The 72,089-nt window shown below is 33.9% G+C and overlaps 1 protein-coding gene and 1 long non-coding RNA gene across 2 annotated transcripts; both read right to left on the bottom strand.

Annotated features, from left to right (window-relative positions):
• Positions 1 to 12,727: 12,727 nt before the first annotated feature.
• LOC138340865 (uncharacterized) lies at positions 12,728 to 26,771 on the bottom strand. Its single transcript, XM_069293042.1, has 11 exons — positions 26,713 to 26,771; positions 25,643 to 25,729; positions 25,093 to 25,197; positions 16,125 to 16,214; positions 15,901 to 15,978; positions 14,993 to 15,097; positions 14,365 to 14,469; positions 13,562 to 13,675; positions 13,332 to 13,454; positions 13,102 to 13,252; positions 12,728 to 12,984 (listed from the first exon to the last, which is right to left on the bottom strand). The coding sequence occupies exons 1-11, from the start codon at positions 26,731 to 26,733 to the stop codon at positions 12,809 to 12,811; spliced, it is 1,155 nt and encodes a 384-aa protein (XP_069149143.1). The 5' UTR covers positions 26,734 to 26,771; the 3' UTR covers positions 12,728 to 12,808.
• Positions 26,772 to 46,807: 20,036 nt separating this feature from the next.
• LOC138340866 (uncharacterized) lies at positions 46,808 to 48,495 on the bottom strand. The gene is made up of 3 exons (XR_011213711.1): positions 48,431 to 48,495; positions 47,360 to 47,446; positions 46,808 to 46,913 (listed from the first exon to the last, which is right to left on the bottom strand). It is a non-coding gene; the product is annotated as an uncharacterized lncRNA (long non-coding RNA).
• Positions 48,496 to 72,089: the final 23,594 nt, after the last annotated feature.

The raw sequence follows: 72,089 nt of genomic DNA on the forward strand, positions 1-72,089 counted from the left end.
GCTTAGATCCATATAAAAATTCGATATTCGATCTACTGTACTCATGCATCTTTCAAGATTCATTAGATTATTGATCAAAAAAATTATCTTATATTTGAATTTATTTTAAACCAAATAAAGAAATTTGGAAAAAATCAATTTAAAAAACTTCTCAGTCCAAGAAAATTGTTAAAAGTGGCTACTACCTTTAGATCTATAACAAGTAAAATTAATTCCCACCATATCAATACTTATTTCTTTTAAAATTTGGTCAAACTCAAAATGATCAAGCTTCTCTCATTCTCCGTAGATGTAATGGAACATGAATACTTAAAATTATAAGAGAATATTAATAACATCAAAGAAAAAGAAAAAACAAAAAGATCCTAGATAATTTTATAAGAGAAGATATATATATATACACACAGATAGATCAATGAAATTAACAAGGCATAAGTGTAAACCTCAAACTTTTTTGTGGCCGATTAACTGAATTAAGAATCTTGTTATGGTAGAATGAACACAAAAGGCGGAGAAGGCAAAGTTAGGGTAAAAAGAAACTGCCTACATATATACTTAGTGTCTTTGCTTTTTTTTTTCTTTGAACACTTTTTTGGTTGGTAGCATTAAAGGCAAATTCATGTAATCTTCATTTTGAATGTTTTTTTCACTAAAATTATTTTAATTGTTTTTCCTATTAAGTCATCAAACTATAACTTTATTCCCTAGAAACAAATTATTTCTCTTTATAGATTTTTTAGTTGGCATACCATGTCGTATTAACTTATTATCCTCTTATAATATATGATAAAATAAATTTTAGTAGCAAATATTAAATGTAGTTTTTTAATTTTAGATGGATAAATCAATTTGACTTCATAAGTATGTTGAAATGAAATTATATCATCCTAACGAGGATGATATTCTCATGACTCAAACCGCCGTGAGTGGAACCAACACTAATCAACCTTGTGGGAGAATTAAAGACTGACCTGTACTAACCAACACTGTATAAATAAAACCAACTCTTGACAAGAAAATATAGAAAACCATTAAGTTACTAATTAAAACAATAGTGACGCAAAAATTACCTATAACTTAAAATCATCATACCAAAACTCTAAATAGTTGAAGTTGAGACGCAACCTCCAAACTGATCATCAACTAAAACATATAAGCCTATGCCTGAATAAATGGATAAGAACATTTAGAAGGATCCATGGTATCCTGAAAGATGGAGCTCACCCTTGGACTAGAAATTAGATATCTCTTAACAGAGGTCTCGAAATAACCGCCGGAAGAGGTCTTTTACTCAACATGAAAAAGAACATGGATACCACTACAAAAACCATAGAGTACTAGTAGTATCACATGGAGACAGAAATATATGGATGTAGATGGTCAGTACAATATAGCAACATAGAACAATGTATAACATCATAACAATTATCAACCACATAGACTCTGAGTCACGTATCTTGAAACAACAACACTTGGGTCAAATACTGTATAAGTACATATATCACATGATCACAATGAAAATATTGGGTCCTCTCAATGAACTAAAAATCACATACATGAAATTCTCATAGAAACCAAACTTTGGCTATCAGTGTGCCGACATGGTACCCGGGCCCGCATAATTAGTTTACCAATATGGTATCTGATTCATTCATTGTTAGTCTACCAGCGTTGTAACCAAGCCAACAATTAAATACAAACATTCATTAACAACCACATATCATAATGAACAAGGCCAATTAAAAATCACAACTTCATTAAATAAGATAATAACCAATATGATGTAATTTTATATGTCTCCCTACCATGAATTACAAAAATGATAATACGAAATATTCTATATGGATTCCTACATAGTTTGAAACATTTTTGCGAACTGAAAAATGGGATTGATATCATTCTTTTTGTCCTACCAAGACAAGAAAACCTATAACACCTTAGACTGAACAAGAGGAAAACACTGGAACCCATAACAGGGCATATGCCGTGAATAAGACCATTATGCGTCACCCTCATTGTGTCTCACACCCAATAACAAGATGGAGGAAGAGGAACATTACAAGGTCCATGGAACTCAAGACGAGCTGCAATGTTGGCGTTGAAAACAAATAAAACCACCCAATGACTTGTGAGGGACGATAGACCACTAGACTGTTCGTTAAACCTCACACGGTCCGTTAAGTGGCCTTTAAAAAATGACCCTGTACAAACCCAAATTCTATGAGAAACCACGATTTCCCATACGACCCGTGGTGCTTCATAAAGTCCATGAATGGGCCTGTGAAAGAGGACTATAATCTTTTAAGTCACGGTAGTTTTATTCTTTTCCCTTTAAGTTATGCAGTTAAACTATGTTATTTTATGCCTAAATTACATTTGTCTACTCACTCTAAGCGTTATAATCAAGTTAGAAATAACCTAGGACCTTAATTTTCCTAATCTAATCCAAATTAAAAAGCAAAGCTTACAAAGAGGCGATAATTTCTCCCAAGAACAAGTAGAGGTTTTCCTCAAGTTCAGCCCCGAAATCCAAAGAACTTATGTTTAGTTTTCATCAGTATTTATGTTCGATTTACTTTTTTGTTTCTTTGACTTATAAGGTCCCTTAAATTAAGTTAATTCTTTTATATCTCATACACTTTTCATACCTATGGTTTCTAGATTTGTTCGTGTATTTATATCGTCACACGAATCATACATGCAAGGAAAATAATACTAAATCTTTCCTCAAAGTTTGAAATGCAAATCTTCAGTATATATATGTTGCATTCTTAGTTAGCATATTAGTTCTTTGAGATACTCATTATTTCACTCCATTTAAGCTTCTTGTATTCATCTGGGAATCAACTTAGAACTAAGTTGGATTAGAGTTGAAGTACCCTATTTGTTCGGCATTCGTTTAAGTGACCACACCATAGTCAACCCTATACCCCTTAAAAGGGATCACATGATTTATATTGGTTAAACGAACCTCCCACAGTCAGAATGTTATTGCATTTACATATTTTTAGCATTTACATCACTATACAATTTAGCCTGTTAGCTTTAATGATTAGTACTTGTTCGTTCCATTCAGTTTATTTTAATTTTGCTTCAAAACAATTCATAACTTTGTTTAGCTTATATAAATACACATCCTACATACTCTGTTCATTCAAAGTACTAACACATACTTTTGTACTGCATTGTTTTATGATATAGGTTTAGAAATTAATTATCCAGATCACTCTTAGTCCAACTGCCAGTTTGACGTCATCAAATTCAGTGGTGATTTCTCATTCTTCAAGGACAATATACATATTTTACTTTTAAGTCTTTACTTCAATTTTCAGTCTTGATAGAGTTAGCTAGGGGCATGTCCCTAAAACTCAATTCTTTTAGACGCTTTCTAGAGAATATATTAGTTTCAACTCAAGTTGTTAAGTGTTGTTTGGTCATAACAAATACCTTATGATATATCAAATAGTTAGACGAATTGGGTTTTCCACATTCAAAATATCCACTTATTTTAGCTTTCGCATAGTACATGATTTACTTAGTTATTTTTTTAGTATGCCTTTTATCTGCCAGATTCAAGGTTAGCTTGGGGTCACTCATAATCATAGGTATCGTGATACGTTTATGGGGTAGCCGTGGGATGTGAAAAACTTCATATGAGAGAATCAGTTGAACAGTCTTAGGCTGTCTGAGATACGCACTAGGAACTACTTCTTGCATGGGTGTGTAGCGCACAACACCTATAACGGAGAGGTTACTAGGTGTTCTAAGAACTTTCTCTTATTTTGTTATTTTTATTGTTCACAATGTGAAATTCAACTTCTCCTTTGTAATCCATTGTTAAGCATTTTATATAATGCCTCCTTGTAGAACTAATACATAAAATGCTAACACACTTCCTCCAGTCCAGAAACATGAGGTTACAAATGCAAGATTCTAGAATGAAACCTAGCTTTTGTCTCAAACATATCCAACTAAAACAATCAACATACATTAGTTTAGGCAAACCTTGAAGGTCGAATAGCCATAACCATGGTTCGAGATTTTATGCTTTTAAATCCTCCTAAGTTCTACGGTTGCAGGTAGGTGAGGAACCAGATAACTTCATTAATGAGGTCAAGAAGATTCTTTTTGTAATGTAAGTGATATTACTGATAAGGTGGACTTGGTATTCTACCATTTTAAGGATGTGGTCATATTTTGTTCACATAATGGAAAGACAACTGGGGTGCGGATGCAGCTCCTGTGACATAAAACTACTTTTCTTGAGTTTTTTTGGATAGGTTCTTTTCGAGAGTGTTTAGGGAGGCTAAGTACTAATTAGTCATAATCATGAAGTAGGGTTCTATTGTAGTCCAGCAATACAAGCTGAAGTTCACGCAACTCTCCAGGTATGCTCCACATATGGTTGACGATTTAAAAGCACAAATGAGTAGGTTCTTGTTTGAAGTATTCGATCAGGTGAATAGTGAGTACGGAAAAGCTATGTTATTTACAGATATGAATATATCCAAACTAATGATTCATTCTCAGGAGGTTGAGGGATATATGCGTAGGTAAATGGACAATGATACCAATAAGATTAGGATGGATAACTATGAGTACTTTTAGAAGATGCCACGTAGTAGAAATCGCTCAATGTTTCAGTAGAGGTCTACAACCCCAACTCATTTAATAAGCTCGGGCTTCGTCCCCCATGTTTCAACATGATCAGAAAGGGGGAAGGGAGATCATTAGACTCTAAGTCACAAGGGAGTGCTTCACGTAACCAAAATTTTCCAACTTGTCAAAAGTGTTGAAAGAATCATCCAAGAGAGAGTCATGCAGGCATAGAAGGGTTCTTTGGGTGTGGTTAGTCAGGTCATAGGTTGAAGGATTGATCCTCTTCAAGTAAAATACAAGAGGTAACATGTATAGATCTACAACATCAGCAGCTTCAACTGGCCGCCCTAGTCAGATAGGTGGCTTCATCTAGTTGAGATAGTTGTCAGTGTCATATAACATTGTATGCTCTTCAAGCTTGCGCAAAAAAAGAAGATTATCCTAATTTGGTCAATGGTTTGTTGCAAGTCATCCATTTAGAATTTTTATGCAACGTTACATCCATGGGCTACACTTTCCTTTTTTCACTCGTTATATAGAATTAAACATTTTTGTCAGTCCCAAAACTATTTCAGAATCTTTTTGAGTCTCTACTCTAGGTCTTCACCCAGCTATAGGTAGATGGGCATACAGAAATTGCATTATCACTATTTTTGAGAAAGTCACGTCAGCAAACCTTGTAGAGTAATAAATAATAGATTTCAATATCATTTTTGCATGGATCTGTTACATTCTTGTTATGACTCAGTTGATTACAGAACTAGGATATCAATTTTATATTCCAAATAAGACATTCTAACAATGGAAGGATAGTAAATAATTTCATGTTGGTCATGTTATCTATTACCTTAATCTTTTGAAAATGAATTCTAATGGGCATATATATTTTCTTAATCTGTTTAAGGATTAGTACCTTAAAATCCCAACTCTTTAGTCAGCCGTAATCGTAAATGATTTTCTAGAAGTGTTGCCAGAAGTTTTTTCAAAAGATCTTCCCAGAGTCCCGAAAGGGTAATAACATCAGAATAAATCTGCTTCTATATACCAAGCCTATCTTGATTCATCCTTACATAATGTCTCAATCTAAGCTAAAAAAATTGAAAAATAGTATAAACAACTTTTATAAAAGGTCTTCATCTGACCCACTATCTCTATATATGGTGCTCTAATATTGTTAATAAGAAGGAAAGATCATTCTCTCATAATATGCATTGATTATAGTCATATGAACATAGTCAAAATGAAGAATAAGTATCTCATCCAAGGGTAATAGTTTATTTTCTATAATAGACCTCAGATTCAGCTATAATCATAGAGTCAGAGATAATAAATTCCCAAAGATAACCTTCAGTACTCGATATAGACGATATGAATTTTGTATTTATGTCTTTAAGACTAATCAATGATATTGTAGTTTTCATGGGCTTAATGAATAGGGCTTTCAAACACTATTTGGACTTTAAATCACCGTCTTTATCATTTATATCTTCATGTATTCTTGGAGTAAGGAAGGGCATGTTAATCATCTCATAGTTGTTCGATAAATTCTCAAAGATCGCCAAATATTCGCTAAGTTCATCAAATTTGAATTTTGATAACAATTTGTATCTTTCCTTAGTCATGCCATATCATGCAAAGGGATCCGAGTGGGTTCTCACAAAAATGAGGCACTATAACATTATATCAGACCCACCACTCAAACTAATATTAGAAGTTTTTAGTATTTGGCTGGTTAATACCAGAGGTTTTTTGAAGGATTGTTATCCATAGCTACCCCATTAACCAAGTTTACTGATAAGAAGGGGAAGTTTTAGTGGTCTGATGAGCATGAGAAAGTCTTGTCATAACTGAAGACCATGTTGACGAAAACTCTTGTCTTGACTCTATGAAATTGGTTAAATGCTATTGTGGTTTATTGTGATCAATCTAGAGTCAGCAAGGTTATGTGTTGATGCAGTAAGGTAAGGTCATAGTTAATTCTTATAAACATAAGGTCTACGAGAAGAACTACCCGACTCATGACCTTAACATTAAAGTTGTAGTGTTATCCCATATAATGTGGAGGCACTACTTGTTTGGTGTTAATGTTGATCTTTTCACATATCATAAGAGCCTCTAGTATATGTTCAACCAGAAACGTTGTATATTCATCAGAGGAGATGGATTGAATTTCCTAACCACTATGACATGTATAGGTTCTATCATTCGAGTATGTCAAATATATTGGTTGACACCCTTAGCAGAGTATCAATGGGTAGTCTAGCACACATTCCAGAAGAGAAAAAAGAATTAGCCAAGGATGTTCACTCGTGGGATAGTTCAGAATTTGTCAGAGTCTTCCATGGTAGTGGAGGTTAAGTTAAAAATGGATATTGATCATATATTATATAAGTTGAAAGGTTTAGCTAATCACCAAAGAGTTGAGATTTTCTCTGAAAGGGGTAATCTTGTGCTTTGTTACTAAAGTCGCTTATTTGTTCCTAATGTTGATGATTTGAGGGAAAAAATCCTTACAAAAGTACATAATTTCACATATTATAATTATCAAAGTTAAACGAAGATGTATCGTAATCACTGAGAAGTATTTTTATGCAACAACATAAAGAGAAAAATCATAGATTTGGTGGTTAAGTGTCCTAACTGTCAAAAAGTTAAAGTATAACTTTAAAAATGAGTAGGTGTGACTCAAGATATTAACATTCCTACATCAAAGTGAGAAGTGATAAACATGGATTTTGTTATGGGTTCACATCTTACTCGCAAAAATATGACTTTATTTGTGTGATAGTGGACAAAGTCAATAAGTTAACTCACTTCTTGGCAGTTAAGACTATAAATTTAGTTGAGGATTTTTCCAGACATAAAATCAGTGAGATACTAAGGTTGCATGGGGTTCCCTTTTCTTTATCATCACAAATAGGGGGTCCTCCATTTACCTCCATTAATGATGTAAATCTCAGTACAATATTCTAACCGTAGATATACAGACCATAGAGGACATGTCGAGAGTATTCATTTTAGGTTTAAAGAGAATTTGGGATTTTTACCTATCTCTTATAGAATTCACCTTTAATAGTAACTTTTATTCCAGTTTTAGATGAGTAATTATGAGGCATTGTATGGGCGAATATACAAGTCCTTTGTTTGTTCATTCAAAGTGGGATATGCAACTTTTCAGCCAAAGATTTCATCGATCGATTTGCTTGCAACGTGGAAATTGTTCCCAATCGATACTCTTTGGAGAAGATGAAGCAAAATTTAATCGAAATCTATAGGGACTTTGCCTATAGATGGAGGAAATAATTGGCAAGGGTGAGGCCACCCATGACTGAGAAAGAAGTCGTTGAAGTGTTGTGCCCGTGCAAGAGCCAAAATATTTTGATAGAATCATGTATCTCATTAGAGCAAAGTTTGTCGAGATAGTCAAGATTGGTGAGAATATTGAAGACGGTTTAAAATAAGGAAAGATAGTCTATGTAGCCGCATCACTTGGATCTTCAAGTTTGTTAAGAAAGAAAAGAGAACAAGCTACTGTTGTTTCATATGGGGGGAGGAAATTCCTAGAAGCTCATCATATTCCTAAGGTCTTTCCCGGCCTTCCCCAAAGTCCTACCAATCTTGTTATACGCCATCTGTCATCCCAATAATAAGAATACTACCTCTGTTTATCCAAATGTCCAAGCTTCCGTACACAAAAGTCCACCCCCAAATTTCCAAATCTCTCCCCCATTTACCTAAATTACCCTCAACCTTACCAAATTTCATCTCCCTATCAAGATATTGCTCCCAACTGTGCTAACGTACTGCGGAGCTACCGAGCACTCCCTCCTCTTTATCAAGTCCAAGCTTCACTATACAAAAATCCTCCTACGAATTACCAAGCTCCATCGCCAAATTACCAAACAAATCAATATCCAAGAAGCCAAGCTCCCCGTCCAAATACCAAAAATTATCAACAGGTGCCTCCTCCTCAACAAGGCAATTATGACTCTCCCCGACCCAGATTTGAGAAGAGGCCTTCAAGGAACATTACTGCACTCACTGAAAGCTGGACCAAACTATATTAGAGACTGGTTGTGGCTGAATACATCCACCATGTGGTGCCCAAACAAATGGATGTCAATTCAAAGTTCTACAAACCATATCAAAGATGTGCTTATCATTCAAACATCGTTGGGAACGATATTGAAGATTGCATCAATCTCAAGCACAAAATTCAGGATCTGATTGATCAAGAGGTAGTCTCTCTCCAACCGACGGCACCAAATGTCAACACAAATCTACTGCTGAATCATGGAGGCAGCAATGTCAATATGATCAAGATAGATGAAGACTGGTGTGGAACGAATATGACTACTCCCATCATTCACGATGATTTGGAAAGGTTTGTCGCTTCTTTAAGCGTCAAAGAAAAGAGAGAGTTTTCTATTTTGACAACTGCAAAGGTTGTTGCCTTGGTGCCGTCACAACCTCTCGTCAAGCCTAAGTTTATTGTTGAAGCTGCTTCTGCTCAAGGCATGACCAGGTTTGGAAGGTGTTACACTCTTGACGAGCTTGCTCTCAGGCCTAAAGGCTGATAAGCGAAGGGGAAGCGGAGGAATTCTGGAGAAGGATGCAAACAAAAGATTATTCCATCGTCAAACATTTAGAGAAGACTCCATTTCTGATCTTTTTATGGGCCCTGATGATGAGCTCTCAATCCCACAGGTAGGCCTTAATGAAAGCTCTTGATAATACAAACGTGCCCGTAGTGATAACGTGGCCGCCATGATTCATCAGGTTATTCGAGGGCACCGAATCAGCTTTTGTGACGATGAGTTACTTGTTGAAAGGAGATCACATAACCAGGCGTTTCACATCACTCTGATATGTCATGAAAAGGTTGTCAACCGTGTCTTAGTAGATGACGGATCTGGTCTGAATATTGTCGACATTGAGGCATCTAAGGTTTGACCTTGAGAAATTTGAGCAAAACCAGGTCAACGTGAGAGCCTTTGATGGGTTTCAAAGAGAAAGTATGGGAGTAGTGAATTTGACCATTCAAATGGGCCCCGTAGAATACAACGTGCAATGTCAAGTATTGGATATCAATACGAGTTACAACCTTCTTCTGGGAAGGCCTTTCATCCATATGGCTTGAGTCGTTCCCTCTATTCTCCATTAGATGATGAAGCTCGTGTGGAAGAACGAAGAGTTGGTTACTCATGGCGAGGGGAGTCACCTTGGCATACCGGTGTCGATCATTGATGAGATATCGTGAGGTACATACTTTTACACGGTGGAGCTGGTGAATGCCACCGGTGAAGACTTGGGCCCACAGACTCTAATGCCTGCCATGTACAAGATGATAGCCACTGTGATGCTGTAGAATAGTTTTGAGCCAGGGTTCGGATTGGTAAGAGATTCCCAGGGAATTATTGAGCCTGTTTTGGTCCTCATTAAGGGATCAAAATTTGGTTTGGGGTACATCCCCACAGATGATAACATGAAAGTAAAGAAGAAAAATGATCAACCTTTGACTAAGCCGATTCCACATCGGTATCAATCCTTTCCAGTCCGGGAGTATGCCGAGCATGAAACCTTAGGGAAGGAATATGTGAACTCTTCGAGGAGATCGATGTTGTTGTCGAGGAAGATGTCGATCTAGCTGGTATCCGCGATGCTGAGCCAAAGGAGGTGCTGCAAAACTGGACCTCCAGACCGATCCGGATACCTCGAACTCTTCGGTAGAAAGGCATCATTTCATGCACATTAACATCAGTGGTAGTTTGAAAGAGGCCCGAGACCCACAATTTTTGCATTTTCTTAACTGTTCAATTTTTTGAATTTTCATTGTGATGTTTAAAAATGGGCAACATGGCCCCATGCCATGGACAAAGTTTGCATTATTTTTTAATGAAAGCATCTTTGTTTTTCTAACCTTATTTATTCAGTTGTTTGTTATAACCTACTTTCCAAAATTTGTGTGTTTATGATTTAAGTAACATAAGTTACAGACTTGTCAATGTCATGTAATGTCACGACCTAAATGAACAAAATGAGGCAGGTGACGACAAGGTTGACTATTATGAAGAAGAAAGTGGGGAACCAGATTATGTCATCGAGAAATTTTGGCAGTTCGAGAATCAACATAAACCAAATCTAGAGGAAACGGAAACAGTGAATTTGGGAGATCCGGAATGTATTAAAGATGTTAAGATCAGCACCCACCTAAATGAAGCTCAGAAAGAGGCCTAGTTTATTTGCCTTGTGGGCTAATAAGAAATGTCTTTGATCTTTGCTTACCTCTCAAGAATGAAATTTTTTATAAAATAACGATTTTGGGTGTTTCATTGATTAATTCGCGACTAGCCCACCAAAGTGGGCCCTATACCACCACAACGTCCCAACCCTGGTGATATTAATCCCTCCTCAGATTCTTGGAATGAGACAGAACCTCACAATTTAAGTTCCAAGATATCATTTTGCAAAACACCTTCAAACTAATTTCTAAACTTATCCTATCACGCAAAGATAAATTTCGGAAATTTTACTCACCCAAATTTTATTATGTAAAGCCAAAAAGGCTCCTTAACGCCTTAGATATGCACTCATGTGATTAAACTCACAATTAAATCTCTCTTCCATTACCAGATTGCCCTACACCTCACCAGAATCACATTTCGTCAAAGTCTATCCTAGGCTAGAAATTTCTAAGATAATACTCAAAAGTTTTCTAGCACATATTTCTTCCCCCATTGACTTTTCCATAACGACAGGAACGGGTCATGACATATATAAAAAAATGAATGACCTCGAGTCATAGAATACCCCACCCCCTTCCATTCTAGTTATTCATCCAAAATCAACAACATTAACGAAAATGTATCATAACAATATGCCTAAGACACAAGTATTTTAGCATGAAAAATTGTGTGACCCTACATTAAAATGACCAATCTAGTTTTCATAAACAATGTTCTTTATATCAAACATAGATGTTTAATTAATAACTCAAAAAGGCCATTTTATGTAAGTACATGAGCTACAACATATTCAATTTTTATCTATTTAATAGGGAATAATCTTTTAAAACATGGGATGAAAGATTCCAGTGTTATCAAGGCAAAACAAGTATATCTTATTACAAGACTAAACTTATAATCTTCATATTTATCCCAATAATTTTTCAAGAGACGAATTGTGATATGACAATAGCCATAAATGTGACCATCTAGAAGAAGCACCTATTAAGATCATAAAGTGCTGAAACTATCCACCACGTGGATGAATAAGTCCACAAATAACAGAATGTATACATTATAAAAATGTAGGGGGTCTCAATCACAACTTTTATTGGTGAAATTCTCAAATTGACTTGTGTAGATAACAAATAAAAAAATTCAATACTTGAAAGAATCTTTACGTTATGAGTGTCCAATTGATTTTCTTATAATCCATCTCAATATTATAAATTAAGGTTGTCATACACAAAAATTCCAAGCTACAAAAGTATTGGGATTAGTAAATATTTAATTTAATATAAAATGTGCATCAATTGCACCGACATTTGTTCAATACAAGCTAAAGGCTAAAGAAGGGAACTTATATATAACAAATGTTTTCTCATAGACATTCTAGGTAATACGAAAATATCACGATTTATTTCTTCCATTTTCTTGATATGATAATCAATTTTAATAACGTTAAAAATAATAAGTTTCTCCGAAAAATTGGAAAAAAAATATAATATTATCTATGATACCTTTATCTCTCCTAGAAAAAAATAAAATGTTTTTTTTTCTGAAGCCCTCTATTATATTTGTAAAATATCAAAAATTATCGACGCTGATAATTTGTTATTAAAGAATAAGAGGAAAAATAAGAGGAAGAAGAAGGGGGAGAAGAGGAGGAAAAAAAGGGGGAGGAAGAAGTTGAATCAATATTTAAACAAATTTTATTATCTTTTATTGTGCTAATATGAGCAATACTATTAGGACAAAAATAGTATAATAAGCTTTTCGAAATGAAATTCTTAGTCTTAAAATGGTAAATCGAACTTTAAATATAATTTACATTCTAAATGAAATTCTTAGTCTTAAAAATGGTAAAATCAAACTTTAAATATAATTTACCTTACAATGTCTGAATTAAACAGTTTTCTTAAATAACCAAAGAAAAATAACTTTCAAAAATATTTAGTTTAATAACTAATATAATAAGAATTTTTCTAAGAAAGATTTTCATTGTATGCCTCGGTTACGAGCTCAAAATCCCAAAGGTAAAAAAAAGATTGTATTGGAGAACTTAATGTATCATCTCCTGAGTTAACAAGCATTGCATCATCTCCTAACTTCACTTGTTGATGCCCATATAAATCTTCATTTCCTCTTTTTCTCTTTTTTTCTGTCCATAAAAAGATGAAAAATAATAAAAATGAACAAATGCAAAGATAATGAGCGTGAAAACAACAACAATAATACAAATATATATATATATATATATATATAGTAACTAGCTTACCAATGTTTGAAGGGATGTCACGTTGAGATAAGTACTTAGCTTCTCCCCGATTCTTAATGTATACCCCATCATAAGATTTAGTACATGTTCCAACTACATAGTTTTTTATCAATTTTTTACCGCGCACAAGTTGTTTACGCCTTGGTGTCGCCTGCAAATTTAATTATTAATGATAGTGTAGAAAAGAGTCAATCTCATTATGTATTCTAATATAATAATTTTGAGCTAACCTGAAATGTTTCTTCATTTTCTCTCGATTTCTTTGCTATTTCAGGAACTTCCCCATATACAACAAATTTATACACTTCTATCAAAGATCGAAACTTTTTTTTTGTCTCCAAATGAAGGTAGACCTATTTATCAATAATTATTCAATTCTTATCACAAACTCATCAGAGAAAATATACATAATCATTTTTGTTTGTAGGGAAACATGCTGTTTATTCACAAGGAAACTTACATAATCTATTATTAAGCCACTTGGACGAGAAATATTATTGATGATCCAATTTTGCCTTCTTTGTTCAAATGTATGAGTATGCATGTAGTGCATATTTTTTGGTACAATCTCATTCTGCCACCAAAGCAACATGTATAGAATTCAAAATTTTCTAATATCAATTCTCAAAAGGTAATTATCTATACAAAGTGGGGAGTATCAACATTTTGTGATCAAGTGGTACACAAGATATTGGAGCATCAATATTCAATATTCTAAAAGATCAACACAATACGATGAAGTGTGTTTCTTCTACTGCTATCTAAAAGGATAGATCAAGCCAAGTTATAACTATCTCTAACTTGTTTGTACAGTAAATTTTGAATGAAACAGTAGAATTCTCTTACTAGACGACCTTTATAAGTATTTTATATGTATATACACAACACACGCACACTTCTTTAGACCAATTTTTGGTTGTTCTAAGGGTTTATCAGAAACAACAACTCTACCTCAAAGGTAATGATAAGGTTTATGTGCATTTTATTCTTTGCATATCCCATTTTGTCAGATTACACTAGGTTTGTTGTTTATTATTGTTATTATTGTTATTAGTAGTAGTACTATTACTATTCACATGAAGTATTTATATAGTGTTGTGATACACATCACATCTTTAAACTTTTGAAAAGAACATTTTTCTTGTTATATAAACGAAATAACATTGAAATTTTGTGTATGTACTAACAAAAATATTATCATACATGTATTAAAACAAAAAAAAACAAACAACTTATAATTTGAGGAACTTTTGCAAAGCAAACCTGAACAATATCTGTGTTAGCTTTTTGGAGTGCAATAAAAGATATCGGAACGTCAATTAATGTTGCATCCTCATCACCATCAACTTGGTACTTCTTATCCATATTCTATTCAAAAGATGAAAAAAATAATTAGATATTTTTTTAAAATGAATAATTGTGTGGAGTGATTGAGAGGAAGTTAAAAAAAATGATCACTTGCTAGGAATTTAAATACACAAACGCGTGCGCATACACATCCACACGCACACACAAACACAAGCTATATATATATATACACACAAACCCACTTCTTTGGAGAATTTCTTTTTGGAGCTAAGGGTTTGTAAAAAATAGGTACTCTACCTCAAAGGTGCTGATAAGGATTGTGTACACTTTATTCTTCTCATACCTCATTTCATCAAATTACACTAGGTTTCTTGTTGTTTATATTATTATGATAGGCATGACATATTTAAATATTGTTGTCATACAGATGATATGTTTTAACTTTATAGAAGAACATTTTCTTCTTTCAAAAAGAAATTAACATTAAATTTTTGTTTAGGAATTCTTCAAAATATTGTTGTATATGCATTAAAAGAAACAAAAACAAGCAACTTATCATTAGAGAATCTTTTTCAAAGAGAACCTGCAAAAATTCGATGCTTGCTTTTTCCAGTGCAAGAAAAGATATCGAAATGTCCATTAATGTTGTTTCCTCATCAGCATCAACTTTGTTCTGCTTATCCATATTCTAGTTGAAAGAATGAAAAAATAGTTAGATATTTTGGAAAATGATAAATTTTATATATATATATATATATATATATATATATATATACATATATACACACACACACACAAGATCAATGATGGTTGTGCTTATGCATCTATTAAGATTCAATAAATAATTTTATGCGCTATGAAAGTTTCATCCTAAATTAGAATTTTATTCTATATAAATTAATATTTTTGTTGAAAACTAAATTAAAAAGATTCTATTTCTAAGGAAAATGTTAACTCGAGAGATATATAATTATAAACAGGCTTATATTTTAGCATCCAAATCTTATTAGATAATAATAATACAGAGATGTTTATTCAAAGATTCATACACAATTTATCATTGATTTATCCTTTCAAACTTTGATGTCTTAGATATAATCATAAAAATTAAATGAGACGTCAAACATGTTAGAGAACTTCTAATTCTAATACTACTAGTTTTGTTATCTATATGTATTTAAATTACTACTTTACATTTATTATTATTTATGTCACTATAGGCCAATTCGTTTAGTTCAAATACAGAAATGAGGGTTCACATAACCTATTTTATTTTAATTTTGATAGAGATATAGTTAAATGTTGTCGTTGTTGTTATGCGACATAATTTTTTTGCTGGAGGATTTTTTTGTCATTCTTCCATAAGATAACTAATATTTAAAAATTTATTACCAAACAAATCATAGGATTTGTGTACATGTCTTACTAGAAAAAAAATTAAAAACCTTATAATATATATATTAAAGAGTAAAGGATTTTATTAAAGCTTACCAATGAGACACCAGTTTGTGGTGCAATCGAAGATAGAGGAACTGCCATTATTGCATCTATAGGATCAACTTTGTGATGCTTATCCATTTTGTAGAAGAAAATATGAAATAAAAAAGTTATTACCGAATTGATCAAAACATTTAAGTACATCTCTTAATTGAAAAAAAAACTAAACACCTTATAATAAGTATGTTAAACAATTGAGAAAATTTTTCAAAGCTTACCAATGAGACACCACCTTGTGGTGCAATAGAAGATATGGGGATAGCCATTATTGCATTTCTGCGAGCAATTTCATGGTGCCTATCCATTCTCTAGTAGAAAATATGAAATTAATCAAATTTGTAATAGAATATCAAAGGTAAAGAAATAGTTGTTTTTCCATAAGTCTTATGATTTCAAATACAAGTGCTACGATTTTCATGACAAACTCAAACTTCTTAGAAACTTTTCTAGCATCTTCACATTAATTTTGTTTTTATTCTTGTAAAGAAATTATAGATTCAATGGTCACACAAACTAATTTATATTTTAACATATTTATTCATAACATAGTTTTAGGAGAGTAATAATAGTAAGTCAAGTGCTCTATGTTAATTCAAAGTTTGTTCAATTTTCATCAAATTTACCATGTTTAGTTAGTAGGCATTTAGATGAAAATTGGATAAATGATTTCATCTCTTGATTAAAAATTATGTGATGAAATCTCAAATTCTCCAAAAAACTTGATTTGATAATTTCATATTAGGATTTCTGATTTTTCGAATACCAATATTGACCCACAAATTTATATTTCATATATAAAAAAGAATGATACAACTAAGAAAATTTTTTCAAGGATACGGATGGACCAATGAAATGTATACAAATAGTGAACATGATGATATATTTACTAATTTGATTAACCACGGTCAATTTTACTAAAGAGTTAATAAACTAAAGTTAACTACAACTGATTTTTAATATTATGTTTTCATTAAACAAAATAAACTTTGAACAATAAATATTGTATTTTTTTAAAATAACTTTTTTTATATTGTATTGTTCTTTTAAGTTTTGTCCGGAGGTTTATTTTATGTGGTATGATTGTAAAAATAAAAAATTGGGATACATTTGATAGTTTTCATAACTTATGGGAGTATTATATTATATGCCAAAAATACAATTTAAAAAACCAAATTGCAAGTAGAGACAAAGCTTAAACTTGATTTCATATTATCATTTTATCTCAAATGGTTGTCAATTAATCTATTATTTATTGTATGAATATAAAGAGTTCAAAAGACTTCCATGTGTGGTGAGTCTAATTAAAGATATATGTTTTATTTCCTTCATAGCCACACGGGTTTTGTACCGAGGTCATACCATACTAATTTTCTAAGTAATGTATGGTTTGAATTTGAAAAAAAATATTTTTGTATTTTTAATACTTGAAAACAAATTCACTCTAAAAAATAAAAACATTCTTCAGGCATCATAGGCATCAACTCTATAATAACTGCTCATTGTGTTATGAATGTTTTCTTCGTATATTTTAGAATACTCATAATCCCTTTTGGTTTAGAAAACCTTTTGACCAAATAGATTTGGAACTAAATATATTTTCCTTCTTGGATTTGGAGAAGTTTTTCCTTATAGGTCTGGGACAACTAAAATTTATATAGAGAGATATAGTTGGGGATTATAAAAGCATGGTACATGACACAATGTGGTCCTGATGGCACAATTGTAAAATAGAACTTAGGCTTATTAAATAACGTTTAAAAGTATTATTTAAAATATTATTAGTCATATACTTGATGAGTCCTCAAATTAGACTCATCTAGGGTCTTATTTTAATGCAAATAGTATCCTCGATTGTTTATTTTATCTCGATATCTCATACAACACCTAAAAGATGCAAAAATGCGCATCGCCAAGCACACTTCGGGCTTGGCTGATCAGTTCAGCGAAATAGAAGATTATCGCCCACCGATAAAGATCGCAAGGACAAGGAAGGCATCATGCAACCGGTGACGAACTGAATGAAGGGTGATTCCCTGAATCATTCGACGATTCACGACTAACTATGCTGAAAAGATTCGCCAGCAAAATTTTGAAGTCTATAAATATTGAACGCTTTAATTATGATAAAGAAAATTATAGAGAAAAACAATTTTACACTTGATATTTTATTTTAGAAACTTTCTTCTTATATTTTCTCTCATGTTTAAAGAGGGTTTTGTGGAATCTTGAAGAAAGAAGTTCTTCTTCCAATTTTGGAAGTGGGACTTCTTCATTTACCTTTTTTTCTACTTTTAATATTAAATGTATTATACCCACTTGATATCTTTATCATTTTAAGTATATTTCATTATTTCTTGATGTGTGGCTAAAAAAACTCATTTTGGGGGTGTGATTTAGAAATATGGGTTGATTAATTTATTGGCTCCTACTAGTTTGTAGCTTAGATTGTATTTTAACAGTGATTTCACCTAGTGGTTGTGGTTTAACCTAATAGGTTTGTTACTATAAATACAAAACTTCCCATGTATTTTCGGCTTACTCGACAGATAGGTCGTGAAACTAAGACCACTAGACTGATCTCCAAAGTAGTGGGTTGACATGTGGTTAAGTGAGAGATGGTGAGCCCTAGTCCCATATTCAAGCACTCCCATTGAAAGAGTGAGTGCGGATAAGGCGTCGGATGGATAGTTTAGACTAGTGGGTCTCTGAGAAGAACCCATGTGATATGGGGTAAATTTCCTCAGAAGGAACTTCCTTTCATCTAAAGCATAGGCTAATCACCATTGCCTTGCGAAATTAGCTACCTAAAGCATACGCCCACCACTTTTATCTTAACATATAGCAATCACACCCAAGAACTCTCTCTCTCTCTCATATTTTATCTTCCTTTTTATTTTTGGCTATTCTATTACTTGTCACAAAACCCCTTATCAATATTTGACACATTGGTGTCACAAATTAAATTTGTTTGTTTTTGTATTCGAAAATGTCCTAATTTATCACTATTTAGAACGAAACTCTTAGTTACTACCTTCACTACCACTCCATGGGACACGACCCCAACCCTTGGTTGGGTTACTATACTAGCTTCGATTCATAGAAACTGAGACTATACACTAGTGTCATTGATCACGAGCTAAAATTAAAAATAAAAACAAAGCATCAAAGAATAAAAATGGAGTCACTGCCAGGGAGTGTTGTCACATAAAAATGTAGTTACTTATCGTTTTTAGTTCTTCGTAATGTAGCTTTTACTAAAAAAAATTATTTTGTGGTTCGTTGTTTTGTGTTATTGTGTATTTATGCATAGTAACAAGAATGGAAAACAACTGCAGACTTCACACAGACCATCCCCTCATACCTTTAAGCATGTAGAGGATGAGACTCTTAAGGAAATGTGGTTGTAGTTTGAAAAAGTAGTAGAACCATGCCCATTTAAGGGGATGGTCAACATGGTTTTACTATAATACTTATACTGAGGTATTAGGACTGAAACAAGAAGTATCATCGATCAACGTTTACCGGGAGGTAAACTCCTTCACCCCTACAAAGTGGTAGCCCAAACCCTTGATAATATAGTTATAACTTATAAATGAACTGAAGAAAACTACGAGTGGGATTCATTTATAGCTTAAGTAGACAATCTATACAAGCGACTAAAGGAGATAGAAACACAAGATAGAATGGTGAATGAGCTAAAAAATAACATAGAATTGTTGTATGACACAACAACCCAAAAAATATAATCACTCAACATCAAGATGATAAAATTGTTGCGTTGATACTATGTCGTCATCCACCATTTGCAAGAGGCTCGCCTAACTACAACATGGGTGAACTCAAAGAAGAAGAATAAAGGTTGAATGGTGTCTTGCCATAACGTTAACTAAGGCGTTGTTTAGGAGGCAACCCAAAACCCTTTATGTATTTTAAATATCTTATTTAAATTAAGGGTGTTTTGATTTTGTAGATTCATGAATGGAGGGATTCTGAAGGAAACGGTTTGTGGCACATAAATTATGTTGGAAAAGAGACCACTTGATTGTTGATTGAGGTAATGTCCGCTTTTTAACTCTACAAATAAGCTGGAGGTTTTGTACAACTTAGCGAAAAAAGAAAATCGCTTCGCGTATCGCCAATTAGCTGAAAATAGTTTCAACTTACATCACCAACGGAAATCAGATATGAAAATGTTGTATAAAATCACTGCCTTTAATTCTCCACAATTTTTACATTACTACCATTCTTGATTTTAATCTTTACAAAACGGTGGTATCTCATAAGTATTTGAAGTTGAATTATTATTGCTTGAATCTAGATCTATCTGCCGCTTATCCCCTAAATTTTCATCAAATTAGTAGCAAAGATTTGTTCTACATGACCCTCCTTCAATTATGACATTTTCTATCTGGAGATATGTTTTTCCCAAGTAAGGTATGCTAAATTTTCTGATATGGAAATGATAGAAATTTGAATACTCTAGGCGACAGTTATCTGGACACAACTAGCAGTTGAGTAGAGAATTTTGTAAATTCTCCTTGAAGGGTTACAATTGGGAATGAAACATATAGACATAGTTTAGCCAATCAATTCTGTATTAGTACGGGGGACGGCCGTCCTGTATGATCCCGACAGTATTAATGTTATCTCAGGTCGTCCTAAACGCATGGAGGAAGCATGCAAACACCTATCCAAAGCAATATCACTGGATAACATGAAAGATTAGTAAGCTCCCCTAATTTCATATGATACCCTAAATTGATTAACGGCTGGCACAACCATTAAAAAGAAAAGACTAAATGTAGTAGCTCGATATTGGTTTTGGTTTTATCAGTAGCTCAATCATGCCTTCACAAAATGAATCTTTCATACAGCCTACAAGGGCCGCATGCCTAGGATGCTTTATTGACAGAATTCAATTCAATTTTGGGGAGATCATAAATTTTGAGATCGTCATGATCATAAAATGATGAAAACCATCAATTTCTTTCCCATTATTGATCACTAAATTGTGCAAAAAGCTCAAGTACCTAAAGAAGCTCAAAGGAATATGTTAATGACTCCTACATCATTTACCGACATTAGAAGAATCGAAGCAGAATACCTTAAGGATCAGTAGGAGAACAGGTTAAACGGAACGGTTTCAAAAGACCATACAACTAATACATGGAAAGTTCCTACTATGATTAGAAATAAACTTACCGCTATCATCGCACGTCAGGTTTACGTCACACAAGCTATGCTATACTTAATAATAGAACTTGCTCAGACTCCGTATCATCGAATAGTTGCCATAGAAACCTCTATTGTAGGAATGATCGAGATTGCTCTGACAATTGTTTTTATACCACTAAAAACAACTATTGATGAACTTCAAGCAAAAATGGGTGTGTGCAAACGTAACTAAAGAACCATTGATAAGATGCAACATAAAAGGATGTGATCACGATAATGAAAACGTAAATAGAGTAGGTGAAGTCCATCCTTATGTCTCGGCAAGTGACTAAACATGAACATGGACTCTTACAAAAAGCTACATCACTAAGGACACACCTCATACTGCTGACAAGGAACCAATGAGATAGAACAAATCTTGATGAGGGGCAGCAGTACTAGTTTCTATCATGAGTAAACACCCTGCTATCTTCAATAGGGGGAAACACACCAACACACGGAAAAACAACTTGAACTGGATTTCTTTCCTTACTCTCTCTTCCATATAACATTGAATTAACTTCTGTGTATCATATGAACTCCACTTGAGGACAAATGCTTTTTATTATAGTAGGGTGAGGCCCACCTTGTTTTGTTAAGCTGAATTTTTGCATGTTTTGAGATTGGTTGTCTTTTTCAAATTGTGTTTTAAAATATTATTTTTGTGGATTGTTGAGCTTATGTCTTGCTTTTTGGGGTCTTAATTTCAAAATAATTTTGACCCTTCCAAAAAGTTTACTTTCGAAAATTCCTCCCTTTTGTGATGAAAGTGGTTGTTCTTGTACAAATTTAAGTCTTGGTTTAAATCATACCGATAAATTAAAAGGTGCTCTCAATTGAACAAACATGAATGTGCGGGTACCACAAAAATGAATGAAGTTACATAGCCAATAAGTGAACTCTTAGCATCTCGCAGTCATTAACCAATTATTGAATTGATTCTTTTGCAACGACCGTTGCACACCAGCAAAAAATTGTTGTCTTATTTTACCTAAGTGTTAATGTTTTCTGTGATGATCTTACTTTGAACCTTGGATGAATAAACGTAGAATTTTCCCAATTAGGTAGTCTGATTGATTTCGAAAGGTGTCCTCTTGAGATGATCCTAGGCTCTAATCAAAGAGTCTTAAGCCAATTTTAACATTACCTCTTCTGTGGCGTACACCGTGAGCGTGTGAAACTCAGTTGAACACCCTTTGAGCCTTACCTCTTCTTTGGAAAAAAATTATGACACCAAGACCTTATTGGTATCCATCACGTATAATACAATTGATATGTAATATAAGTGAATAACCAACATAGGCCAAAGCCTAAGTTGGGGGTGTGGTAAGAAGGGAAAGGAGAAGTCAAGAAGTGCAAGAAAAGTCTCACAAACCATTGGTATTGCGTAGAAATGGAAACCCTTCATACATGAAAAAAGGAAACAAAAAGAGAAGAATGAATAAGAAGGTTGTGGAATAAAAGCACAAAAAGAAATCAGATTTCCAAGCAATCCATGGGGAAGAATGAAACAATGACTTAAAGACACTTGACTAAGGATTCATCAATAAGCAACGAAGATGTGTTGAGAAATTCACATCTCATTGAAAAAAAATCCACCGAGCCTAAATGACCATATCTTTGAACTCAGCCCCCATTAAATTTCTTAGAAATACATTTTTTATCTTGATTGAACGAAACAAAAGTCAATTGGAAAATAAGGGCAAACCTATAGGTGAAAACATGCATTGTACCCCCTCTTTGTGAGTGTGAGTATTGCGAGATTCATGACCTCAAGTTAATAAATCTACGTGTATGAAAATGGAATCATTGTTTGTGTAAGGTCATGTAGATACTTTTTTTGAGCATGAACTTTTATTAGAAGACAGTATTGTGAGCTCGAGAATCTTTGGTAATGGTGTGTCACAACTTGAATCTTTGAATATACAACTGAGGTATGCATGAGTAAGTTGAGTCTTGTTGTGCGTATTAACAATTGTGTTTTGTGTAGCACTATTTGAGATATCTTACTTAAACGGATGAACTTAATTTTATCTAAGGACAAGCAAAAGATTAAGTTGGGGTGTTCATGAGTCCTCAAATTGGACTTATCTATAGCCTTATTTAATGCATATAAGGTCCTTGATTATTTATTTTATCTCAATTTATGATATAAACTCCTAAGTTTTAGGTATTTGTGGATTTGGTAGGAGCATGGACACTTAGGCGTATAAAGGAAAAAAGCAGACAAAAAGAGCTGAAGATACAAAGGTGTGCATCGCCAAGCACACATGGCGATCTACCAAATAAAAAAGTTTTTTCCTTCTATCATAGCAAGTGAGCCTGAAGGAAGTGGATCAAAAGGTGACAAAAATAATCAGCCGAATCTTCGTCGATCAGTTCCATGAAGCAGAATAATACCGCCGATCGATCCAGAACACATAGATAAGGAAGGAATCGTGCAAATGGCGATAAACTCAAAAAAGGGTGATTCAGCGAATAATGACAAACTGCTCCGAAAAGATTTTCCAGTACAATTCTGAAGTCTATAAATATTGACCTCTTTTATTATTTAAATATAGTAAATTAGAGCATAAAACAATTTTAAACTTGATATTTTATTTTAGAAATTTTTTTTATAAGTTCTCTCTAAATTTTGAGAGGGCTTTGTGGAAGCTTGCCGAAAGAAGTTCATCTTCTAATTTTTGAAGTGGGTCTTCTCCATTTACCTACCTTTGCTACTTTTTAGGTGTAATTTCTAATACACACTTGATTTCATTATCACTTTGAGCATATTTGATTATTACTTGATATGTGGCTAATAACCCCCTTTTCTTGGGGTGTGATTTAGCAATTATGGGTTTATAGTTTCAAAAACAAAACTAACCAATGTCTTTTGGCTTTCTCGAGGAAGATGTCGTGAAACTAAGACAACTAGATTGATCTCCGAAGGAGTGGGTCGATATGCGCAAGAGGGTGAGCCCTAGTTCCATACCCAAGCACCTTTATTGAAAGAGCGAGTTTGGATAAGGCATAGGCTAGATAGTTTAGACGAGTGGGTGTCCGAAAAGAAACCATTTGATATGGGGTAAGTTCTTAAGAAGGAACTTGCATTCACCTAAAGCTTAGCCTAGTCACCATTGCCCTGCCAAATTAGCTACAGAAATCATATATCCACCACTTTTATCTTTACATATAGAGATCACACCCCAAGAACTCTATGCCATACTTGATTTCCTTTATATTTTTTCTATTCTACTACTTGTGACCAAACCCCTTTCAATAATTGACAATTTTGTGTCACAAATTAATAGTGTTAATATTTGAAAATGTCTTAAACTCTCACTATATAGAACGGAATTCTAAGTAGCTACTACCTTCACTACTACTCCCTTGGGACACGACCTTAACCCTTTGTTGGTTTACTATAATAGTTTTGATTTGTAGACACTCAAACTGTAGGCTAGTGTCGTCGGTCATGATCTAAAGCTAAAAACAGAAATTAAGCATCAAAGAATCAATTTTCCATGTGTTGCATTTTTTATGGAACACTTTGTTAAATCAGTTTTAAAATATAACATATGTGTTTAATTTGAAAATGTTTAATTAGACTATTTACCATTTACCATGTTGGTTTTACCTTATTTGGCAAAATATTCATAAAGGTACTATTATGTATAAACCTTCATATTTTTAAGGATGATTTTGGAACCTAAATATTAAAGACTTTCCATAATTGTTTTTAGTCAAACTAAATCATATAAATTTAAACGGAAAGAGTACACATTTAAATTATTATTAGATGTATAACATATTTGAAAAATGTTGTTGGAATACAAGTCATATGTTTTAGATATAGAAAAGAATATTGTTCATTATTTTATCACACAATTCGCATTAAAAGATACTCAAGAATCCATAAAAATATTTTTAAAATGAATTGTAAGAAAATAAACTAAAACTTTATAATTGGAGAAACTCTGAAAATCATACCTCTAAAACATCGGCTATTGATTCATCATGTGTCATAAAATATGTTGGAACTTCCATTAATATTGCATCCTTATCATCACCATCTTTTCGTTGCTTATCCATATTCTAAAATACAATAAGAAAAAATTAGTTAGATATTTGGTAAAACAAAAAGTTGTGTGAAATAATTCATGGTTTTCTAAAAGAGATAAAAATTGCTCACTTGCTACACTTTTGTGTGGATATATCAAGTAACATTTTAGAAGATAATCTAAGAGATAGAATACCTAATATATAAAATAAAAAAATAAATGTTGATCAATCTTATGCACTTTTAAGAAGATACATGATGGTCGTGGTCATGCAAGTCTTAAGATTACTAAATTCGTGATAAATAGTTTCATCCTATTGGAATATGTAGCTCGTCTCCTGCTTTGACTACAATTCCTAATCTACCTAGTAATCCTAAGGAAAAGGGATACCTTATTTAGTGTAGATTCCATCAAAACATTTTGTGCATATCAGAAAAGGATGAAAACTAACACCTTGTAATTGGATTTCTAAAACTTACCTCAACAACATCAGTTTTTGTTTCTTGAGATTCAAGTAAAGGTATGGGAACTTCCATCAATGTAGCATCTTCACCACCAAGTTTGTCCTGCTTCTCCATATCCACGTTGCAAATATAAGAAATTTAGTTAAAACTTTTGTAATTTTAAAACTTTTATGAAGTGATGAAGAAGGTTCTAAAAAAAGATATGAACTAATCGCTATGTTTCAAGTAATATTTTAAGAACGTGATCAAAGTGATGAAAAAAAAAGCTTAAAAAATGTGTATTCATCAATAACATATATTATGTAACTAGATCAATGATGGGTTGTTATCATTTGAGATACTTTGGTTATGTCATAGCTTGAGACTATGAAAAATCATGGCATTACATATATAAGAAAAAGGTTGTATATGAAGACTTATAATTTTTGACATAATACATATTTAACTAATGATATTGCACTATACAGTAAAATATGTACATATGTGTAGCTACTAGCGAGTATTAATTGTTATGTCTCATATGTTTGTATTAATAAAGTTATAACATTAATCATTCATATACAAACTATTAAATCTCTGTGTTTTTAGGTTTGAACCTAAGTCATTAACTAAACTATTTTTATGATGCAACCATTTATTGAGTCTTGATAGTTATAAATGATTAGATAACAAAATCTCATATAATAAACATGTCAATTCAAAGGTTTCTGAAATATTATAGTTCATTAATTCAATTCATTTACTGCATACACTATTTTTATCAATCATCATCATCATTGTTCACCATTCCCAACTATTACAATCAATACCCCACAACTACCATCATCTACTACCATCACTATCAATCACTACAATCTACAACAAAACTTAACATCAAATATTTAACCTCTTTTAATTTGTATGAGTATTTAAATATTGTTGTCATGAAATGATTGAATTATTTTAGCTCTACAGAAGAACATTTTTTTCTTTCATAACACAATTATCATAAAAAAGTTGTTCATTTATCTATCAAAAAATATTGTATATAGCTTATATGGAAAAATGAAGCACCTTATAAGTAGACATGTTTTTCAAAAGCATACCTCTAAATCATCCATTAACATTGCATCTTCGTCCGCACAAATTTGGTGCTGGTTATTCATATCCTGGTAGAAAATAAAAACCAAGTACACAGATCTTTTGTAAGATGGATATAGAAAAGCTTTTTTAAAAAAACATCAACTTGCTAGTAATGATATTTATGTGTCAAGTAATATCATAAGAACTTAATCAAAGTGCTAGAATACATACACATAAAAAGTCAAAATAAAAGATGTTTGTCTATCAATTTATATATTCAAGAACAAGAATAGTTATTGTTGTGGTGATGAAGCTCAAACGATTTACCAAGTACATTGGTCGTATATTTAAAAAACTAGACTTAATCAAACTTTCTTTTAAAAAACAATATACATTTTGAAAAAAAAATCAATTTTTAAAGTTATTGTATTTTTTTAAAAAAAAATTAATGGCGCCCACAACCTCTAGATCTATAACAATTTAAATTAATTTTTACCCATAAAAAGAATTATTTCTCTTTTAATGGCAAAACCGAAGATGATAAAATCACTTTTATTAGAACTTTCATTCTTAAAATAAAATTATATTGTAGGTGTAAAGAGAGAAAAGATATGTAAAGCTTAGATCCATATAAAAAATTGAAATTTGATCTACTGTAATCATGCATCTTTAAAGATTCATTAGATTAGTGATCAAAAAAAATTATCTTATATTTGAATTTATTTTAAACCAAATAAATAAATTTGGAGAAAATCAATTTTAAAAACTTCTTAGTCAAGGAAAATTGTTAAAAGTGGCTACTACCTTTAGATCTATAACAAGTAAAACTAATTTTCACCATATCAATAATTATTTCTTTTAAAATTTTGTCAAACTCAAAATGATCAAGCTTCTCTAATGCTCCCTAGATGTACTAGAACATGAATACGTAAAATTATAAGAGAATATTAATAATATCAAAGAAAACGAAAAAAACAAAAATATCCTAGATAATTTTATAAGAGAAGATATATATATACACACACAGATAGATCAATGAAATTAACAAGGCACAAGTGTAAACCTCAAACTTTTTCGGGGCCGATTAACTGGATTAAGAATCTTGTATGATAGAATGAACACAAAAGGCGGAGAAGGCAAAGTCAGGGTAAAAAGAAACTACCTATATAAATACTTAGTGTCTTTACTTTTTTTTTCTTTGAACACTTTTTTGGTTGGTAGCATTAAAGGCAAATTCATGTAATGTTCATTTTTAATATTTTTTTCACTAAAATTATTTTAATTGTTTTTCCTATTGAGTCATCAAACTACAACTTTATTCCCTAGAAACAAATTATTTCTCTCAATAGATTTTTAGTTGGCATACCAAGTCGTATTAATTTATTATTCTCTTACAATGTATGATTAAATAAATTTTAGTAGCAAATATTAAATGTATTTTTTTATTTTTAGATGGATAAATCAATTTAATTTCGTAACTATGTTGACATGAAATTATATCATCCTAACGAGGATGATATTCTCACGACTCAAACCGCCGTGAGTGGCACCAACACTAATCAACCTTGTGGGAGAATTAAAGACTAACCCAGACTAACCAACACTGTATAAATAAAACCACTCTTGGCAAGAAAATATACGAAACAATTAATTTACTAAAGAATTGAATCCATATAAACTAAATTAGATAATTACAAAAATAGTGACGCAAAAATTACCCCATAACTTAAAATCATCATGCCAAAACACTAAATAGTTGAACTTGAGATGCAACCTCCAAACTGAACAATAACTAAAACATATAAGCCTATGCCTAAATAAATGGATAAGAAGATTTAGAAGGATCCATGGTATCCTGAAAGATGGAGCTCACCCTTGGACTAGAAATTAGACACTCTCAACAGAGGTCTCGAAATAACCGCCGGAAGAGGTCTTTTACTCAACATGAAAAAGAACCTGGATACCACTACACAAACCATAGAGTACTAGTGGGATCACATGGAGACACAAATATATGGATGTAAACGGTCAGTACAATATAGTAACATAGAACAATGTGTAACATAACAACAATTATCAACCACATAGACTCTGAGTCACGTGTCTTGAAACAACAACACTTGGGTCAAATAATGTATAAGTACATATCTCACATGATCACAATGAAAATATTCGGTCCTCTCAACGAACTAAAAATCACATACATTAAACTCGCATAGGAACCAAACTTTGGCTGTTAGTGTGCCGACATGGTACCCGAGCACGCATAATTAGTTTACCAATATGGTATCTGATTCATTCATTGTTAGTCTACCAGCGTTGTACCCAAGACAACAAGTAAATACAAACATTCATTAACAACCACCATAGCATAATGAACAAGGCCAATTGAAAATCACAACTTTATTAAATGAAGTTATAACCTATATGATGTAATTTCATATGTCTCCCTACCATGTATTACAAAAATGATAATACGAAATATTCGATATGCATTCCTGCATAGTTTGAAACAGTGTCGCGAACTGAAAAATGTGTTTGATATCATTCTTTTTTCGCACCGAGACAAGAAAACTTAAAACCCTCAGATAACGATAACAAATAGAATTATAGAAAGAACAAAGTATATCACCCTAATGAAATGTAGAAATCATAATAAATTTCACTAAACTATAACACCTTAGACTTAACAAGACGAAAATGCTGGACCCCATAGCAGGACATATGCCGTGAATAAGACTATTATGCGTGACCCTCATTGTGTCTCACACCCAATAACAACATGGAGGAACAAGAACACTACAAGGTCCATGGAACTCAAGACGAGCTGCCAAATTGGCGTTGAAAACAAATAAAACAACCCAATGACTTGTGAGGGACCACAGACCACTAGATTGTCCGTTAAACCCTACACGGTCCGTTAAGTCGCCTCTAAAATATGACAGTGTAACACCCAAAATTCTATGATAAACCACGATTTCCCATACGACCCGTGATCCTTCATGAAGTCCATGAATGGGCCTGTGAAAGAGGACTATTATCTTTTAAGTCACGGTATTTTTTTTCTTTTCCCCTATAAGTTATGCAGTTAACCAATGTTATTTTATGCCTAAATTACATTTGTTTGCTCACTCTAAGCCTCATAATCTGTTAGAAATAACCTAGGACCTAATTTTCCTAATATCAACCAACTTAAAAAGAAAAGCTTACAAAGAGGCGATAATTTCTCCCAAGAATCGGTAGAGGTTTTCCTCAAGTTCAGCCACGAAATCCAAAGAATTTATGTTTAGTTTTCATCAGCATGTATGTTTGATTTTACATTTTTGTTTCTTTGACTTATAAGGTCCCTTAAGTAAAGTTAGTTCTTTTATATCTCATAAACTTTTCAGATCTATGGTTTCTACATTTTGAAGATTTGTTCGTGAATTAGTATAGTCACATGAATAAAACCAAGAACCCTAGGTTGTGTAAATTTATAAAATATCAAGAATCATACATGCAAGGAAAATAAGACTAAATCTTTCCTCAAAGTTTGGAATGCAAAGCTTCACTATATATATGTTGCATTCTTAGTTAGCATATTAGTTCTTTGAGATACTCATTATTTCACTCAATTTAAGCTTCTCGTATTCATCTGGGAATCGACTTAGAACTAAGTTGGATTAGATTTCAGGTACCCTTAAGTCCCAAAAAAACGTGCCTACATAAGTTCATAAGTCCTATTTGTTCAGCATTCGTTTAAGTGAACAAACCATAGTCAACCCTATACCCCTAAAAAGGGCTCACAAAGTTTATGTTGGTTAACCGAACCTCCCACTGTCAGAATGTTATTGCATTTACATATTTTTAGCATTTACATCACTATACAATTTAGCCTGTTAGCTTCGTGATTATTACTTGTTCGGTCCACCCAATTTAGTTTAATTTTGCTTCAAATAATTTTATTACTTTGTTTAGCGTATATATACACACATCCTACATGCTCTGTTCATTAAAAGTACTGACACATACTTTTGTACTACATTGTTTTATGATATATGTTTAGAAATTAAGAATCCAGATCACTCTTAGTCCAACTCCCAGTTTGAATTCATCAAATTTAGTGGTGATTTCTCATTCTTCAAGGGCAATACACATTTTTTACTTTTAAGTCTTTATTTCAGTTTTCAGTCTTGATAGAGTTAGCTAGAAGAATGTCCCTAAAACTCAATTCTTTTAGACGCTTTTTAGAGAATATATTAGTTTCAACTCAAGTTGTTAAGTGTTGTTTGGTCATAACAAGTATCTTATGATATATCAAATAGTTATATGAATTCGGTTTTCCACATTCAAAATATCCACTTCTTTTAGCTTCCGCATAGTACATGATTTACTTAGTTAGTTGTTTAGTATGCCTTTTGTCTGCCAGATTCAAGGTTAGCTTGGGGTCACTCATAATCATAGTATTGTGATACGTTTATGGGGTAGGCGTGGGATGTGAAAAACTCCATATGACAGAATCAGTTCAACAGTCTTAGGTGTCTGAGATATGCACTAGGCACTACTTCTTGCATAGGTGTGTAGTGTACAGCACCTATAACGGAGAGGGTACTAGGTATTCTAAGAATTTTCTCTTATTTTGTTTTTTCTATTGTTCACAATGTGTAATTCAACCTCCCCTTTGTAATCCATTGTTATGCCTTTTATATCATGCATCCTTGCTAACTAATACATAAAATGCTAACACAGTTCCTCCAGTCCTGAAACATGAGGTTACAAATGCAAAATTCTAGAATGCAACCTAGAATTTGTCTCAAATGTATCCAATTAAAATAATCAACATACATTAGGTTAGGCAAACCTTGAAGGTCGATTATCTATAACCATGGTTCGAGATTTTATGCTTATGAATCCTCCTAAGTTCTAGGGTTGGAGGTAGATGAGGAACCACATAACTTCATTAATGAGGTCAAGAAGATTCTTTTTGTAATGTAAGTGATAGTACCGATAAGGCGGACTTGGCATCCTACCATTTTAAGGATGTGGTCATATTTTGTTCAAATAATAGAAAGACAACTGGGGTGCGGATGCAGCTCCTGTGACATAAAACTACTTTTCTTGAGTTTTTTTTGATAGGTTCTTCTCGAGAGTGTTTAGGGAGGCTAAGTACTAATTAGTCACAAACATGAAGTTGGGTTCTATTGTAGTCTAACAAAACAAGCTGAAGTTCACTCAACTCTCCAGGTATGCTCCACATATGGTTGACGATTTATAAGCACAAATGAGCAGGTTCTTCTTTGAAGTATCCGGTCTGGTGAATAGTGAGTGCGGAAAGGCCATGTTATTTACAGATATGAATTTATCAAAACTAATGATTCATTCTCAAAAGGTTTAGGAATATACACGTATGTAAATATACAAGGATACCAATAAGACTAGGATGGATAACTATGAGTACTCTCAGAAGATGCCACGTAGTAGAAATCGCTCAATGTTTCAGTAAAGGTCTAAAAACCCAACACATTTAATAAGCTAGCGCTTCGTCCCCATGTTTCAACATGATCAGAAAGAGGGAAGGGAGAGCATTAGACTCTAAGTCACAAGGGAGTGCTTCACGTAAAAAAAATTTCCCAAACTTGTCAAAAGTGTTGTAAGAATCATCCAAGAGAGAGTCATGCAGGCATAGAAGGGTTCTTTGGGTGTGGTTAGTCAGGTCATAGGTTGAATGATTGATCCTCTATAAAGTAAAATACAAGAGGTAACATGTACCTATCTACAACTTCAGCAGCTTCAACTGGTCGCCTAAGTCAGCTAGGTGCTTCATCTAGTTGAGATGGTGGTCAGTGTCATATAACATTGTATGCTCTTCAAGCTTGCGAGGAAAAAGAAGATTATCCTAATGTGGTCAGTGGTTTGTTGCAAGTCATCCATTTAGAATTTTTATGCAACGTTTCATCCATGGGCTACATGTTCCTTTTTTCACTCCTTATATAGACTTGCACATTTTTGTCAGTCCCAAAACTATTTCAGAATCCTTGTGAGTCTCTACTCTAGGTTGTGACCCAGTTATTGGTAGATGGGCATACAACAATTGCATTATCACTATTTTTGAGAAAGTCACCTCAGCAAACCTTGTAGAGTAAGAAATAATAGATTTCAATATCATTTTGGCATGGATCTGTTACATTCTTGTTATGACTCAGTTGATTACAGAACTAGGATATCAATTTTAGATTCCGAATGAGACAGTCTAATTGTGGAAGGATAGTAAATAATTTCATGTTGGTCATGTTATCTATTACCTTAATCTTATGAAAATGATTTCTAGAAGTGTTGGCAGATGTTTTTTCAAAAGATCTTCCCAGAGTCCTGAAAGGGTAATAACATCAGAGTAAATCTGCTTCTCTATACCAAGCTTATCTTGATTCCTCCTTACATAATGTCTCAATCTAAGCTAAAGAAATTGAAAAGATAGTATAAAGAACATTTATAGAAGGTCTTCATCTGACCCACTATCTTTATATATGGTGATCTAATATTGTTCATAAGAAGGAAAGACGATTCTCTCATAATATGCATTGATTATAGTCATATGAACATAGTCAAAATGAAGAGAGATAATAAATTCCCAAAGATAACCTTCAGTACTCAATATAGATAATATGAATTTTGTATTTATGTCTTTAAGACTAATCAATGATATTGTATTTTTCATGGAATTAATGAATAGGGTTTTCAAACAGTATTTCAGCTTTAAATCACCGTCTTTATTGATGATATCCTCATGTATTCTTGGGGTAAGGAAGGACATGTGAATCATCTGATAGTTGTTCAATAAATTCTCAAAGATCGCCAAATATTTGCTAAGTTCATCAAATTTGAATTTTGATAACAATTTGTATCTTTCCTTAGTCATGTGGTATCTTGCAAATGGATCCGAGTGGGTTCTCACAAAAATGAGGCAGTACAACATTATATCAGACCCACCACTTAAACTAATATTAGAAGTTTTTAGGATTTGGCTAGTTAATAGCAGAGGTTTGTTGAAGGATTGTTATCCATAGATTCCCCATTAACCAAGTTTACTGATAAGAAGGTAAAGTTTTAGTGGTCCGATGAGCATGAGAAAAATCTTGTCATAACGGAAGACTATGTTGACGAGAACTCTTGTCTTGACTCTATGAAATTGGTTAAACTCTATTGTGGTTTATTGTGATCAATCTAGGGTTAGCCAGGTTATGTGTTGATGCAGTAAGGTAAGGTCATAGCTAATTCTTAGAAACATAAGGTCTACGAGAAGAACTACCCGACTCATGACCTTGATATTGAAGTTGTATTGTTAGCCCTGATAATTTGGAGACACTACTTGTTTGGTGTTAATGTTGATCTGTTCATATATCATAGGAGCCTCTAGTATGTGTTCAACCATAAACGTTGTATACTCATCAGAGGATATGGATTGAATTTCCTAAACACTATGACATGTATAGGTTCTATCATTAGAGTAAGTCAAATATATTGGTTGACACCCTCAGCAGATTATCAATCGGTAGTCTAGCACATATTCTAGAAGAGAAGAAAGAATTAGCCAAGGATGTTCACTCGTGGGATAGTTCAGAATTTGTTAGAATCTTCCTTGGTAGTGGAGGTTAAGTTAAGAATGGATATTGATCCTATATTATATCAGTTGAAAGGTTCAGTTAATCAGCAAAGAGTTGAGGTTTTCTCCGAAAGGGGTGATCTTGTGCTTTGTTACTAAAATCACTTATTTGTTCCTAATATGGATGATTTGATGAAGCAAATCCTTAAAGAAGCACATAATTCCACATATTATATTTATCAAAGTTAAATGAAGATGTATCGTAATCACTGAGAAGTCTTTTTATGCAACAACATAAAGAGAAATATCATAGATTTGGTGGTTAAGTGTCCTAACTGTCAAAAAGTTAAAGTATAACATCAAAAATGAGTAGGTGTGACTTAATATATTAACATTCCTACATCAAAGTGAGAAGTGATAAACATGGATTTTGTTATGGGTTCACATCTTACTCGCAAAAATATGACTATATTTGCGTGATAGTGGACAAAGTCAATAAGTTAACTCACTTCTTGGTTGTCAAGACTATAAATTCAGTTGAGGATTTTACCAGACTTCAAATCAGTGAGATATCAAGGTTGCATGGGGTTCCCTTTTCTTTATCATGACATATAGGGGGTCCTCCATTTACCTCTGATTTCTGGAAATCATTTCGAAAAGGGCTTGTTCATGAAGTAAATCTCGGTAAAATATTTTAGCCGTAGATATACATACCATAGAGGACATGTGGAGAGTATTCGTTTTAGATTTAAAGAGAATTTGGGATAATCACCTACCTCTTATAGAATTCACCTTTAAAAATACTATTTATTCCAGTTTCAGATGGGAAATTTTGAGGAACTGTATGGGCATTGATACAAGTCCTTTGTTTGGTCATTCAAAGTGGGAGATGCAACTTTATTAAGGTGAGATTTCGATTATGAGTTGATCGAAGAAGTTCATTTTAGCAAATATATACTAAAACCAACTCAAAGTCATCAGAATTACTATGCACATATAAAGAGAAGGGACTTAGAGTTTGAAATCACTGAGTGGTTTTCTATATTTGTTACCCATGAAGAGGTGATGATATTTTGTAAGAAAGGGAAGCCCAATCCTAAGTATGTAGGTCCTTACAGAATCATGAAAAGGGTTGGTAATGTTGCTTATGAGTTATAGCTAGCAGCAAGATTAGCAGTTGTTTACCCACTCTTTCACATTCCGTTTTGAAGGACTTTGTGGGTGATCCGGCTTCGATAATACCGTTGGACAGTGTGGATGATATGGATTTGATAATACCTTTAGAGAGTGTTGTTGTGAAGGATAGCCTCACCTATGAAGAGGTTCTAGTTGAAATTATTGGACATCTATTGGTAGGTTTAAAATTAAGCAAGTCGCTTATGTAAAGGTTTTGTGAAAAAGTCACTCCATAGATAGACATACTTGGGAAGAAAAAGATGCCATGACTGGAAGTATCTATAACATCCAGGAAAAACGATAGTTTAAACTAGAGCCTAAGTGTATGACTAAAAATCCTAAAAATGAATCCCCGAATGTTAATAAGTCATTTACGAATGATATGCTGTTAAAGTGAGGCTAATCCAAGTGGAAAGGGCCAAGCGAAGGGGATCAAATCAAGTCCAAAGGCCAAGACTACCACTATCCAAGAGAACAGTTCCTCACCTTGTAACGACCCGAGAGTACCCGCGAGTCGTAACAAGGCGTACTTGACCATAAAAGTATTTCATACAAGCCTCTTAGCATTCATTCATCACAGAGGCAATAAAAATAGTGCGAAATAAAAACATTCCTCAGTAAAGTGAAAAATAGAAAACTCTTTAATAAAACAAAGAAATACTAAGTCTCAACATAGCAATCTTAGACATCAAATCAATTTCATGAGGACACAAACCTTTACAATCGAAATAAACTACTAAGAATCTATTACATAAAAAGCAAACGTAAGAATTTATTTTCCCTCGAATCAATCAGGATTTACCATGTATTGGAGAATGGAGATCCAAGTCTTTAACTAGAGAATACACCTAGCACTTTCAACTTACACATTGTACTAAAAAAATAAAGAATATGGTATTATCACAATTAAGCCCTAAGTATGATGACCATGAAAAAATATGATAACGAGGGAGATTTTGCCTAAAGTCATGCTTTTATGTCATTTTGTAAAAGCTTCATCAACACTTGAACAGTAAAGGCATAGCATAAGTCACAATCAACACGCAACTAACAATATCTCATTCAAGTCATTACTTTTACCATTTTAAACTTAAGAAGTCATACTTCAACTAGTACAAAACTTGAAATACAAGGGCACGTACATTAGTAGATCATTTCATCATATTAGGACTTCTATCTAAAGTTACCCTAAGTCACCCTTACGTAAGTCATAAAGTGGCAGTCCATACTACTTCTTCATTTCACACATAAGTTTTCCTCAAGGCTACATTTAGACAAGAACCTTTATTTTTCAACATAGCATGCTAAGTAACTCATTTCATCAATATATGAGAAACATACATCACATTGTAGAGACAATTAATCGACCATTCATTATTAACTTCATTTAGAGGACCTTCACATTAGTCATGAAGACTAAGAGAACTCACTCTAGAACCTTTAAGGCATACTCGTACCATGTGTAGATAACATCTCATATTACTAACTACACGTTGTAGTACCTATCAAGTAACTAGAGTGCACATCCCAAATGATGGGAATACGAATTAACCGACAGGGTCCATGCACGCTAGACATGGAGTCTGGTGTTCTATCCCCACACACCCTAATGAGTTTTTCTACTTTGAAAGCGTAGCACTAGTACACATCAAATGTTTATTTAGAGGATATCACAAGATGTACATTGTTCTGTAGCCTCTCACTCTGATAGAGACACCATCTTAACCATATCCACTCGGTGCTTACCCTTATTTCCCATAGATTAGTTTCATTCACATTTGTGAAAAAATAAAGCACCAACATTTGGTCTACCAACTCATATTACCTCTACCAAGAAGGGTTACAACTAATAGGTCTACCGATTGAGGTTCATTAAGGATAGCTCATTGACTTTCCAAGAAGGTTGCCTTACATATTGGGCCTACCGATACAAAGTTCATCATTCACATAGGGTTATAGACTCATCATAAAGGGGCACCAAGATTAGGTCTGCCTGTCCAATACATAGTCTAGAAATCATTTATTCATTTACTGAAAGGGAACCATATCTAGATCTATTCTATACTAGAAATTCATTAATTCATACATTTACACATATAAATAAAAATACATACCACTCTAGAAAAGGATGCACTAGCCTTCCAATTCAAGACACATATAACTTTACATTCATTTATACAAGAATAAGATGCATAAGCCTACCAATTCAATAGTATTTAGTAAGAGTATAATCACAATTCCTCTATTCACCAACACTTCACCATGATTAGACATAGATAATGATACAAATCAAAAATCTAAAGTATTCTACACATGAATCTATCATAATTTTTTATATTAAACAAACCCACTTCATAAGGTCAAATTTAGGAATTTAGAGAAATATGGGTTCATAGATTCTTCCATCATAAACCATCAAGTAAACATCAATATCATCATAGTTTATCATTTGAAAATGTTTGATGCAAGAACCAATGAGTTCTCATGAAATCTAAGTTGTTATTTAAAAAAACTAATGCTTGAAAACATCTTTGAAATTGACTATATGGTGAAACTATGTTAGTTGTCTATTATTATTATTGTTATTAGTAGTAGTAATATTATTCACATTAAGTATTTAAATATTGTTGAGATACATATCAAATCTTTAAACATTTGAGAAGAACATTTTTCTTGTTATAAAAAAGAAATAACATTAGAATTTGATTATATATTAGTCAAAATATTTTCATATATGTATTAAAAGGAAAAAAACAAACAACTTATAATTTGAGGAACTTTTGCAAAGCGAACCTGAAAAATATCAGTGTTAGCTTTTTCTAGTGCAATAAAAGATATCGGAACGTCCATTAATAATGTATCCTCATCACCATCAACTTGGTACTGCTTATCCATATTGTATTCAAAAGTATGAAAAAATAATTAGATATATTTAAAAATGAATAAATGTGTGGAGTAATTGAGAGGACGTTCCACAAAAAAAAAATTGATCCTTTGATAGGAATTTACATAGACACACGAGCACGGACGCAAACACAAATTATATATAGATATATACACACAAACACACTTCTTTGGAGTATTTCTTTTTGGAGCTAAGGGTTTATCAAAAATAACTAATTTACCTCAAAGTTGTTGATAACGTTTGTGTACACTTTATTCTTCTCAAACCTCATTTCATCAAATTACAGTAGGTTTCTTGTTGTTTATATTATTATTATAGACATGATGTATATAAATATTGTTGTCATACATATCATATCTTTTCACTTTATAGAAGATCATTTTCTTCTTTCCAAAAAGAAATTAACAATAAATTTTTGTTTAGTTATTCATCAAAAGATTGTTGAATATGTATTAAAAGGAAAAAAAAAACTTATCATTACAGAAAAATTTTCAAAGCGAACCTGCGAAAATTCAATGCTTGCTTTTTTTAGTGCAATAAAAGATATCGAAATGTCCATTAATGTTGCATCTTCATCACTATCAACTAGGTACTTCTTATCGATATTCTAGTTGAAAGTATGAAAAAAATAGTTAGATATTTTATAAAATGGTAAATCTTGTGGAGTAATGGATGAGAAGACTTTAAAAAAAAAGACATCAAAAATTCTTGTTTGCTAGGAATTTACACACACGTAGGCGCGCACACATACACATATTTTATATGACAATATATATATATATATATGATGTGAAACTTTCATCCTAAAAATGAAATGAGACATCAAACATGTTAGAGAACTTCTAATACTACTACTACTAGTACTGTTATCTATATGTATTTAAATTACTATTTTACTTTTATTATTATTTATGTCACTATAGGCCAATTAGTTTAGTTCAAATACATAAATAAGGATTCACATAGCCTATTTTATTTCATTTTTGATTGAGACTATAGTTAAAAGTTGTCCTTGTTGTTGTTATGCGACTTATATTTTTACCTTGAGGATTTATTCATAGTTCTTCCATAAGATAACAAATATTTAAAAATTTATGAACAAACAAATGAAAAGATTTGTGTACATGTCTTACGAGATTATGGGTTGATTAATTTGTTGGGTCCTACTAGATTGAAGCATAGATTGCATTTTAATGGTGATTTCACCTAGTGAATGTGGTTTAACCTAATAAGTTTGTAACTGTAAATACAAAACTTCCCATGTATTTTCGGCTTACTCGACAGATAGGTCGTGAATTTAAGACCACTAGACTAATCTCCAAAGTAGTGGGTTGACATGTGGTTAAGTGAGAGACGGTGAGACCTAGTCCCATATTCAAGCACTCCCATTGAAAGAGTGAGTGCGGATAAGGCGTAGGATGGATAGTTTAGACGAGTGGGTCTCTGAGAAGAACCTATGTCATATGGGGTAAATTTCTTCAGAAGGACCTTCCTTTCACCTAAAGCATAGGCTAATCACCATTGCCTTGCGAAATTAGCTACCTAAAGAATACGCCCACAACTTTTATCTTAACATATAGCAATCACACCCAAGAACTCTCTCTCTCTCTCATATTTTATCTTCCTTTTTATTTTTTGCTATTCTATTACTTGTAACAAAACCCCTTATCAATATTTGACACATTGGTGTCACAAAATAAACTTCTTTGTTTTTGTATTCGAAAGTGTCCTAATTATCACTATTTAGAACGAAACTCTAAGTATTTAATACCTTCACTACCACTCCATGGGACGCGACTCCAACCCTTGATTGGGTTACTATACTAGGTTCGATTCGTAGAAACTAAGACTATACACTAGTGTCATTGATCACGAGCTAAAATTAAAAATAAAAACAAAGAATCAAAGAATAAAAATGGAGCCACTGCTAGGGAGTGTTGTCACGTAAAAATGTAGTTACTTATAGTTTTTAGCTCTTTGTAACATCGCTTTTACAAAAAAAAATTTAATTTTGTGGTTCCTTGTTTAATGTTATTGTGTATTTATTCAGAGTAACAAGAATGGAAAACAACTGCAGACTTCACACAGACCATCCCCTCTTAAATGTGTTAAACCTCGAAGAATACCTCATACCTTTAAGCATGTAGAGGATGAGACTCTTGAGGAAATGTGGTTGTAGTTTGAAAACGTATTAGAACCATGACCATTTCAGGGGATGACCAACAAGGTTTTACTAGAATGCTTATACAGAGGTATTAGGACCGAAACTAGAAGTATCATCGATTAACGCTTACCGGGAGGTATACTCCTTCACCCCTACGAAGTGGTAGCCCAACCCTTGATAATATAGATATAACTTATTAAGGAAATGAAGAAAACTACAAGTGGGATTCAATTATAGTTTATGTAGACAATCTATCCAAGCGACTGAAGGAGATAGAAACACAAGATAAAATGGTGAATGAGCTGAAACAAACATAGAAATGTTGTATGACATAACAACCCAAAAACTATAATCATTCAACATCAAGATGATAAAATTATTGAGTTGATACCATGTCGTCATCGACCATTAGCAAGAGGCTCACCTAACTACAGCATGAGTGAAGTCGAAGAAGAAGAATAACATGCCATAACGTTAACTAAGGCGTTGTTTGGGAGGCAACCCAAAACCCTTTAAGTATTTTAAATATCTTATTTAAATTAAGGGTGTTTTGACTTTGTAGATTCATGAGTGGAGGGCTTCTGAAGGAAAGGGTTTGTGGCACAAAAATTATGATGGCAAAGAGCCAACTTGATTGTTGATTGAGATAATGTCCGCTTTTTAACTCTACAAATAAGGTGGAGGTTCTGTACAACTCAGCGAAAAAAGAAAATCGCTTGGCATATCGCCAATTAGTTGAGCAGAGCTTCAACTTACGTCACCAACGGAATCAGATATGAAAATGTCGTATAAAATCAATGCCTTTAATTTTCCACAATTTTTACATTACTACCATTCTGGATTTTAGTCTTTAAAAAACAGTGGTATCTCATAAGTATTTGAAGTTGAATTATTATTGCCTGAATCTAGATCTATCTTCCACTTATCGCCTATATTTTCATCAGATTAGTAGCAAAGATTTGTTCTACATAACCCTCCTTAAATTATGATATTTTCTATCTGGAGATATGTTATTCCCAAGTAAGGTATGCTAAACTTTCTGATATAGGAATGATACAAATTTGAATGCTCTAGACAACAGTTATGTGGACACAACTAGCAATTGAATAGAGAATTTTGTAAATTCTCCTTGAAGGGTAACAAGGTCGATTTATGGAAACTAGAATTACAAATAGAGCATCAGCTAGTCTCGGGAGCAAGATATGGCCCACCGGGACACTCGGTGGTCATTAAAATGATTGAGTCATAAATGGCCCCAGTCTGCACATAGAATGCGTTTAACAATCAAGATATAGAGTTTGAGTCGTTGAATATTATATATAGTTTCCCAAACAGATTTTGTTTACATATCAACCAAAGCCCAGTTGAATCCTACTAACAACATCTGAATCTTATTATGATTGCAGGCATATCCAGATCTAAAGTTATAGAAAAACTAAAACCTCCTCAACGAAAAGCAACTGGGGGTACATAAAATACACGGATATGCACAGAGAGAGCCAAAAGGAAGATACTTACTTCAAGTAGAAATGGCAAAGATATCCCGATTCCCCAACCAAAATCATTAAATAGGGCAAAGTATGATGGGTTCAGAATTATTCTTGATGAAAAACTCTTATCCATAGATGGGGTGATTGATATATATCCTAAAATTATGAGCACACAGAAGTGTCATCACTTCCAGGTTTTCACTAAGTCGTGTGGCTCCTATATTCCAAGTCAGGTTCGGGAGTGTTACACATCATATAAATCTCTAATGAAATTGGGAATGAAACATGTAGCAATAGTTAAGCCAATCAATTCTGTGTTAGTACGGGGGACGGCTGTCCAGTATGATCCCGACAGTAATAATGTTATCTTAGGTGGTCCTAAACACATGGAGGAAGAATGCAAACACCTATCCAAAGCAATATGAAAGATTGGTAAGCTCCCCTAATTTCAGATGATACCCTAAATTGATTAATGGCTGGCACAACAATTGAAAACAAAAGACTAAATGTAGTAGCTCGATATTGGTTTTGGTTTTATCAGTAGCTCAATCATGCCTTCACAAAATGAATCTATCATACAGCCTGCAAGGGCCGCATGCCTAGGATGCTTTATTGACATAATACAATTCAATTTGGGGGAGATCATAAATTTTGAGATCCTCATGATCTTAAAATGATGCAAAACATCATTTTCTTTCCCAGTATTGATCACTAAATTGTGAAAAAAGCTCAAGTACCTAAGGAAGCTCAAAGGAATATGTTAATCACTCCTACATCATTCACCAACATTAGAAGAATCGAAGCAGAATACCTTAAGGATCAGTAGGAGAACAGGTTAAAGGGACGGTTTCAAAAGACCATACAACTAATACAACATGGAAAGTTCCTACTATGATTAGAAATAAACTTACCGCTATCATCGCATATCAGGTTTATGTCACACAAGCTATGCTTTAAAAAATAATAGAACTTGCTCAGACTCCGTATCATCGAATAGTTGCCAAAAAAACCTCTATTGTAGGAATGATCGAGATTGCTCTGACTATTGTTGTTATACCACTAAAAACTACTATTGATGAACTTCAGGTAAGAATGGAGTGTGCAAACGTAACTAATGAACCATTGATAAGATGCAACATAAAAGGATATGATCACGATAATGAAAATGTAAATAGAGTAGGTAAATTCCATCCTTATGTCTCGGCGAGTGACTAAACATGAACATGGACTCTGAAAAAAAGCTACATCACTGAGGAACCTGATACTGCTGACAAAGAACCAATGAGATAGAACAAATCTTGATGGGGGCAGCAGTACTAGTTTCTATCAGGAGTAAACATCCTGCTATGTTCAATAGGGGGAAACACACCAACACACGGAAAAACAACTTGAACAGGATTTCTTTCCTTACTCTATCTTTCATATAACTTTGAATTAACTTCTGTGTATCATATGACTGCAGTTGAGGACAAATGATTTTTATTGTATTAGGGTAAGGCCCACCTTGTTTTGTTAAGATGAATTTTTGCATGTTTTGAAATGGGTTGTCTGTTTCAAATTGTGTTTTAAAATCTTATATTTGTGGATTGTTGAGCTTATGGCTCGCTTTTTGGGGTCTTAGTTTCAAAATAACTTTGACCCTTCCAAAAAGTTTACTTTTGAAAATTTTCCCCCTCTTGTGATGAAAGTGGTTGTTCTTGTACAAATTGAAGTCTTGGTTTAAATCATACCGATAACTTAAAAGGTGCTCTCAATCAAACAAACATGAATGTGCAGGTACCACAAAAATGAATGAAGTTACATAGCTAATATGTGAACTCTTAGCATCTCGCAGTCATTAACCAATTATTGAATTGATTCTTTTGCAACGACCATTGCACACCAGAAAAAATTGTTGTCTTATTTTACCTTAGTGTCAATGTTTTCTGTGATGATCTTACTTTGAACCTTGGATGAATAAATGTAGAACTTTCCCAATTAGTTAGTCTGATTGATTTAGAGAGGTGTCCTCTTGAGATGATCTTAGGCTCTAATCAAAGATTCTAAACCAATTTTGACATATACCTCTTCTGTGGCGTACACCGTGAGCATGTGAAACTCAGTTGTATGCCCTTTGACCTTACCTCTTCTTTGGAAAAAATGTATGACACCAAGACCTTTTGGTATCCATCACGTATAATCCACTTGATATGTAATATAAGTGAATAACCAACATAGGCCAAAGCCTAAGTTTGGGGTGTGGTAAGAAGGGAAAGGAGAAGTCAAGAAGTGCAGGAAAAGTCTCACAAACCCATGGTATTGCATAGAAATGGAAACCCTTCATATATGAAAAAAGGAAACAAAAATAGAAGAATGAATAAGAAGGTTGTGTAATAAAAGAACAAAAAGAAATCAGATTTCCAAGAAATCCATGGAGAAGAATGAAACAATGACTTAAAATTCACTTGATGAAGGATTTATCAATTAACAAAGAAGATGTGTTGAGAAATTCACATCTCATTGAGAAAAAATCCACTGAGCCTAAATGACCATACCTTTGTACTCTTCCCACATTAAATTTCATAGAAAGACATTTTTTATCTTTATTGAACGAAACGAAAGTCAATTGGAAAATAAGGACAAACCTATGGGTCAAAACATGCATTGTACCCCCTCTTTGTGAGTGTGAGCATTGCATCAGATTCATGACTTTAAGATAATAAATCTACGTGTATGAAAATGGAATCATTGTTTGTGTAAGGTCATGTAGATACTTTTGTTGAGCATGAACTTTTATTAGAAGAAAGTATTGTGAGCTCAAGAATATTTGGTAATGGTGTGTCACAAATTGAATCTGTGAATATACAACTGAGGTATGCATGAGTAATTTAAGTCTTGTTGTAAGTATTAACAATTGCAAAAGATTAAGTTGGGGGTGTTCATGAGTCCTCGAATTGGACTTATCTATGGCCTTATTTAATGCATCTCAGGTCCTTGATTATTTATTTTATCTCAATTTATGATAAAAACTCCTAAGTTTTAGGTATTTGTGGATTTGGTAGGAGCATGGACACTTAGGCGTATAAAGGAAAAAACGGACAAAAAGAGCTAAAGAGGCAAAGGTGTGCATCGCCAAGCACACTTGGCGATCTACCAAATAGAAATGTTTTTTTCCTTCTATCATAGCAAGTGAGCCTGAAGGAAGTGGATCAAAAGGTGACAAAAATAATCATCCGAATCTTAGTCGATCAGTTCCATGAAGCAGAATATTACCGCCGATTCATCCAGAACACATAGATAAGGAAGGCATCGTGCAAATGGCGATAAACTCAAAAAAGGGTGATTCAGCGAATAATGACTAGCTGCTCCGAAAAGATTTTCCAGTACAATTCTGAAGTCTATAAATATTGACCTCTATTGTTATTTAGATATAGTAAATTAGAGCGTAAAACAATTTTACACTTGATATTATATTTTAGAATTTTTTTCATAAGTTCTCTCTAAATTTGTGGAAGCTTGCCGAAAGAAGTTCATCTTCAAATTTTTGAAGTCGGTCTTCTCCGTTTACCTACCTTTGCTACTTTTAAGGTGTAATTTCTAATACCCACTTGATTTCATTATCATTTTGAGCATATTTGATTATTACTTGATATGTGGCTAATAATATCCTTTTCTTGGAGTGTGATTTAGCAATTATGGGTTTATAGTTTAAAAAACAAAACTAACTAATGTCTTTTGGCTTTCTCGAGGAAGAAGTCGTGAAACTAAGACCACTAGATTGATCTCCGATGGGGTGGGTCCATATGCGCGAGAGGGTGAGCCATAGTTCCATACCCAATCACCCTTATTGAAAGAGCGATTTTGGATAAGGCATAGGCTAGATAGTTTAGACGAGTGGGTGTCTGAGAGGAAACCATTTTTTATGGGTTAAGTTTCTCAAGAAGGAACTTGCATTCACCTAAATCTTAGCCTAGTCACCATTGTCCTTCCAAATTATCTACAGAAGTCATATATCCACCACTTTTATCTTCACATATAGAGATCACACCCCAAGAACTCTCTACCATACATGATTTCCTTTATATTTTTTCTATTCTACTACTTGTGCCAAAACCCCTTTCAATAAGTGACAATTTGGTGTCACAAATTAATTGTGTTCATATTTGAAAATGTCTTAAACTATCACTATATTGAACAGAATTCTAAGTAGCTACTACCTTCACTACTACTCCCTTGGGACACGACCCTAACCCTTGGGTGGGTTACTATAATAGTTTCGATTCGTAGACTCTCAAATTGTAGGCTAGTGTCGTCGGTCATGATCTAAAGCTAAAAACAAAAATTAAGCATCAAAGAATCAATTTTCCATGTGTTGTATTTTATATGGAACACTTTGTTAAAAAAGTTTTAAAATATAACATATGTGTTTAATTTAAAAATGTTTAATTTACCATTTACCATGATGGTTTAACCTTATTTGGCAAAATATTCATAAAAGTAGTATAATGTATAAAACTTCATATTTTTAAGGATGATTTTGGAACCTAAATATCAAAGCCTTTCCATAATTTTTTTTAGTTAACCTAAATCATATAAATGTAAACGGAAAGAGTACTTATTTTAATTATTATTAGATGTATGACATATTTGAAAAATGTTGTTGGAATACAAGTCATATGTTTTAGATATAGAGAAGAATATGTTCATTATTTTATCACACAATTCGCATTAAAAGTTACTCAAGCATCCATAAAAAATATTTTTTAAAATGACTTGTAAGAAAATAAACTAAAACTTTATAATTGGAGAAACTCTCAAAATCATACCTCTAAAACATCGGCTATTGATTCATCATGTGTCATTAAATATGTTGGAACTTCCATTAATATTGCATCCTTATCATCACCATCTTTTCGTTGCTTATCCATATTCTAAAAGACAATAAGAAAAAATTAGTTAGATTTTTGGTAAAACAAAAAGTTGTGTGAAATAATGCATGGTTTTCTAAAAGAGATAAAAATTGCTAACTTGCTACACGTTTGTGTGGATATATCAAGTAACATTTTAAGAAGATAATCTAAGAGATAGAATACCTAATATATAAAATAAAAAATAAATGTTAATCAATCTTATGCACTTTTAAGAAGATACATGATGGTCGTGGTCATGCAAGTCTTAAGATTACTAAATTCGTGATAAATAGTTTCATCCTATTGGAATATGTAGCTCGTGTCCTGCTTTGGACTACAATTCCTAATCTACCTAGTAATCCTAAGGAAAAGGGATACCTTATTTAGTGTAGATTCCGATAAATATTTTTGTGCATATCAGAAAAGGATGAAAATTAACACCTTGTAATTGGATTTCTAAAACTTACCTCAACAACATCAGTTTTTGTTTCTTGAGATTCAAGTAAAGGTATGGGAACTTCCATCAATGTTGCTTCTTGAACACCAACTTTGTCCTTCATATTCATATCCACATTGCAAATATAAAAAAGTTAGTTAAAACTTTTGTAATTTTAAAACTTGTATGAAGTGATGAAGAAGGTTCTAAGAAAAGATATGAACTATTCGCTATGTTTCAAGTAATATCTTAAGAATGTGATCAAAGTGATGAAAAAAAAAGCTTTAAAATGTGTATTCATCAATAACATATATTATGTAACTAGATCAATGATGGGTTGTTATCATTTGAGATTGTTTGGTCATGTCATAGCTTGAGACTATGAAAAATCATGGCATTAAATATATAAGAAAAAGGTTGTCTATGAAGACTTATAATTTTTGACATAATGCATATTTAACTAATGATATTGTACTACACAGAAAAATATGTACATGTGTGTAGCTACTAGCAAGTATTAATTTTTATGTCTCATAGGTTTGCATTAATAAAGATATAACATTAATCATTCATATATAAACTATTAAATCTCTATGTTTTTAGGTTTGAACCTAAGTCATTAACTAAATTTTTTTTATGATGCAGCCATCTATTGAGTCTTGATAGTTATTAATGATTAGATAAAAAAATCTCATATAATTAACATGTCATTCAAAGGTTTCTGAAATATTATAGTTCATTAATTCAATTCATTCACTGCGTACTCCATATTTATCAATCATCATCATCATCATTGTTCACCATTCCCAACTATTACAATCAATACCCCCAACTACCATCGTCTATTACCATCACTATCAATCACTCCAATCAACAACAAAAGTTAACATCAAATATTTAACTTCTTTTAATTTGTATGAGTATTTATATATTATTGTCATAAAATGATTAAATTATTTTAGCTCTAGAGAATAACATTATTTTTCTTTCGTAACTCAATTATCATAATAAAGTTGTTCAATTATCTATCAAAAAATATTGTATATTGCTTATAAGGATATATTAAGCACCTTAAAAGTAGAAATGTTTTTCAAAAGCATACCTCTAAATCATCCATTAACATTGCATCTTCGTCCACACAAATTTGGTGTTGGTTATTCATATCCTGGTAGAAAATAAAAACCAAGTAAAAAGATCTTTTGTAAGATGGATATAGAAAAGATTTTTAAAAAAAGAATATATATAAAAACATCAAACTTGCTAGTAATGATATTTATGTGTCAAGTAATATCATAAGAACTCAATTAAAGTGCTACAATACATACACATAAAAAGTCAAAATAAAAGATGTTTTTCCATCAATTTTATAGATTCAAGAACAAGAATAGTTATTGTTGTGGTAATGAAGCTCAAACAATTTTCCAAGTACATTGGTGGTATGATTAAAAAACTAGACTTAATCAAACTTTCGTTTGAAAACGTTATAAATTTTGAAAAAACAAATCAATTTTTAAAGTCATTGTTTTTAAGAAATTTTTTAAAGGAGCCCACAACTTCTAGATCTATAACAATTTAAATCAATTTTTACCCATAAAAAGAATTATTTATCTTTTAATAATAAAACCTAAGATTATAAAATCACTTTTATTAGAACTAAGATTATAAAATCACTTTTATTAGAACTTTCATTTTTTTTAAAAAATATATTGTAGGTATAAAGAGAGAAAAGATATGTAATGCCTAGATCCATATAAAAAATCGAAATTCGATCTACTGTAATCATGCATCTTTCAAGATTCATTAGATTAGTGATCAAAAAAATTATCTTATATTTGAATTTATTTGAAACCAAATTAAGAAATTTGGAGAAAATCAATTTAAAAAACTTCTCAGTCTAAGAAAATTGTTAAAAGTGGCTACTACCTTTAGATCTATAACAAGTAAAATTAATTCCCACCATATCAATAATTATTTCTTTTAAAATTTGGTCAAACTCAAAATGATCAAGCTTTTCTCATTCTCCCTAGATTTTCTAGAACATGAATACGTAAAATTATAAGAGAATATTAATAACATCAAACAAAAAGAAAAAACAAAAAGATCGTAGATTATTTTATAAGAGAAGATATATATATACACAGATAGATCAATGAAATTAACAAGGCATAAGTGTAAACCTCAAACTTTTTTGTGGCCGATTAACTGGATTAAGAATCTTGTTATGATAGAATGAACACAAAAGGCGGAGAAGGCAAAGTTAGGGTAAAAAGAAACTACCTATATATATACTTAGTATCTTTACTTTTTTATTTTTTGAACACTTTTTTGGTTGGTAGCATTAAAGACAAATTCATGTAATCTTCATTTTGAATGTTTTTTTCACTAAAATTATTTTAATTGTTTTTCCTATTAAGTCATCAAACTATAACTTTATTCCCTAGAAACAAAGTATTTCTCTCAATAGATTTTTTATTTGGCATACCATGTCGTATTAATTTATTATCCTCTTATAATGTATGATAGTAGCAAATATTAAATGTAGTTTTTTAATTTTAGATGGATAAATCAATTTAATTTCATAAATATGTTGAAATGAAATTATATCATCCTAACGAGTATGATATTCTCACGACTTAAACCTCTGTGAGTGGCACCAAAACTAATCAACCTTGTGGGAGAATTAAAGACTAACCCGGACTAACCAACACTGTATAAATAAAACCAACTCTTGGCAAGAAAAAATAGAAAATCATTAAGTTACTAAAGAATTGAATCCATATAAACTAAATTACATAATTAAAACAATAGTGACACAAAAATTACCCCATAACTTAAAATTATCATACCAAAACTCTAAATAGTTGAACTTGAGATGCAACCTCCAAACAGGACATCAACTAAAACAAATAAGCCTATGCCTGAATAAATGGATAAGAAGATTTAGAAGGATCCATGGTATCGTGAAAGATGGAGCTCACCCTTGGACTAGAAATTGATATCTCTCAACAGAGGTCTCGAAATAACATCCAGAAGAGGTCTTTTACTCAACATGAAAAAGAACATGGATACCACTACACAAACCATAGAGTACTAGTGGGATCACATGGAGACACAAATATATGGATGTAAACGGTCAGTACAATATAGTAACATAGAACAATGTATAACATCACAACAATTATCAACCACATAGACACTGAGTCACGTGTCTTGAAACAACAACACTTATGTCAAATAATGTAAAAGTACATCTCTCACATGATCAAAATGAAAATATTGGGCCTCTCAACGAACTAAAAATCACATACACAAAAACCAAACTTTGGCTGTTAGTGTGCCGACATGGTACCCGAGCACGCATAATTAGTTTACCAATATGGTATCCGATTCATTCATCGTTAGTCTACCAGCTTTGTACCCAAGCCAAAAAGTAGATACAAACATTCATTAACAAGCACATATCATAATGAACAGGCCAATTGAAAATCACAACTTCATTCAATGAAGTTATAACCTATATGATTTCATTTCATATGTCTCCCTACCATGAATTACAAAAATGATAATACGAAATATTCGATATGTATTCCTACATAGTTTGAAACATTGTCGCGAACTGAAAAATGTGTTTGATATCATTCTTTTTGTCCTACCAAGACAAGAAAACCTAAAACCCACAGATAACGATAACAAATAGAATTATAGAAAGAATAAAGTATATCACCCTAATGAAATGTAGAAATCATAATAAACTTCACTAAACTATAACACCTTAGACTGAACAAGAGGAAAACACTGGACCTCATAGCAGGGAATATGCCGTGAATAAGACCATTATGCGTCACCCTCATTGTGTCTCACGCCCAATAACAAGATAGAGGAACAGGAACATTACAAGGTCCACGGAACTCAAGACGAGCTGCCAAGTTGGCGTTAAAAACAAATAAAACCACCCAATGACTTGTGAGAGACCACAGACCACTAGACTGTCCGTTAAACCTCACACGGTCCATTAAGTGGCCTCTAAAAAATGAAACTGTACTACCCCAAATTCTATGAGAAACCACGGTTTCCCATACGACCCGTGGTGCTTCATAAAGTCCATGAATTGGCCTGTGAAAGAGGACTATAATCTTTTAAGTCACTATAGTTTTTTCTTTTCCCCTATAAGTTATGCAATTAAACTATGTTATTTTATGCCTAAATTACATTTGTTCACTCACTCTAAGCCTTATAATCGAGTTAGAAATAACCTAGGACCCTAATTTTCCTAATATCATTCAACTAAAAAAGAAAAGCTTACAAAGAGGGGATAATTTCTCCAAAGAACAAGTAGAGGTTTTCCTCAAGTTCATCCCCGAAATCCAAAGAATTTGTGTTTGGTTTTCATCAGCATTTATGTTCGATTTTACTTTTTGGTTTCTTTGACTTATAAGGTCCCTAAATTAAGTTAGTTCTTTTATATCTAATACACTTTTCAGACCTATGGTTTCTAGATTTTGAAGATTTGTTCGTGAATTAGTATAGTCACATGAATAGAACAAAGAACCCTAGGTTGTGTAAATTTATAAAATATCACGAATCATACATGCGAGGAAAATAAGACTAAATCTTTCCTCAATGTTTGAAATTGCAAATCTCAGTATATATATGTTGCATTCTTAGTTAGCATATTAGTTCTTTGAGATATTCATTATTTCACTCAATTTAAGCTTCTTGTATTCATCTGGGAATCAACTTAGAACTAAGTTGGATTGAGTTCAAGTACCCTTAAGTCCCAAAACGATGTGCCTACATAGGTTCATAAGTCCTATTTGTTCGGCATTCGTTTAAGTGACCACACCATAGTCAACCCTACACCCCTAAAAAGGGCTCACATGGTTTATATTGGTTAAATGAACCTCCCACAGTCAGAATGTTATTGTGTTTACATATTTTTAGCATTTACATCACAATACAATTTAGCCTATTAGCTTTAATAATTAGTACTTGTTCGTTTCATCCAGTTTAGTTTAATTTTGCTTCAACACAATTTATAACTTTGTTTAGCTTATATATATACACATCCTACATGCTCTGTTCATTCAAAGTACTGACACATACTTTTGTACTACATTGTTTTATGATATAGATTTAGAAATTAAACATCCAGATCACTCTTAGTCCAACTCCCTATTTGACATCATCAAATTTAGTGGTGATTTCTCATTCTTCAAGGACAATACACATTTTTTACTTTTAAGTCTTTATTTAAATTTTCAGTCTTGATAGAGTTAGCTAGGGGCATGTCCCTGAAACTCAATTCTTTTAGACGCTTTTTATAGAATATATTAGTTTCAACTCAATTTGTTAAGTGTTGTTTGGTCATAACAAATATCTTATAATATATCAAATAGTTAGACGAATTGGGCATTCCACATTCAAAATATCCACTTATTTTAGCTTCCGCATAGTACATGATTTACTTAGTTATTTTTTTTAGTATGTCGTTTATCTGCCAAATTCAAGGTTAGCTTGGGTCACTCTACGTTTATGGGGAAGGCGTGGTATGTGAAAAACTTCATATGAGAGAATCAGTTCAATAGTCTTACATTGTCTGCTATACGCACTAGGCACTACTTCTTGCATGGGTGTGTAGCGCACAACACCTATAACGGAGAGGTTACTAGGTGTTCTAAGAACTTTCTATTATTTTGTTATTTTTATTGTTTACAATGTAAAATTCAACTTCTCCTTTGTAATCCATTGTTATGCATTTTATATCATGCCTCCTTTTAGAACTAATACATAAAATGCTAACACAGTTCCTCCAGTCCCAAAATACGAGGTTACAAATGCAAGATTCTAGAATGTAACCAAGCTTTTGTCTCAAACGTATCCAACTAAAACAATCAACATACATTAGTTTAGGCAAACCTTGAAGGTCGATTAACTATAACCATGGTTCGAGATTTTATGCTTTTGAATCCTCCTAAGTTCTAGGGTTGCAGGTAGGTGAGGAACCACATAACTTCATTAATGAGGTCAAGCAGATTCTTTTTGTAATGTAAGTGATAGTACTGATAAGGTGGACTTGGAATTCTACCATTTTAAGGATGTGGTCATATTTTGTTCACATAATGAAAAGACAACTGGGGTGCGGATGCAGCTCCTGTGAAATAAAACTACTTTGCTTGAGTGTTTTTGGATAGGTTCTTCTCGAGAGTGATTAGGGAGGCTAACTACTAATTAGTCATAAACATGAAGTAGGGTTCTATTGTAGTCCAACAATACAAGCTGAAGTTCACGCAACTCTCCAGGTATGCTCCACATATGGTTGACGATTTAAAAGCACAAATAAGAAGTTTCTTGTTTGAAGTATCCGATCTGGTGAATACTGAGTGCGGAAAGGCCATGTTATTTACAGATATGAATATATCCAAACTAATGATTCATTCTCAGGAGGTTGAGGGAGATACGCGTAGGTAAATGGACAACGATACCAATAAGACTAGGATGGATAACTATGAGTACTCTCAGAAGATGCCACGTAGTAGAAATCGCTCAATGTTTCAGTAGAGGTCTACAAACCCAACACATTTAATAAGCTAGCGCTTCGTCCCCCATGTTTCAACATGATCAGAAAGAGGGAAGGGAGATCATTAGACTCTAAGTCACAAGGGAGTGCTTCACGTAACCAAAATTTCCCAACTTGTCAAAAGTGTTGTAAGAATCATCCAAGAGAGAGTCATAAAGGCATAGAAGAGTTCGTTGGGTGTGGTTAGTTAGGTCATAGGTTGAAGGATTGATCCTCTTCAAGTAAAATACAAGAGGTAACATGTATCTATCTACAACATCAGCAGCTTCAACTGGTTGCCCTAGTAAGATAGGTGCTTCATCTGGTTGAGATCGTGGTCAGTGTCATATAACAATTGTATGCTCTTAAAGCTTTCGAGGAAAAACCATGCAACATTACATCCATGGGCTACACTTTCCTTTTTTCAAAAGATCTTCCCAGAGTCCCGGAAGGGTAATAACATCATAATAAATCTGCTTCTATATACCAAGCCTATCTTGATTCCTCCTTACATAATATCTCAATCTAAGCTAAAGAAATTGAAAAAATAGTATAAAGAACTTTTATAAAAGGTCTTCATCTTACCCACTATCTCTATATATGGTGCTCTAATATTGTTAATAAGAAGGAAAGACGATTCCCTCATAATATGCATTGATTATAGTCATATGAACATAGTCAAAATGAAGAATAAGTATCTCATCCCAGGGTAATAGTTTATTTTCTAAAATAGACCTCAGATTCAGCTTTAATCAGAGATTTAGAGATAGTAAATTCCCAAAGATAACCTTCAGTACTCGATATAGACATTATGAATTTTGTATTTCTGTCTTTAAGACTAATCAATGATATTGTAGTTTTCATGGACTTAATGAATAGGGCTTTCAAACACTATTTGGACTTTAAATCACCGTCTTTATCAATGATATCCTCATGTATTCTTGGAGTAAGGAAGGGCACGTGAATCATCTGATAGTTTTTCAATAAATTCTCAAAGATCGCCAAATATTCGCCAAGTTCATCAAATTTGAATTTTGATAACGATTTGTATCTTTCCTTATTCATGACGTATCTTGCAAAGGGATCCGATTGGGTTCTCACAAAAATGAGGCAGTATAACATTATATCAGACCCACCACTCAAACTAATATTAGAAGTTTTTAGGATTTGGATGGTTAATACCAGAGGTTTGTTGAAGGATTGTTATCCATAGGTTCTCCATTAACCAAGTTTACTGATAAGAAGGGGAAGTTTTAGTGGTCCGATGAGCATGAGAAAATCTTTTCATAACTGAAGACCATGTTGACGACAACTCTTGTCTTGACTCTGTGAAATTGGTTAAACGGTATTGTGGTTTATTGTGATCAATCTAGGGTCAGCCAGGTTATGTGTTGATGCAGTAAGGTAAGGTCATAGCTAATTCTTAAAAACATAAGGTCTACGAGAAGAACTACCCGACTCATGACCTTGACATTGAAGTTGTAGTGTTATCCCATATAATTTGGAGACACTACTTGTTTGGTGTTAATGCTGATCTGTTCACATATCATAAGAGCCAATAGTATGTGTTCAACCAGAAACGTTGTATATTCATCAATCGGTAGTCTAGCACATATTCCAGAAGAGAAGAAAGAATTAGCCAAGGATGTTCACTCGTGGGATAGTTCAGAATTTGTCCGAATCTTCCTTGGTAGTGGAGGTTAAGTTAAAATAGATATTGATCATATATTATATCAGTTGAAAGGTTTAGTTAATCAACAAAGAGTTGAGGTTTTCTCTGAATGGGGTAATCTTGTGCTTTGTTACTACAGTCACTTCTTTGCTCCTAATGCTAATGATTTGAGGAAGAAAATCCTTACAAAAGCACATAATTCCACATATTATAATTATCAAAGTTAAACGAAGATGTATCGTAATCACTGGGAAGTCTTTTATGCAACAACATAAAGAGAAACATCATAGAATTGGTGGTTAAGTGTCCTAACTGTCAAAAAATTTAAGTATAACATCAAAAATGAGTAGGTGTGACTCAAGATATTAACATTCCTACATCAAAGTGAGAAGTGATAAACATGGATTTTGTTATGGGTTCACATCTTACTCGCAAAAATATGACTCTATTTGTGTGATAGTGGACAAAGTCAATAAGTTAACTCACTTCTTAGCTGTCAAGACTATAAATTCAGTTGAGGATTTTACCAGACTTCAAATCACTGAGATACTAAGGTTGCATGGGGTTCCCTTTTCTTTATCATCACATATAGGGGGTCCTCCATTTACCTCTGATTTATGGAAATCATTTCGAAAAGGTCTTGTTAATGAAGTAAATCTCAGTATAATATTTTAACCGTAGATATATAGACCATAGAGGACATGTCGAGAGTATTCGTTTTAGATTTAAAGAGAATTTGGGATAATCACCTACCTCTTATAGAATTCACCTTTAATAATACCTTTTATTCCAGTTTCAGATGGGCAATTCTGAGGCATCGTATGGGCGAAGATACAAGTCCTTTATTTGGTCATTCAAAGTGGGATATGCAACTTTTCAGCCAAAGATTTCATTGATCGATTTGCTTACAACGTGGAAATTGTTCCCAATCAATACTCTTTCGAGAAGATGAAGCAAAAATAAATTGAAAGCTATAGAAACTTCGCCTATAGATGAAGGAAAGAAGCGGCAAGGGTGAGGCCACCCATGACTGAGAAAGAAGTCGTTGAAGTGTTCGTGTCCGTGCAAGAGCCAAAATATTATGATAGAATCATGTTTCTAATTGGAGAAAAGTTTACCGAGATAGTCAAGATTGGTGAGAATATCGAAAACGATTTAAAATCAGGAAAGATAGTCTGTGTAGCCGCATCACCTGGATCTTCAGGTTTGTTGAGAAAGAAAAGAGAAGAAGGTACTGTTGTTTCATATAGGGGGAGGAAAATCCTAGAAGGTCATCATATTCACAAGGTCGGCCTTCCCCAAAGTCCTACCAATCTTGTAATACGCCATCTGTCATCCCAATAATAAGAATGCTACCTCTGTTTATCCAAATGTCCAAGCTCCTGTATACCAAAGTCCACCCCCAAATTTCCAAATCTCTCCCCCATTTACCAAAATTACCCTCAACCTTACCAAATTCCATCTCCCTATCAAGATATTGCTCCAAACTGTGCTAACGTACAACCGAGCTACCGAGCACCCCCTCCTTTTTATCAAGTCCAAGCTTCACTATACAAAAATCCTCCTACGAATTACCAAGCTCCATCGCCAAATTACCAAACAAATCAATATCCAAGAAGCCAAGCTCCCCGTCCAAATACCAAAAATTATCAACAGGTGCCTCCTCCTCAACAAGGCAATTATGACTCTCCCTGACCTAGATTTGAGAAGAAGCCTTCAAGGAGCTTTACTACACTCACTGAAAGCTGGACCAAACTATATGAGAGACTGGTTGTGGCTGGATACATCCACCCTGTGGGGCCCAAACCCGTGGATGTCAATTCAAAGTTCTACAAACCAGATCAAAGATGTGCTTATCGTTCCAACATCGTTGGGAACGATACTGAAGATTGCATCAATCTCAAGCACAAAATTCAGGATCTGATTGATCAAGAGGTAGTCCCTCTCAAACCGACGGCACCAAATGTCAACAGAAATCCACTGCCGAATCATGGAGGCAGCAATGTGAATATGATCAAGATAGATGAAGATAAGTGTGGAACGAAGATGATTACTCCCATCATTCACGATGATTTAGAAAGGTTTGTTGCTTCTTTAAACGTCAAAGAAAAGAGAGAATTTGCTATTTTGACATCTGCAAAGGTTGTTGCCTTGGTGCAATCACAACCTTTCGTCAAGCCTAAGTTTGTTATTGAAACTGCTTTTGCTCAAGGCATGACCATGTTTGGAAGGTGTTACACTCTTGACGAGCTTTCTCTCGAAGACAGAAGAAAGATCAGACCAAAAGGCTGATAAGCGAAGGGGAAGAGAGGAATTCTGGAGAAGGATGCAACCAAAGGATTATTCCATCGCAAAACATTTGGAGAAGAGTACATCTCAGATCTCCGTATGGGCCCTACTGATGAGCTCTAAATCCTACAGGCAGGCCTTAATGAAAGCTTTTGATGATACGAACGTACCCACAGTGATAACGTGGCCGCTACGATTCATCAGGATATTTGAGGGCACCGAATCAGCTTTTGTGACGATGAGCTGCTTGTTGAAAGGAGATCACATAAGAAGGCATTTCACATTACTATGATATGTCGTGAAAAGGTTGTCAACCGCGTCTTAGTAGATTATGGATCTGGTCTGAATATCTGCCCGTTGTCGACATTGAGGCATCTAAGGTTTGTTCTTGGGAAATTGGAGCAAAACCAGGTCAATGTGAGAGCCTTTGATGCGGTTCAAAGAGACACGATGGGAGAAGTGAATTTGACCATTCAAATGGGCCCCGTAGAATACAATGCGCAATTTCAAGTATTGGATATCGATACCAGTTACAACCTTCTTCTGGGAAGGCCATTCATCCATATGGCTTGAGCCGTCCCCTCTACTCTCTATCAGATGATGAAGCTCGTGTGGAAGAATGAATAGTTGGTTACTCATGGTGAGGGGAGTCACCTTGGCAGACAGGTGGCGATCATTGATGAGATATCATGAGGTACATACTTTTACACGGTGGAGCTGGTGAATGCCACCGGTGAAGAGTTGGGCCTACAGACTCTGATGCCTGCCGTGTACAAGATGATAGACACTATGATGCTGCAGAATGGTTTTGAGCCAGGGTTTGGATTTGGAAGAGATTCCCAGGGACTTATTGAGCCTTTTCTGGTCCTCGTTAAGGGATCCAGATATGGTTTAAGGTACATCCCCACAAATGATAACATGAAAGTAAAGAAGAAAAATGATCAAGCTTTGACTAAGCCGATTCCACATCTGTATCAATCCTTTCCAATCCGGGAGTATGTCGAGCATGAAACCTTAGGGAAGGAATCTGTGAACTCTTCGAGGAGATCGATGTTGTTGTCGAGGAAGAGGTCGATCTAGCTGGTATCCACGATGCTGAGCCAAAGGTGGTGCTACGAAACTGGACATTCATGCCGATCCTGATACCTCGAATGCTTCGGTAGAAAGGCATCATGTCATGCACATTAAAATCAGTGGTAGTCCGAAAGAGGCCCGAGACCCACCATTTTTGCATCATGTCATGTAATATCACGAGCTAAATGAAAAAAATGAGGCAGGTGACGACAAGGTTGACGATTATGAAGAAGAAAGTGGGGAACCAGATTATGTCCCCGAGGAATTTTGGCAGTTCGAGAATCAGCATAAACCAAATTTAGAGGAAACGGAAACAGTGAATTTGGGAGACCCGGAATGTGTTAAAGATGTTAAGATCAGCACCCACCTAAATGAAGCTCAGAAAGAGGGCCTAGTTTATTTGCTTGCTGAATATAGGGATGTGTTTGTTTGGGAAGTCGGTGACATGCAATGGTTGAGTACCGATGTCGTATCCTATAAGTTGCTGATTAACTCGGGGTTCGATTCGGTAAAGCAAAAAACTCAGAAATTCAAGACTGAACTAAGTTTGAAGATTGATGAAGATATCACTAAGCAAATAGAGTCCCGATTGGTGGAAGTGACAAAATATCCAACTTTGCTGGCCAATGTTGTTCCGGTGGCCAAGAAAGATGGGAAAATTAGGATTTGTGTTGACTATAGAGATCTCAACAAAGCCTGCCCGAAGGATAATTTTCTGTTGCTGAATAGTCATATGTTGATTGACAACTGTGCCAAGCATGATATGTAGTCGTTTGTGGACTGTTACGCAGGCTATCACCAAATTCTGATGGATGGGGAAGACGCGGAAAAGACGGCTTTCATTACACCTTGGGGTGTATATCACTACAAGGTGATGACGTTCGGCCTCAAGAATGAGGGTGCCACCTACATGAGAGCTATGACGACCATTTTTCATGACATGATTCATAAGGAGATTAAAGTGTATGTGGATGATAGAATAATCAAATCCTGCGATATTTCGGACCACTTGACACATCTAAGGAAATTCTTTAATCGTTTGCGTCATTATAACTTGAAGCTGAACCTCACCAAATGCGCTTCTGGAGTTCCACCCGGAAAATTGTTGGGATTTATAGTCAGCAGAAGATGTATTGAGCTCGACCCCTCTAAGATTAAAGCAATTCAAGAGTTACCTCCGCCGAAAATGAGAAAAGAGGTGATGAGTTTCTTAGAAAGGTTAAACTAAATCAGCCGATTCATAGCTCAATTAACCGTGGTGTGTGAGCCTATTTTCAAGCTATTGAAGAAAGACTCCCCGACAAAGTGGACTGAAGAGTGTCAGACTGCTTTCGATGCTATCAAGAACTATTTGTCCAATCCACCGGTATTAGTTCCTCTGCGAGAAGGGAGTCCTTTGTTGTTGTACTTATTTATCTCACATAGTGCATTCGGATGCGTACTTGGTGAACATGATGAAACAGGAAACAAGGAAAGGGCTATTTATTATATAAGCAAGAAGTTCACTCCATACGAGTCTCGTTACACTTTGTCGGAGAGTACGTGTTGTGCATTGACGTGGCTAGCCCAGAAGCGATACATATCTCATTCCCAGAATGGATACACAGAAGTATATCTTCCAGAAGGTGATGTCGACCGGAAAGTTAGCTAAGTGGAAAATATTGTTGAGTGAATTTGACATTGTATGTGACTTAGAAAGCGATAAAGACACAAGCTTTGGCTGTTCATCTTGCAGAAAATCCTGTTGATGAAGAATATGAACTACTTAAGACTTATTTTCACGATGAAGAAGTGTCATTTGTGGGTGAGGATATTTCTAAAGCATATCCAGGTTGGAGATTGTTCTTTAATGGAATGGCAAATCATCAGGGTAAAGGTAGTGGAGCAGTTTTAGTGTCAGAATCCGGTCAGCACTATCCCATGGCGGCTAACCTTCGATTTAATTGCACAAACAATATGGCCGAATACGAAGCTTGTATTTTTTGTTTGAAAATGGCCATCGACATGAATGTCTACAAGTTTTTAGTTATTGGAGACTCGGATCTTTTGTATTATCATGTTCAAGGAGAATGGGTTGTGAAGAACTCGAAGATTGTACCTTATGTACAATATGTGCAGAATTTGTGCAAAATATTCTGCAAGATCGAGTTCACACATACTCCCAGAATACAAATCAAATTGGCCGATGCTCTTGCCACCATCGCTTCGATTATTAAACATCCGGATACAGATTATATTGATCCTCTGGAAATAGAGTTGAAACAACATCCAATCAATTGTTTCCGTGTCGAAGCAGAACTAGACGGTTTGCCTTGGTATTTTGATATAAAAAAGTATTTGGAGTCTGGAACTTATCTTGAAGATGCTACATCAAACCAAAAGAAGTCGATACGCCGTATGGCTCTCAATTTCTTTTTGATTTGGGAAATCTTGTAAAGGAGAACTCCAGATTTGGGTCTTCTAAGATGCGTTGATACCGTCGAAGCTGCGAGGTTAATTGAACAGATACATGCTGGAGTTTGTGGCACGCATATGAATGGACCCATTTTGGCAAGAAAGATCTTACGATACGGGTATTTCTGGATGACTATGGAGAATGATTATTGAAAATTTATGCAAAAATGCCACAAATGTCAAGTGCACAGTGATTTGATCAGAGTGTCACCTCACAAACTTAATGTTATAAGTTCACCTTGGTCATTCGTAGCTTGGGGAATGGATGTCATCGGTCCGATAGAGCTAGCCGCTTCGAATGGATACAAATTCATTTTTGTTGCCATTGATTATTTCACTAAGTGGGTGGAAGCAACTTCTTAAAAGTCAGTAGCCAAGAAAGTGGTGGCTGATTTTGTTCATAACAATCTGATATGCAGATTTGGAATACCAAAATCCATCATTACTAATAATGGTGCAAATATCAACAATCATTTGATGAGAGAGATATGTGAGCAATTTAAGATTACTCTTCGAAATTCAACTGCTTATCGTCCCCAAATGAACAGAGATGTAGAGGCCGCGAATAAGAATATCAAAAAGATTTTGTGGAAAATGATTGACAAGCATAGAGGTTGGCATGCGATGTTACCATATTCTTTATTTGGATACCGCACGAATGTCAGAGCATCAATTGGAGCCACTCCATATTTTCTAGTATGTGGAACAAAAGCAGCCATACCTACCAAAGTCGAGATACCGTCTTTGAGAATCATCCAAGAAGTTGAGTTAAGTAACGCTGAATAGGTCGGCAAGTGGATTGATCAACTAACTTTGATTGATGAGAAGAGAATGGTTGTCGTTTATCATGGTCAGTTGTATCAACAGAGAATGATTCGTGCTTTTCATAAGAAAGTAAGAGAAAAAATTTTTGAAATTGGTCAGTTGGTTCTTAAGCGTATTTTTCCTCATCAAGACGAGTACAAAGGAAAGTTTGCACCGAACTGGCAAGGACCTTACATGGTTCACAAAGTATTATCTGGAGGTGCTTTGGTCCTATCGGATATGAATGACATCGTATGACCTAAACCTATCAACTCGGATGCTGTCAAGAGATACTACGTGAGAAACTTTGGTTTGCATTTCTGTTATATACTTGTAATCATTTTGTTTGCTTGTATTTTGTTTTGCTTAAATTTTACCCATCTTGTAATGAGCTACGTCTGACGTGAATTCTAGAGAATGAGATACGTAGGCGGCCTATGTTGGCTTCGGTCACCCCATTTACCCCTTCTAATATTTTTTTGTACTTGAACTACGTTCGACATGAATTCTCAAGAATGAGATACGTAGGCGGCCTATGTCGGCTTTGGTCGGTTTCTTTGTAAATTTTTAATTTGTTAACCTTTGATGGGGAAACTAAATTTAACATGATTCCTACCTCAACGAGATACGTAGGCGCCACAAGGGTTCGGTCATATCTCCCGTAAGATTTCTTTTCCTATTAACAATCGAAACTGGTACAGAATTTTTGAGAGGGACTCAAAAATTCTCGAGAAGAAGACTCCTCCTCGGCAAGTCAAGAATGAAGAATTTTTGAGTTCTGCAACTGGGATAGAATTTTTGAGAAGATCTCAAAAATTCCGCAATATACTCAGCTATGGTGAAAATATAAGCAACACAGTTAACTGGGACAGAAATTTTGAGGATGGCCTCAAAATTTCTGCATGATTTCATCTACAAGTCGGGAGTGACTCAGAAAACTCCCATGCGAATGATCAGATAGACCTCCAAGCATCAGACTCAAAGAAGTTTGTTAAGCCTGATATGACATGACTGAGCAGTGACTTTTTTTTAGATAATATTTCTCAAAAAAATATTTCTCAAAAAAATATTTCTCTTTAAATTTTCCCTTCTATGTTTCATTTGTTTTGGCATTAAATATTTTGTCTCATCCATCAAGAGTCGAGAGATCGGGAAACCAACCGGAGACAGCTGGATAAGGAGCAGACAACTAAAGAAATTGACACAAATTAGTTCGTTTCAAAAAATTAACAATTTTTCTGTGGATGCAAGCTTATAATTTGCTTTGAAATTGGCAAATTCTTCCGATGAATGAATACGGAGAAGTCAAAGAAGGATAAAACCATCCCAGAATCAATAGTTTTTCTAGAAGAAGGATTCATTTTACATCACTTATGTCAAAGACTATGCATGCGTATTGATTCTAGAAAAACTATTGATTTTGGGATTCGCGGAAAATCATGCATCGCGAGTCAATACACATTCATCGCGAGAAATCATGCATTGCGAGTTGATATTCATGCATCGCGGGTCAATACTCATGCATTGCTGAAGATCATGCATCGCAGGTCAATACTCATGCATCGCGGAAGATCATGCAGCAGAAGACCATGCTTCGCGAGTCAAATTATACATCGTAACAAGATTTCATACCTCATATAAAACTATACATCGTGAGAAGATTTCATACCTCACAGAAAATTATGCATCGTGAGAAAATTTCATGCCTCACAGAATATTATGCGTCGCAAGAAGATTCATACCTCGCAGAAATTATGGATTGTGAGAAGATTTCATACCTCACATAAATTATGCATCATGAGAAGATTTCATACCTCGCAAAAATCATGCATCGTGAGAAAAATTCATACCTCACATAAATTATGCTTCGTGGGAATATTTCACACCTCGCAGAAATTCATGCATCACAAGAAGATATACATGTCCCGTAAGAAATCATGAACTCCCAGAGAAGTAATAGGGCATCCAAGGAGGATTATATACTCGTTGGCATCAACTACATTCCTTTATACTGATTAAAGTAAACAACATGAAGAGTACATCGAAATCAAGAGAAGTGTCAGCATTGCATCATCTTTCATTTATGATGACATCAGCATGAAGAGTGCATGGATATCAAAAGAAATATCAGCTTCGCATCAACATTTATTTATTTCGACATCAAGTGAAGAGTACATTGGAGATTACATTGCAAACACCAGACATAAGCTTTATTTGCTTTACGTCAGACCGATCGAGTTGACGTCAAATGTCGAGGAGAACAATTGAGTGTCGACATGGTAAAAGACAATGTCTCCCATCCTAATTGCATTTTTTAGCTGACGATTTTTTATCTCAGTCCTTGTCGAGAGCATCCGAAAGGATGAATTCTACAAAAACCACAGGTGCGGACGACGTAAAAAGAGGCGCAACACAACGTGGAAATTTTCTTAGCAGCGAACTGGGACATAGTCCAAAGAGGAATGTCAAACTCTTAGGACACGAGCAGAGGAGCAATTTCCACCACAATCAAGCCACACCCCTATCACAAGGCATGTGGGTTTTTCTTTCAGTTTGTTAGTTTCGATTTTGAATCCGAAAATTTAGATATCACAAGAAGCAAGTTTCCAATCTAAGTGACAATACGCTAGGAGCTTGGAAATTATGTCCGTGTAAGTTCTTAATTATGGGTGTGAAGTGAGCCACATTCACGGCTAAGAGGTTACAAGCCTCCTTTTCATACTCGATATATTTGTCACTCTTTCAGAACCAAAGGTTATCTAGCGTAATAGATTTCCTTTTCAACTGATCGAGTCAAACTACAAGTGGCCTGAATCTTCATATTGCCTAAGATATATAGGAAACTCATTACCAGGGTGCGGCCATGATTCCTAAACTCCGTGACAAGTTTTGTCGAAAAGACGAATTTGTGGTCGGTCAAATTGGTTTGATCAATTTCATTTTCCTCAGATTTCTTGTATAGATCCAAGTAAAATGAGGGACAGTTGTTGACACCCAATTATGACCTTCCCCGATACTAATTAATTAACGAGCTTCTTAATCCTAAGCGTTTTGAAATAATTGGTTCCATTAAGGCTTAAAAGGCATTTCAAGTTATTCCAAATAAATCTTATCATTTTCATAATTCTTAGATATTACGTACTATTTACATAATAATGTATATGGATATTATACGTTATGTTTATTAGAAATTAGTCTTTAAAGATTTTATTTTATTTATATATTTTATTTATTAATTTAGTTATATAATGGTTTACATTTTAAATCAATTATCTTATGACTACGTCGATTGTTTTATTTCGTTAAAATTAAAAAGTTTGTTAGTTAATTATATTAATTTGTCTTTAAAGTTTACTCACTTTAGCCAATATTTTGGCTAGATGGGCTTTTAGATGAATTTGGACCCTTTATTTTTCAGCCGCTCATCCCAGACTTTCAGTAACTCTTAGCTCCAAGGTCCATTTCCAATAATCCCAGCAAAGGCCCAACCCACCTCCCTATTCAGCCCACCTCACAATCCAGTAAGCCATTCAATTAACCCAGTAACCTGACCCAATTCCCCTTTCTCTTCTTCACCAAAGGAAAGAAATCAGAAGGCAGACCCCCTACTGCTCATCTCTTTCACGCGCGAAGCAGAGCAGGCTCAAGCTCTAGTTGCGAACCCAAACGCGACCTTAGCCGCGTTTCTCCCTTTCCTTCCCTGTCCGTTTGTACCCCTCCAGAAGAGCGATTTTTCTTCGTACGCGAGCAGGCAGATGGAGCCATCTCCTCGCCCCATCGTCCTTAGAGCGCAATCGAACGGCTTTCATCCCTTTTCCGTTGCAAAATTGTACACCTTATCCTCATCCAGAAAAGATTTTCAAATTTAGAATCGGGACATGGAATCTCAGTTTTACCCCAGCCTTTTTTGATATTTCCTCCCCTCTCCACTAGTCGAAAAAAACCTAATCCATCTTGATATATATTGCTATTCATTCACTGTTTAGGGGGATTTTTTTTTTTCGGGGGGGGGGGGGGGGGGGTTAAGGATTGTGGTCTTGTTTCTTAGCAAAAGGGATTAAATTTTTTTTACTGATAAAAGAGAAAATAATTTATTTCGAGCTTTAGTTTCATCCTGTCCGCCCATTACTCGCCCAAGTTCATTTGAGTTTGAGGGAACTCATGAAGAAGTTATAGTGGAATAGATAGTTTCAGTTTGTTTGTCCCAATCGCTACTCTCGAAAAGGTAAACTCCGTTTAGCATATTTTAATTTATCTTAGACAAGATTTTATTTAGTTCGTAGATTTGATTTCAGCTATGGTTTGTTTCTGCTGTAATTTTCTCTATTAATTTGATTTTCAGTTGTTTAGTGGCTTATGGATTTCATTGTGATTTGCACATCGAAAGTATCAAATTCGATCTCTAGCATCAGTGTTGCATTATGTCTCGAATGCCTTTATGATATTTATGTTGGGTTTTAGTAAGTGTGAATGGGAAAATAAAAGAGACAATATGAAAAGTGAGGGAACTACTTTGGAGGGAAAATGAAAAGTCATTTTCAAAGTGCAAATGAAAAGTCATTTCTCCCATATCGGCAAAAGAAATGGAAATTGTTGTCCTTATAGAAGGAAACACTTTCATTACTCCTTAAAAGATCTAAGAAGAAGATGCCCCCTCGCGCCGTCGTCATCGTCGTCGCTCGCTCGGCTCGGCTCGGATCGGCTTTGGCTTTGGCTTTGGATTCGGCAAATGATTGATTGATAAATTTTTTGGACAAAATTTATTTAATCAGTTTTTGTTAAATCAAATAAATCCCGTTAATATTATCTCTTATAAATTTGCGGGTGACGATCGAAAAGTCGTTACTTTTCCGAAATGTCGTTACTTTCTAAAAAATAATTATTTTTCTAACAGACACATTTTTTCGAAAAGTTGTTATATTTTCCAAAAGACACAACTTTCTAGATAAAATGGGTCTGAAAAGATTTTACTGAACAGACATGTTCCTTGCTGAAAGTGGCTATAAAAGGAAGTCAATTTTTGATTTTTCAAACACTGAAAATTTTTCTTTCTCTGCATTTATTTTTCTCTCAAATAAAATCAAAGTGTCGATCGACTGAGTTGCGTGACTTGTTGTTGTTCTTAAGTTCGTTGAAGTTAAAGAAGTTTGAGGTACCACTATTTCTTTAATAGGTTTAATCCGTTTTATCTTGGGAGAAATTAATCCATAACCTTGGGTACAGTGAGGGGATTAAATTTCTTAAGGACACACAGTAGTTTCTGTGGACTCGGATTAATTCTTGTATTTTATATTTTTTCTGCTTTATCTTATTTCTGTTTCTGTTTATTAACCTTAGAAATACAGGCTATTGTAAGAATAACAATCTTAAGAAATTTAACATTTTCTGTATTTGAGGTTTCTGGAAATTAAAACCTTTATGGTTTTTTACTCTGCTTGAATTTTTAAAATTCATTCGATTAACGATTAAAAGAACATAAAAACTTTATCGTTAAATCAGAAACAGTTTGTGTAAAGATTTGTTCTTTACTTTTAGTATTTTAAATACTTAATTTATCTGCCATTTGTGATAGAAAAAAATAGACTAATTCAAGTCAAACAAATGCTGCAACAGTAAGTGCTGCAACAATAACGGTTGCACATAATCGTTTAAATGTTGTCTTAGCACCGGCTGAGAAACCTGTAAAGTTTTCTGGAGTCGACTTTAAGAGATGGCAGCAAAAGATGTTCTTCTATCTCACTACGTTAAGTCTGCAGAAGTTCATCAATGAGAATGTTCCTGTTATGTCAGATGAAACTCCGGCTGATGAACGATTCTTGGTAACAGAAGCATGGACACACTCAGATTTTTTGTGTAAAAATTATATTTTGAGTGGTCTGCAAGATTATTTTTACAATGTGTACAACAATGTCAAAACCTCAAAAGAACTCTGGGATGCTTTAGAAAAGAAGTACAAAACAGAAGATGCTGGAATGAAGAAACTCATTGTGGCAAAATTTCTGGACTATAAGATGATAGACAGTAAGACTGTCGTCACCCAAGTTCAAGAATTGCAGGTCATAATCCATGATCTCCTTGCTGATAGTATAAATTTATTTAATGCCTATATTAGAAATATTAAGTTTTCCCTTAATACTTACATAACCTTTAATGTAGGATTGATTGTGAATGATGCTTTTCAAGTGGCTGCAATTATTGAAAGTTACCTCCATTGTGGAAGGACTTTAAAAACTACTTGAAACACAAACGCAAGGAGATGACTGTTGAAGATCTCATAGTAAGGTTGAGAATTGAAGAGGATAATAAGGCTGCAGAAAAGAGGTCACGTGGTAATTCAGCAATATCTGGAGTAAATTTTGTCGAAGAAGATTCCACAAAATTAAAGAAAAGAAAGAAAGCATCTGGTCCAAAAAGCAATACTCCTAAGAAGAAATTCAATGGAAACTACTTTAATTGTGGTAAATATGGTCATAGGGCTAATGAATGCCGGGGTCCTAAGAAGGACAAGAAAAAGAAAGATCAAGCAAACTTGGCTGAATCCAAAGGAGAAATGGATGATCTCTGTGCAATGCTTTCAGAATGTAACTTAGTTGAAAATCCAAGAGAATGGTGGATAGATTCTGGTGCCTCATGCCATGTTTGTGCCAACAAAGAACTATTTTCATCATATACTCCAGCACTTACAGATGAAAAATTGTGTATGAAAAACTCTGTTGTTTCAAAGGTGGAAGGAACTAGCAAAGTCCTATTAAAGATGACATCAGGCAAGGTGGTGACTTTGAATAGGGTCTCATATGTTCTAGAATTAAGAAAGAATTTACTTTCAATTCCAATTCTGACCAAGAATGGATTTAAATGTGTATTTGTTTCTGATAAAGTAGTAGTAAAAATGATATCTATGTAGGAAAAGGCTACCTTAGTGATGGCCTTTTCAAACTCAATGTAATTGCAGTTGATATGAATAAAGATTTTGCTTCTTCTTACTTGCTTGAGTCTAAATGCTTATGGCATGAACGTTTGGGACACATTAATAACAAAACCTTGCGAAAACTGATTAACTTAAATATTTTGCCAAAATTTGAGTGCAATAAATCAAATTGTCAAATTTGTGTTGAATCTAATTATGCTAAGCATTCTTATAAATCTGTTGAAAGGAATTCAAATCCTTTAGAATTGATTCACACTGATATTTGTGACATGAAGTCAACACCATCACGTGGTGGGAAAAAGTATTTCATAACTTTTATAGACGATTGCACTAGATATTATTATGTCTATTTGCTAAATAGTAATGATGAAGCAATAGATGCATTTAGGCAATATAAAACTGAAGTTGAAAATCAGTTAGATAAAAAGATCAAAATGATCAGAAGTGATAGAGGTGGAGAATATGAATCTCCATTTGTAGAAATAAGTTTAGAAAAGGAATAATTCATCAAACTACTGCTCCCTACACTCCTCGGTATAATGGAATTGCAGAAAGAAAAAACCAAACTTTAGAAGAAATGATGAATGCATTACTTATAAGTTCAGGTTTACCACAGAACTTGTGGGGGGAAGCTATCCTTACAGCAAATCAGATACTTAACAGAGTGCCTCACTCAAAGACAAATGTAATTTCATATGAGAAATGGAAAGGTAGAAAACCCAATTTGAAATATTTCAAAGTGTGGGGGTGTCTAGCCAAAGTCCAAGTTCCTATACCTAAGAGGGTAAAAATAGGACCTAAGACTGTGAATTGTGTATTCATTGAATATGCCACAAATAGTAAGGCATGTCATTTTTTGGTTCATAAGTCTGAACATCCGGATATTCATGATAATACGGTAATGGAATCAGATAGTGCTGAATTTTTTGAGCATATCTATCCGTATAAAACTAGACTTGAGTCATCTAGTGGGGGATCTAAACAACCTAGAGAAGAACCAAAAGAGAATTAACAAAATGAAGAAAGTCCAAGACGCAGTAAACGTCAAAAGACATCTACTTCATTTGGATCAGATTTTGTAACATTTCTTCTTGAAAGTGAGCCTCAAACATTCAAGGAAGCAATGTTGCCTACCGACTCAACCTCTTGGAAGGAGGCTGTTAATAGTGAAATTGAATCAATCTTAAGCAATCATACTTGTGAGTTGGTTGATCTTCCTCCAGGGAACAAACCCTTGGGTTCAAAATGGATCTTTAAAAGGAAGATGGAAAGACGATGGAACTATTGACAAATATAAAGCAAGAATTGTTGTCAAAGTTTTTAGACAAAAAGAAGGTCTTGATTATTTTGACACATATTTGCCAGTGACAAGAATTACATCAATTCGGATGCTAATTGCACTAGATGCAGTATACGGTCTTGAAATTCATGAAATGGATGTGAAAGCAGCCTTCTTAAATGGAGAACTTGAAGAGGAAATTTACATAGAACAACCTGAGGGTTTTGTAGTTTCTGGTAAAGAAAAGAAAGTGTGCAAACTTATTAAGTCACTTTATGGGCTAAAACAAGCACCAAAACATGCAAAGTTTGATCAAACCATGTTGTCAAATGAATTTAAGATCAATGAATGTGATAAATGTGTTTACATTAAAGATACTTCAAATCAGGAAGTTATTTTATGCCTATATGTAGATGATATGCTTATAATGAGCAAAGACATTGCTAATATAAAAGCTACAAAGCATATTCTTGCTAGTAAGTTTGATATGAAAGATTTAGAAGTTGCTGATGTGATATTAGGAATTAAAATTCTTAAAACTCCTAATGGTCTAGCATTGTCTCAAACTCATTATATTCAAAAGATACTTGAAAATTCAAAATTTTTAATTTTAAAAGAGCAAAGACTCCAATTGATATAAATCTTCATCTTGCAAAGAATAAAGGCGAAAGTCAGTCTAAATTGGACTATGCTAGCGTATTGGGAAGCTTAATGTATGTCATGAATTGTACACGACCAGACATAGCTTGCGCTATCAGTAAACTGAGTCGATACACAAGTAATCCTAATCATAATCATTGGTTGGCAATGAAGAGAGTTTTGGGATACTTAGATGACACTCAAAACTATGTTTTACATTACAACAGATATCCAACCATTCTTGAAGGATAAAATAATGCAAATTGGATTACTGGGTCAACTGAAATAAAATCCACAAGTGGATACGTTTTTACTATTGGTGGAGTAGCAATATCTTGAAAATCATCCAAACAAACATGTATAGCTCGCTCTACAATGGAGTCTGAATTCATTGCTTTAGACAAGGCAGGTGAAAAAGTTGAATGGCTCCGGAATTTCGTAGAAGATATTCCATTTTGGCCCAAACCAATGGCCCCTATATGCATACATTGGGATAGTCAAGCTGCAATAGGAAGGGCTGGAAGCATTATGTATAACGGCAAGTCTCGTCACATAAGACGAAGACATAACTCTGTGAGACAACTACTCTCTAGTGGAATTATCATAATTGACTATGTGAAGTCAAAAGATAATGTGTCGGATCCACTTACAAAAAGCCTAAATAGAGAGGGAGTTGAGAAATCATCGACGGGAATGGGACTATGGCCGAGAACAAATCATCGTGGCGGTAACTCTACCTAGAAGACTGGAGATCCCAAGATCTAGGTTCAAGGAGATAAAACAAAGTCATTGATGACGGTTCAACATTGTCAAAGGAAAAAAAATTATTATTATTATTTTATGGTCCATTCTCATAATGAGACAATGTTTAGTAACTAGGATAAAGACATAAGGACTTTTTAATGGTGTATCTATGGGATAACACATTTAGAAATCACCTATGTAAGTGTGAAGTGTAAGCCGCTTCAAGGAGAATCTGGTAAGGCCAGTTCTTTAAGCACTTACTATCCAAGATGTGTTCATGGCTGAAAAGAACAAAACAATGAGAACTAAGAACAGTTCAAGG

Source organism: Solanum lycopersicum, chromosome 1 (genome assembly GCF_036512215.1).
Source record: "Solanum lycopersicum chromosome 1, SLM_r2.1".
In the NCBI taxonomy this organism is placed as follows: domain Eukaryota; kingdom Viridiplantae; phylum Streptophyta; class Magnoliopsida; order Solanales; family Solanaceae; genus Solanum; species Solanum lycopersicum.

Bases quoted from the DNA above. Each gene is read 5' to 3' on its own strand.
- LOC138340865 (XM_069293042.1), bottom strand. From the start codon at position 26,733: ATGTTAATGGATGATTTAGAG. The intron at 14,470-14,992 runs GTTCTCTTTGAA...TCTTTTGAATAG, and splicing joins CAAGCATCGAATTTTTGCAG to AATATGGATAAGAAGTACCA. The intron at 13,676-14,364 runs GTTTGCTTTGCA...CTTTGGTGGCAG, and splicing joins CTAACACAGATATTGTTCAG to AATGAGATTGTACCAAAAAA.